The sequence below is a fragment of the Neophocaena asiaeorientalis genome, unplaced genomic scaffold, assembly GCF_003031525.2.
Source record: "Neophocaena asiaeorientalis asiaeorientalis breed wild unplaced genomic scaffold, Neophocaena_asiaeorientalis_V1.1 scaffold71, whole genome shotgun sequence".
In the NCBI taxonomy this organism is placed as follows: domain Eukaryota; kingdom Metazoa; phylum Chordata; class Mammalia; order Artiodactyla; family Phocoenidae; genus Neophocaena; species Neophocaena asiaeorientalis.
In genome coordinates, this window is record NW_020175439.1 from 229237 (window position 1) to 301325 (window position 72089).

At 39.2% G+C, this 72089-nt stretch overlaps 2 protein-coding genes across 5 annotated transcripts in view; both read right to left on the minus strand.

Annotated features, from left to right (window-relative positions):
• Window positions 1–43007: 43007 nt before the first annotated feature.
• Window positions 43008–59149, minus strand: RSL24D1 (ribosomal L24 domain containing 1). The gene is made up of 6 exons (XM_024767824.1): window positions 59012–59149; window positions 51298–51411; window positions 49415–49487; window positions 46645–46708; window positions 44811–44896; window positions 43008–43876 (listed from the first exon to the last, which is right to left on the minus strand). Exons 1-6 carry the CDS (start codon window positions 59090–59092, stop codon window positions 43803–43805), a joined length of 492 nt encoding a protein of 163 aa, XP_024623592.1. The 5' UTR covers window positions 59093–59149; the 3' UTR covers window positions 43008–43802.
• Window positions 59150–65443: 6294 nt separating this feature from the next.
• Window positions 65444–72089, minus strand: part of RAB27A (RAB27A, member RAS oncogene family) — a 73411-nt gene continuing 66765 nt past the window's right edge. For all 4 annotated transcript variants that reach the window (XM_024767773.1, XM_024767774.1, XM_024767775.1 and 1 more), the window contains exon 6: window positions 65444–67781. In XM_024767773.1, coding sequence (XP_024623541.1) covers window positions 67583–67781 — 199 coding nt within the window. In that variant the 3' untranslated portion in view covers window positions 65444–67582. The remainder of the gene's footprint in view (window positions 67782–72089) is intronic.

The following is a 72089-nucleotide window of genomic DNA, read 5'->3' on the forward strand; positions in this document are numbered from 1 at the left end:
TTACCTTTGAAGTAGCAGACACATTAACTAAGCTTTTATACTTTCTTTGGTTTTTAATATTCACCAGGCTGGCCATTTGAAACGTCTTTTGTATTCCACAAGGTGGTGCTATAGCTCTTTTTTTTTTTTTTTTTTTTTTTTTTTTTTTGTACGGCCATGGCTCACAGGCCCAGCCGCTCCACGGTATGTGGGATCTTCCCGGACCGGGGCACGAACCCGTGTCCCCTGCATCGGCAGACGGACTGTCAACCACTGCACCACCAGGGAAGCCCTATAGCTCATTTTTGGCTTCTCCTCTGCCAACCATCCATGACCTGTTTCCTAAGCATTCTCCCTCCCTACTGGAGCTTGCTCTCACAGAGGCATTCAGGAGCACACACCAGGATCCAGCAGCAGAGTTAGGGGAGGTATGCGCTTGGCACTTGGGGCTTTGGGAGTGCCCTGCCCAAGCCTTTAAGACCAGTTCTTAGTCTTGTGGCTTTTGTGCATACAAGCCCTGTTGGCTTTCAAAACTAGATGTTCGGGGGCCCAATCTCTCAGCTGCAGGTCTTAAAAGTTGGGGTGGCAGTTTCAAACCCTTCACTCCTCAGAGAATCTCAGAGTTGTGAGTTCCCTCCTTATTGTGAGTCACTGTGACAGGGGTGGGATTCATGGCAAGATTGTGTCAGTCTCTCCTACCCATTTTGATGTGAGTTTTTTTCTTACTCACCTGATGTGTAGGAGTTGTTCAGTTACTTTTTGGATTTCTTTCATAGGTAGGGAACTATTCTCTATATAGCTGTAGATGTGTGTCCATGGCAACAGGTGAGTTCAGGATCCTCCTACACTGCTATTTTGATCCAGTCCTTTTTACTGTTTGTTTTCTTTTTTCCTTTTGCTCCTTTGATTGGATATTTTCAACTGATCTATCTTCAAGCTCAATTATTCTTTCCTGCTTTGTCAAGTCTAATGTTGAAGCTTTCTATTGATATTTCAGTTCAGTCATTATATTCAGCTCCAAAATTTCCATTTGTTTTTTAATGTTTTCTCTTTGTTGAACTTCTCATTTTGTTCTTGTACTGTTTTCCTGATACCCTTAAATTACTTGTGTTCTCCTGTAGCTCTCTGAGCATCTTTAGAACAATTATTTTGGATTCTTTATTAGGAAATTCCTGGATCTCCCTTTGGGGGCTGGGGGTCAGCTCTGGAGGTTTACTGTAATCTTTTGGTGGAGTCCTATTTCCCTGGTTCTTTGTGATCCCTGTAGCCTTGTATACGTGTGTGCACATTTGAAGAAGCAGTCACCTGTTCCAGACTTTATGGACTAACTTTGGTAAGGGAAGACTTTTACCTACAGGTAGGGACATGCTGGAGCATGTAGTGATCCCAGGTCCAGTGTGCAGGGTACCACGTGTTAGGGGAGGGGTATAGCAGCACTGGGTCCAGGGGACTGTGATAAATCTTCTACTCAGCCTCCTGGGTTCCAGAGCACCAACAGCCACATAGTTTGGTGAGCATTGTGGGTGTCCACAGTGGCTACAGTAGCTATCAGGGTCCTTAGCAGTGCCTTCAAGTCCAGGAGCTAAGGACCAGGACAGGCAGCAGAGGTAGCTGGAGCTGGTGGTGTGCATACCCTCCGCTGCAGGGGCCAGCTGCAAGTGCCTGTGTAGTGTCAGGGGCTGGTCACAGACATACACATGTAGTGGTGGAGGCCAGAGCAGACAGAAAAGGCTGCAGCCAACTATGGGCATGCTGGCAGGTGCAGGTGCCCTGGCTATTGTTATGCATGCCTTGGCTGCGACATCTCACTGCTGGTGCAGAGCAGTGGTGGCCGGCGATGGGGGTCAGGCCAAGGCTAGGCAGGTGCCCAGCTGGAAGGGCTAGCTGCAGGTGAGTGCAGTGCAAGCGAGTGACAGAAGAAAAGGGCTTCTCCGGGTCCACAAGTGTATTGTGAGTTTTTTGGGAGGTGTGGGAGGGAGGACTATCTCGCATGGCTGGACAGTGTCCCCTTGGGCACATGCACTGCATTGAAGCCCAGTGATGAGTGTAAGGCCAGCACACTACTGAAGGGGCTCTTCCTGAGTATACACGCAGCAGGGGGGATCAGCTGCAGGAATCTAGGCTGATGTCTTGCACTTGTATAGCTGCACCGGCCCGGGCTGGCTGCCAATACAGATCCTGGGCCCCAGAGGGGGCTGGGGGGAGGGGTTGGGAATAGACAAGGACTCAGGCAGCTGGCATCAGTGAATGTGTGAATACCTGTAGGGCAAAAGCTGGTGAAATCTGCAGGGGGTCCCAGGCAGCTCTGCTGGCCCTTGGTTTCTTTAGTGGGGAGAGCTGCCAGGTCTGTCTGCAGATCAGGTCACTGGGAGACACGATCACTCCTGCTGTGTGGTTGCTCCTGGTAGCCCCTGCTTCTCTTCTTTGTTCCTAGCCATCTCTGTATGCCTCAGCTTTGCCAGTTGGAGTGGGGTGAAACTGGTGGAGGACATTCACGCAGTGCCCTGAAAGGCTGGGGAAACTGGTAGCTCACCCCTGCAACTCTTCCAAGGGATGGGAGCCCTCCCTACCTGGGAAGTTCACTTTTGGTGCTGAGCAGTTCCAGCTTGGGGATGGGATGAGGCACACAAATGATGAAGCTGTCTTCTTTCCCTTTCTGAGCTGTTATTCTCAGGGGTTTTGTTCAACTGCGTTGCTAAAGTTTAAGTGGATTTCAGAGCTCTCTGAGCTCTTTTTGTTCATGGATGGCTGTCTAACTGTTAATCTTTGTTGGGGAGCAAAGGCTAGGGTCCCCTATGCCACCATTTTTATGACATCACTCCTAAATTGTACTTTTGAATACTGCCCATCAGCTTCATGGTTTCAATTCGGTCATTTCCATCTTTTTGCTCAGTGCCTGGACTGATGGACTACATCTCTAAGGACTAGATCAAGGAGCTTCCTTGTTCCAAGTAGAATCTTTCTGATCTTTGAATAAAAAGTCCAGAATGACTTTGGTTGAAGTCGGTAATTAGCCCTGAAATCACCAACTTCATCTGTCTTACTCTCAAAACCAAGGTGACAGGAGTGTTCTCTGGGCAGTTCGCCAGCCCTTCCAGTATCATTGCTCTGTCTTCAGTAAGCATGCAATTTGGGGTTTGAGATGAGAGCCTGGATGACTCCATAATAACTTTCTGAGGCTGGAATTTCTGATAGCATTTTGGGAAAGTTACCCCTTTTTCCCACTTTTGGAAAAAGCTCCAGTCTACCAGGTTCTTGGGCAGATAAAAGCTGTCAAAAATGACTTCTGCAGCAGCATGTAGGCAAAGGTATACCCCTTTCTCTTGATCACTACTTCCCAAAAGAACAGCCTGTCTTTTTAAATAACTATTTTCCATGGCAACTTCCTCCACACTGAGAGTCACAGTAGTCCAAAGCTGGCCCGAGAAAACTCATAACCTTTGTTCCCAAGTTACGTCTTCAAGCAGCCCAGACCATCCCAAGCCATGCCGGCCTTTTCGTCCCGTCCATAGCGCAGAAGGGTCTTTGCTGAGGTTAATGAAAACGGCTCGTTCAGGTCTTGCGTGGTCAGTGTGGGAATATAGATCAAAATATTTTACAAAGCAGTAGAATAAGCCATGAAAAATTCTGATACTTGCTCACAAGGCCAATGCAGGAGTCTCAGAACTCTGAAAAGTTTCCCTGCCGTAATATTGGCCCACATTTCAGGAGGCTGCAGGGAAAGTACTAAGAAGTAATTTTCTTGGTCAAAGAATAATTTGTCCTTTGGCAGAGCTGGAAGTCTGAGCAGCATTTCACAATAGAGCACCTTGGGGATGATTTGAAACAGAATAGGCTACAGTCACTCTCTCATTGATCATGCAAGTATTTACTGAACATTTACTACGCCAGGCTCTCTGGGGACTCGGTGGGGTTTCCAAAGATGCATCAGCCCTGCATCCTTCACCATAGAAATTTGGCCAAACTGGTTGAAAAGGAAAACAAAAGCATCAGCAGCATCACCATAATAGTTCCTATTTATCAAGCACTAGGAACTGTGCTAGGTAGTCTCGTTTCATCTTCGCCACAGCTCTGCCAGGGAGGTGCAGATGATAGAAATGCGATTCGGAGGTTCTGGTAGACTGGACCGCGTATGCACAGCTAGCGTGTGGCAGAGTCAAGATGAAAAGCAATGCCACTCTGACCCCAAAGCCTCTAACTTGATGTACAACACAGGATACACTCAGAGAAAGTACACTGGAAGTGATCTCAGGTGGTCTCGGCCTGCAGCAGCTTGAAGCAGGATTTCGGTTTCCGGCCACATACTGAGGTCGGGCCACGGCAGTGAGAGCGCTGAATCCTAGCCACTAGACCAGTGGTCAGTTACAAGGCCCTGGCCCTTTGGCTTTGCAGAAATGAATTCCCACAAAGACGGAAGTAGTGAAACAAGTTAAGTGTTTATTAGCAGGAAAAAGAGTATGTGTGGATAGACAGGTGGACTCAGAGTCACGCTCTCATGGTACGTTAAATCACTTACATGGGGCATTATTTCCGCGTTTCCTTTGGCCAATCATTTGGCTTTGCCTGGTTCTGAGTCCATATTTGGTATATCTTGGGGTCCTCCCACTTGTGCGTGCATCTCTTAGCCAAGACAGATTCCAGCAAAGAGGCCTATGGGTAGGTTGACATCACCTACTATGGGGTGGCGCCCCCTACCTTTTGAGCTTCAAGGAGCCTTTTCTGTGCATGCATAGTCAAGAAAGTCTCCTTGACTTCAGGAATGAGAAATACGGGGTCTCTATCTGGGCAGGGCTCAGACTCTCCTATTATCCTGCTATTATGGAGTATGTGTCCACAGGGGATGAACTCGAGCTGCTCAGCCTGGGGCCCGTCTATCTCCTGCCTCAGAAGTCCTAAAGAGAAATTACATCTTAGCCTCTTTCATTTGGGGATATCAGAGATCATGTTCACCTAAACTCGGTAGTGTTCCTGTTTGCATATTTAACATAAAACTTTCCTTGGCCTGTGAATAAGCCCAGCAGCTTCTGTTTCTCATGCCCACTTAAAGTTTAGGAAAAATTACTCATTGGATTATGGATCGTAACATCTGTGGATGGGACCTTTTCTATCCTGACCTGTTTGTCCTGGGGTAGTAAGTCCCACACTCACCTAGGCTGCTATGTGTCCTGTCTGCCCGCTTCCCTGCGTTCCCTTCCTCTTTCCTAGGGGACACCTTTGCCATATGGTTCCCATAGGATTTATCCATATCACCCCCTTTCCCCAAGAACCTGATCTAATCCAGGTGGCCAGAATATTCCATTCCCTGGACTGAGTGATTGGTTCAGATATGGACATGGAATCCAACCAGATCAGTCAGTCTCCCCTGGGACTTTTCTGCTACTACCAAAGAGTCTTTTGCCCCTGGGTGTTAAGTTGGAAAAGTATGAGTTCAGGACTCCATTTGCCATCTTGCCCAATACAAAGAACTGAGAAGGCAGAGTGAGGGCTCGCCAACAATATCGTTGTGACCTAGACCTCACATACCTAGGCTAGCAACATAGACGATCTTTTTAGTAAGTACCCTCTCTCCATAAGCTAGTATGAGTTGGGTTTCGTCCACTAGAAACCACAACTTCTGAATAGTACGTTAAGGCAGTTGGCTGCAGAGTTCTGTGATTACATGTACCTCAGCACTAAAAAACTGTGCTGACTCTCAAAATACACATATATGCATGTGTCTCTGAATGGTCACATCCCACTTTAGAGACCACCTATGAACGGAGTTAGGAGGGTGAGACAGGAGGTTGGGCACTACTGAGAAAATCAGAGCTCAGATCTTAGAAAATGGGGCAGTTTCTGTTGGTGATGCACTCTAGGGTGACACTTTGCTGGTAGGTGATGGAGATCATTGGCAGAGATGAAGGACATTGGACCTCAGGAGATTGGGGAAACAGGACAGAATGACAAGTACCTCAATAATGTCCTCTACTTTTCAGCATCATCACTGAAGCCCTCTGCATCCTCCCCATGGAATTCATAATTTTCCTCATAACTCAACTTTGACTCCCATCACATTGTATCATCGGTAGGTGACAAACCTTCTATCTCTTTGACTTAACTGTAAACATTTTAACCACATTTTGCGAAGTTCTGCATCCCTAATGCTTACTTAAAACAAGACTTGGAAACTTCTGTGACGAACAAATGCATTCATTACCCCAACTTAGGGCCAGGAAAGGAAATAAATTTAAGGCTCTAGCTTGGCAGGAGATAAGATAGTAAGAACTCCAATGTATCACTTCTCAGCTGAGAGAACTTCATGTTAAGCTTTGTATGGGTCACGTTAAACCTGTGCATGGTAAGAACTGTAGCCTATATCTACTACTTCAAAAGGGAACAGACCACTTCTGATGCTTTCCCAATGACTCAAAATATAATAGCAAACATTCAGTATATGTGACAAGCTCTTAATAGGCATCAACTGAAAAAATAAATACTATCATCCTCAATTTACGTATGTGAAAACTGAGTCTTACAGAGGTCAGGTAACTTGCCTGAGTTCAGAGTGAGGGTTCAAACAGCATCGTGTGACTTCAAAGCCGTGCTATATCAGAGCTTTCATTTTTTTTAAGCAGGACTCTCTCCTGTAGATGGTCCTGGCTTCAATCCCTCCCAATCAGGATCCAGGATCTAATCCTTGGATCTATACTGACTGTAGCCCTATTTAACCCCTTCACTGACATTCTGCCTTTCTGAGCCTCTCAGCTTACTAGCACAGCACGTTTGCCTGGTGTTACCCTATTTGGAATCCTGATTCTCGCAACTCTCTGCTGCCCCCACCTGGCGCCCAGAAGTACAGACTCCATCATTTCAGTCTGATCCCTTGTGAGCACTCTCCGATCGCCATATCTGTAACTAAATTTTCTAGAGGCCATATTAACAAAGAGAATAGATGAAATTAATTTTAATAAAATATTTAGCTTAACCTAATATATCTCAAATATTATCATTACAATACCAAAAATGTGTTAATGAGATTTTACATTCTGTTTTTCATCAAAATCTGGTACATATTATACACTTTTATATACATTATAAAATACATCATACAAATTCAGATTATACACATCTGAATTTGCACTAGCCACATTTCAACTGCTCAGGTAACCACATGTGGCTAGTGACTTCAGTATTCTACGTCTTAGCCTTAGACATTAAATCTACTCTTCATGTCTGATTAAATTAGTAAAGTGGTTCCCATCTGGAGATAAAATGGTATTACCAAGTTTTAATACTTAACTAATGGGTTCTACCAAATCTAAGTGAACTATAATAGAAGGATATCACTCGAGAGTCAATTTGATATGGTGGGGAGAGCACAGGCTTTATAGTCAGACGTTCTCAAAATCTCAGCGAAACGGTAGATAAAAGGATCTTCACTAATTGATTGTTTACAATAGTGAAAAATTAAGCATTTGTTTAAATTTCCCTCACTAGGGCAATGCATAACAAATTGTGGTATATTCCCATATATTCCCATGATGGAATATAACACATCATTTAAATGGACAAACTAGATGTACATGTGTGCATGACACAGATATAACTAAAAAAGATTAATGATAAAATGTATTATAGGATACCTTCAGTATGAGGTCATTTTTTTAAAGTTTATATACATGTAAAATTCTGTAATACATTATTTGTGGATATACAGTAATGACATGCAGTTATGAAGACGTGCCTGGAAAGATATACATCCACTTTCGAAGAGTGGTTCTCTGGCGATGGAAGGAGGGAAATTGGGTGCCAGTGTGCAAAGTAAGACTTCAGCAGTATTTGGAATGATTTATTGAGGAGGAGGAAAAAATATTTAAGACAAAGACTTAGGCAGTTAACAAATGACTACAGCTCAGGAAGTCCCTTGCCCGAAGAACACTTTGTTCAGCCTCAGTAGTTTTGAGGAAATAAAACCAGCAAGAGCAATTCTTAATCTAGAGACTTTCTAGACAAGCTTCCATCTCAAATCCGTTTCCTAAGGTAGCGCATCTTCCCACAAGGCAAACCCGTACTTCCACAACACTGGCTTAGAAAAGGTTAGAGAAGATGAGAGGAACAGCTATAAATACTGAACTTACACCTAGGCAAGTCTGGAAAGAAATGCCTTTCTGAACTATCTAATGATTTCACTTAATGGAACATGACAAGATGTGCCTTGACAGTTTGTTCAATCTGCAGGATTTCTACTCAGAGCTGTAGACAGCAGAAGAAAACTTAAAGTAATTAATGCAAAGTTAATTATCATGCAGGCATTGGGAATTTAATATAGTGCTTATAGAGGATTTATTCCTGGACATATTTTTTATCAACATCTCCTAATCCATCTGTGCTTCTACAATGTTTCTAACGCTAAAATCCTATGACTGTTTCCATTTGCTCTACTATAATTATGCAAAACTGTGTGTTCTGTTCTGCCTGATCCTAGTTCAGTTTAAACACTGATTAAATGGGAAATAAATTAATGTGATGCAAGTGTGGATGGAATCGTCATAAACTGGTGCTTACCTACAGAAACCATTTGCTAATGAGATAATTGTACTCTTTATTTCAGGGAAAACATTTGATGAGATCAAATGGAGTGCACACATCGTGGACCCCAATAAACGGGTATGTTACAAGAATGACAGTAAATTAATTTGAAGAAGCTCTCCTAGCACAGGATATGCAGGCTCTAGTTAGAAAAATGAGGAGTCCAATGAAAGAGAAAACGTGTGATCTGCCTTGCCCACTCAACGATATTTGTCCTACCAAGGTAATGTGACTTTTTTTTCTACTTTGTTTTATTCACTTCTGTATCTCCAGTGCTCAGAACAGTGCTTGGTATGTAGTAGGTGATCATTATATATTTGTTGAATGGATGGATGAATGTTTTAGGACCAGTAAACTCTCTAGCTGGGCACCAGCACTTCATGGTAGTTATGTAATTTCTCTCAATACTCCTCCTCAAAATCAAACAGATTACTCAGAAAGACCTCTTAGGGCTTCCCTGGTGGCGCAGTGGTTGAGAGTCTGCCTGCCGATGCAGGGGACACGGGTTCGTGCCCTGGTCCGGGAAGATCCCACATGCTGTGGAGCGGCTGGGCCCGTGAGCCATGGCCGCTGAGCCTGCGCGTCCGGAGCCTGTGCTCCGCAATGGGAGAGACCACAACAGTGAGAGGCCCGTGTACCGCAAAGAAAAAAAAAAAGACCTCTTAAGCTAAACTTGTTACCATAGTAGAGATGAGATTCATCTAGGGGAACAGCAACTGTAACACATTTTTGCAAAGGGTCTGGCACTGAAACATTCTGTGGACACTGTTCATCTTCCATTCAACAAATATTTAACAGGTATCTATTAGGTGCTTTGGTGTATATAAGAAAGGAAATAAAGAGACCCTGCCTTTCAAGAAGATTGTTTTTAGTAAGATTATTACTATCTATAATACTACATGAGATAAATACCCCCAAAAAAATCATAACACATAGTTAGGGTAAAGTGGATGGAGAAAATATTTCCAGTAGCCCTGGTCATGAAAAGCTTTATGTAGGAGCAGACATTTGAGATGGGTCTTGAAGCAAAGTTGGGATTTGACAAGTGGATACAGATACTGGGATACAGAGAAGCTCAAGGTAATGTGACTTTTAATCAAAGAACGGAGACAGTTAATTCTCTGATGAATAAAACATGCACATTTAAAGTAATAAAAATCCCAGGTTGTCACCTGGGAATTTCTGCAGAGACCACAGTAGACTTCTAGAAACCAGCATAATGCCACTGGCCCTGGATTCCCTGCAGATAAAATTTGGGGGCTCATTAAAGGTATTTTATGGCTAAACTTTTTAAGCCCATGGTGGCTTAAAAAGTGGTAGCTACAATGTTTCAACCAAAAAAGACTTAACTAGACCCCAGCTTTTCGGGAGATAAGCCTGGATTGGACCTGCCAAAGTAGAGTTCTCAGCAGCTGAAGCATTCACTGTGCATTTTGGTGATGAGGGATGAAACAGTCCTCTGACTTCCTCAGAATAGAACTCATGGATGTCTAAGAACATGATATTCTAAGCATGATCAGATGACCTCCTTGGTGGATATAGCTCATTACTAAGCAGGCAAGTCCCTCAACCCATGTTATAGGAGTAAACCGTGTCCATCAGAGAAATGGAGGCATCACAGATACCAGCAATTAGGTGTGTACAGGCCAGAAGAGCAGTAGAAAAAGACAGAAATGCCTGAACTTTTTAATAAAAAAAACATTCCTGGGCTGAGATAATGAGTCCAGGATTTAGCACCACATTTATAATAGTTTCTTTTTGTTTCTAATTACAAAGTCAATACTTGCTCATTTAAAACAAAATGCAGATAAACACACAAAGAAAAACAACGTGAAAAAACATCCATGACCCTATTTATCCAAAATGTATGTTTCCTTTCAATGTTGTATGTAATTATTTAAGGGGAGGGTTTCTCAACTTCACTACTGACATGTTGGACCAAATAATTCTTTGTTGTGGGGGACTGTCTTACCCCTGACCTCTAGTCACGAGATGCATCACCTCAGTGTAGCAGCCAAAAATGTCTCTAAACATTGACACATGTCCCCTGAAAGGCAAAATAGTATCCAGCTGAAAACCACTGTTTAAGTGGAGTAACATCATACAATTTCAAAAGCCCCCCAATTTTTTATTGAAGTATAGTTGATTTACAATCTTTTATTGGTTTCAGGTGTACAACACAGTGATTCAATACTTTTATAGATTATACTCCATTTAAAGTTATTACAAAATAATGGCTGTATCTCCCTGTGCTATACAATAGATCCTTGTTGCTTATTTAATTTATACATAGTAGTTTGTAGTTCTTATACCCTTACCCCTATCTTGCACCTCCCCCTTTCCCTCTCCCCACTAGTGTGTTCTTTGTAACTGGAGTCTGTTTCTGAAACCCTCAACTTTCACTTAACAATATATTACAAGCATCTTTCTGTGTAATAAGAAACATTTCTGTGGCATCTGTTTTAATAGCTTCAGAATACTCTACATGATGCGCTATAATTTAGTAAACTGTCCTTAATTTATTTAACCAGTCCTTGTTTTCAGTGTTGTGCTAAAATATGAAGATCTTTGTACATGCATATGGTGGCACAAAATTATTTCTTAGATTATATTAAGATTTCTGGGTCAAGATGGGTTTTTTTTTTGGTTTGGTTTTTTTGTTTGTTTGTTTTTTAATGTCCTCTTATTTTAAAGCTTTTGACATACCCTTGCATTATTTTCTGTTTGAGATTGGTGTCAGCCTTTACCTGGGACATTCTCTCCCACACTGCACCGTGAGTTCAGGGATTTATTTCTCTATTTTCTATATGCTACAATATCCACACATTGTCTAGAGCTGTGCCTGGCACATAGTTGCAGCTCAGTATCCATTAAATAGATGAATGGATACGTGAAAGATGGCAGTTAAAATTTCAAACTCCTTGCAAACTGCTAATTTTGAAGCTTATCCAAAAAGAGTACGTTTAAGGTTGATTGTGAAGTAATAAATAGGTTATAAATGTACTTTGACTTCAGAGAAGAAGGAAGTGTATTAAGAGGCAGATTAAAAGTCCAAGACCTGAACACTTCAGTTTCAAGTTTGCAGTTGGAATGAAGAGATTTTGGTGGAGGTAGGGAAATGATGAATTATTTAGTGAGTCTCCCTAGCTCTGTTGTTTCTTTCGAAAATAATACCTATTCACTGCCTCATGACTTCACAACTTGCTTACTGAGAAGAAAAGAATAAAGACAAAGTGGTGTCTTTGAATATTATTGTAAATCAAGACTAATAAATTTGGAAGATGCCACTTTGACTAAACGTTTATGTTTTGTGATGGAAACATTCCAAAATGAGTTTGAATAGTTCATCTGCGCTAACACTTTGTACCTGTTTATATCTAATTAGTGGACCCCGAACCCCAAAGTGATTGAGAAAATACAAATTTGATTATAACAAGGGTATGACAAAAATGCTTCAAGTAATATTCCATCCTTTGGCTCCGTCCACCTACAGATGGTATAATACATCTCTCTTAAACAAAATGCCCAACTTGTTCCACTCATACATTGTCTTAATGTCTCTTTAAAGGTAGGTAAGTTTTGTTTTGTGTGATAAGCTACTTCGTGGAAGAAACACAAGTGGAAGATAAAAATATGATGAGAGCCTCATGTAGGATTCAAGGAGTCCTAGCCAGACCATTCATAATTGTAAGAATTAAAGGGCTTCCCTGGTGGTGCAGTGGTTAAGAATCCACCTGCCAATGCAGGGGACACGGGTTTGAGCCTTGGTCCGGGAAGATCCCACATGCCGCGGAGCAACTAAGCTCATGCGCCACAACTACTGAGCCATCCTAGCCAGACCATTCATAATTGTAAGAATTAAAGGGCTTTCCTGGTGGACACGGGTTTGAGCCTTGGTCCGGGAAGATCCCACATGCCGCGGAGCAACTAAGCTCATGCGCCACAACTACTGAGCCTGCTCTCTAGAGCCTGCGAGCCACAGCTATCCAGTTAACTACCATAGTGGAGTCATGAGGTACTTGGAAAATTACATAACTGCTGTTGAAGTTATACACACATCATGCTAAAAATGTTTCCATTATTTTGGAAAGCCACTTGATAACATGATGAAACAAATTAGAGTGTTTGGTAAAATTCCTCTTGAAAAGGCACTATTTGAAAACAACTTTGCATTAATTGCCTAAATTAAGAAATTCTAGATGTTATTGATGTTAGTCCTCAACCTTGGGAACACATTAGGATCATCTGATAGCGTTTTTCAGCTTTCCTTGGTTAAAATTGACAAATAAAATTGTAATATATTTGAAGTATACAACCTGATGATTTAATCTACATAAACATACATTATGAAGGGATTCCTCACATCAAGTTATTTAACCCATCCATTGCCTCACATATTTACCATTTGTGTGTGTGGCTGAGACACTTAAGTTTTACCCTTAGCAAATTTCAATTACACAATACAGTGTTAAGACACTATAGTCACCATGTTTTACATTAGATCCTCTTATAGCGGAAAGTTTGTCCCCTTCTACCAACCTCTCCCTATTTCCTCCATTCCCCTGCCCCCAGCAATCACTTTCATACTGTTTCTATGAGTTTCACCTCTTTTTTCAATTCTACATATAAGTGATACCATGCAGTATTTGTCTATTTGGCTTATTTCATTCAGCATAATGCCCCCAAGGTCCATGCACGTTATCACTAAAGGAAAGATTTCCTTCTTTTTATGGCTGAATAATATTCCTCTTTGTGTGTGTGTGTATATTGACATTTTCTTTACACATTTATGGTCAGCAGACTCAGATTGCTTCTATGTCTTGGCTATTGTAAATAATGTGCAATGAACATGGAAGTATACAGATACCTCTTTGCCATAATGGTTTTGTTCCCTTTTGATATATACCAAGAAGTGGGATTGCTGGGTCATGTAGTAGTTCTATTTTTAATTTTTAAATTACAACCAACAGTATACAAATGTTGGATTTTCTCCACAACCAAACCAGAATTTATGTATTATCTTTTATTTGTTTTTTATTGAAGTATAATTTATTTATACTTTATAATATAACTAATGTTATATTAATTCAGGTGTACAACATAGTGATTAGATATTTTTATAGATTATATTCCATTTAAAGTTGTCATAAAATATTGGTTATATTCCCTGTGCTGTATATTACTTCCTTATATCTTATTTTATATGTAGTATTTTGTACCTCTCAATCCCCTTCCCCTGTCTTGCTGCTCTCCCCACCCCTCTGCCCTCTGATAAACACTTATTTGTTCTATGTATCTGTCTATGTTTTGTGACCTTCATTTTTTTGTTTTTTAGATTCCACATATAAGTAAAAACATACAGTATTTATTTTTCTCTGTCTGACTTACTTCACTAGTGATAATAACATCCAGATCCATCCATATTGTTGCAAGTGGAAAATCTTCATTCTTTTTTATGACATATTCCAATGGAGTATTATATATTATATATGTATATTGTATATATGTTATATGTATAATATATTGTATATATGTTATATATATATTGTATATATGTTATATATATATAATATCACATCTTCTTTACCCAGTCATCTGTTGATGGACACTTAGGTTGTTTCTGTATCTTGGCTATTATAAACAGTGCTGCATTTATGACATATTCCAATGGAGTATTAAATATTATATATGTATATTGTATATATGTTATATGTATAATATATTGTATATATGTTATATATATATTATATATATATAATATCACATCTTCTTTACCCAGTCATCTCTTGATGGACACTTAGGTTGTTTCTGTATCTTGGCTATTATAAACAGTGCTGCTATGAACATGGGGGGGGTGCATATATCCTTTTAAATTAGTGTGTTTTTATTCTTCAGATACATACCCAGAGTGGAATGGTTAGATCATATGGTAGTTCTATTCTTAATATTTTGAGGAACCTCCATACTGTTTTTCATAGTGGCTATACCAATTTATATTCCCACCAACAGTGAATGAATGTTCCCTTTTCTCCACATCCTTGCCAAAATTTGTTATTTGTGGTCTTGTTGATATTAGCCTTTTCTGACAGGTATGAGGTGATATCTCATTGTGGTTTTGATTTGCATTTCCCTAATTAGTGATGTTGAGCATCTTTTCATGTGCCTCTTGGCCATCTGTACATCTTCTTTGGAAAGGTATCTATTCAGGTCTTCACCCATTTTTTAAATCAGGTTGTTTTTTGATAGTGAATTTTATGAGATTCTAAATATATTTTGGATGTAAACCCCTTATCAGTTATATCATTTGAAAATATCTTCTCTCGTTCAGTAGGTTGTTTTTTCATTTTGTTCATGGTTTTCTTTGCTGAGAAAAAGCTTTTAAGTTTAACTAGATCTGATTTGTTTATTTTTGCTTTTGTTTCCCTTCCTGAAGAGACAGATCAAAAATATTCTAAGAATTATGTCAGAGTGTACTATCTATGTTTCCTTCCAGGATTTTTATGATTTCTGGTCTTATATTTAGGTCTTTACAATTTTGGGTTTATTTTTGTACATGGTGTGGGAAAGTTTTCTAATTTTATTCATTTATGTGTGGCTGTCCAATTTTCCCAGCACCATTTATTGAAGAGAGACTGTATTTTCCCCATTGTATATTTTTTCCTTTTTGTTGTAGTTTAATTTACCATATATGTGTGGGTTTAGTTCTGATCTCTCTGTTCCATTGATCTATGTGTCTGTTTCTGAGCCAGTACCATAATGTTTTGATTACTGTAGCTTTGTAGTGTAGTTTGAAATCAGGGCACATGATAACTCCAGCTTTGTTCTTTTTTCTTAAGATTGTTTTGGCTATTTAGGGTATTTAGTAGATAAATAGGAATTTTAGGCTTATTTGTTCTAGTTCTGTGAAAAATGTCATGAGTATTTTGATAGGGATTGTGTTAAATCTGTAGATTGCCTTGGGTCATTTGGCCACTTGAACAATATTAATTCTTCCAATCCCTGAACACATGATATTTTTTCATTACTTTGTATCATCTTCAATTTCCTCCATCAATGTTTTATAGTTTTCAAAGCAAAGGTCTTAATCTCTGTGGTTAAGTTTATTCCAAGTCATTTTATTATTTTTGATGCAATTTTAAACAGGATTGTTTTCTTGCTTTCTCTTTCTCATAGTTAATTATTAGTGTAGAGAAAAGAACAGATTACTGTGTATTAATCTTATGTCCTACAACTCCACTGAATTCATTTATTCTAATATTTTTTTAGTGGAGACTTTAGGGTTTTATGCATATAGTGTCATGTCATCTGCAAATTGTGACAGTTTTGCTTTTTCCCTTCCAATCTGAATGCCTTCAGTTTCTTTTTCTCATCTGATTGCTGTGGCCAATACTATGTGAATAGAAAAGGCAAGAGTGGACATCCTTGTTTCTGATGTTAAAGGAAAATTTTTCAGTTTTTCACCATTGAGTACAATGTTAGCTGTGCGTTTGTCATAGATGGCCTTTATTATGTTGAGATATGTTCCCTCTACACTCCCTTTAAGAGTTTTTATCATGAATGGGTGGTAAATTATGTCAAGTGCTTTCTGCATCTATTGAGATGATCATGTGATTTTGATCCTTTGTTTTGTTAATGCGGTGTATCATACTGATTTATTTGTGGATATTGAATCATCCTTGCAACCCTCAAATAAATCCCAATTAATCATGGTGTATGATCCTTTTTATGTATTGTTGAATTTAGTTTGCTAATATTTTGTTAAGGATTTTTGCATCTATGTATTCATCAGATACTGGCTTGTAATTTTCTTTGTACTGTCTTGGTCTGGTTTGGGTGTCAGGCTAATGGTGGCCTCATAGAATTAATTTGAGAGTGTTCCCCTCTCTTCAATTTTTTGGAATATTTTGAAAAGGTTAAATAGTACCTCTTCTTTATATGTTTGATAGAATTCACCTGTGAAGCCACCCAGTCCTGAATGCTTTTGGGGAATTTTTTTATTACAAATTCAATTTCATTACTGGTAGTTGGCCTGTTAATGTTATCCACTTCTTCCTGATTCAGTTTTGAAACAATTTTTTGGAATATTTTGAAAAGGTTAAGTAGTACCTCTTCTTTATATGTTTGATAGAATTCACCTGTGAAGCCACCCAGTCCTGAATGCTTTTGGGGAATTTTTTTATTACAAATTCAATTTCATTACTGGTAGTTGGCCTGTTAATGTTATCCACTTCTTCCTGATTCAGTTTTGAAAGATTGTATGTTTCTGGGAATTTATCCGTTTCTTCTAGTTTGTCCAATTTTTTGGCATATAACAGTTCATAGTGCTTTCTTCGAAATTTTTTGAATCTCTGTGGTATGAGTTGTAATTTCTCCTCTTTTATATTTTGTTTATTTGGATCTTCTTTTGTTATGAACCCGGCTAAAGGTTTATCAATTTTGTTTACCTTTCTTAAAAAAATAGCTCTTGGTGTTTTTGATCTTTTCTATTGTTTTTATTCTTGTTCTCGTTGTTTTTCTGGTCTCTATTTGATTTAATTCCTCTCTGACCTTGAATATGTCCCTCCTGGTGACTTTGGACTTTGTTCTTGTTTCTCTAATTCCTTAGGTGGTAGGTTAGGTTGATTGTTTGAGATTTTTCTTGTTTCTTGTGGCAGGCCTGCATCACTATAAACTTCCTTCTTAGAACTGCTTCTGTTGCATCCCATAGAGTTTGGAAAGTTGTGTTTTTATTTTCATGTGTTTCAAGGTATTTTCTGATTTCCTCCTTAATTTCTTCAATGATTTATTGTTTTTTTAGTAGCATGATGTTCAGTCTGCAAGTGTTTGTGTTTTTCCTATTTTTCTTCCTGCAATTGATTACTAGTTTCATACCACTGTGGTCAGAAAACTTGCTTGCTATAATTTCTATCCTTTTAAATTTTGAGACTTGCTTTGTGGCCTAGTATGTGATCTGTCCTGGAGAACTTTCCATGTGCACTTGAAAAGAATGTGTATTCTGCTGTTTTTGGATGGACTGTCCAGTAGGTATCTACTAAGTCCATCTGGTCAAATGTATCATTTAAGGCCAGTGTTTCCTTTTTGATTTTCTCTCTGGATGATCTGTCTGTTGATGTAACTGGGGTGTTAAAACTCCCTGCTGGTTTTTTTTATTATTATATTTTTTGGCTGTGTTGGGTCTTCGTTTCTGTGCGAGGGCTTTCTCCAGTTGTGGTAAACGGGGGCCACTCTTCTTCGCGGTGCACAGGCCTCTCACTGTCGTGGCCTGTCTTGTTGCGGAGCACAGGCTCCAGATGAGCAGGCTCAGTAGCTGTGGCTCACGGGCCTAGTTGCTCCGTGGCATGTTGGATCTTCCCAGACCAGGGCTTGAACCCGTGTCCCCTGCATCGGCAGACAGATTCTCAACCACTGTGCCACCAGGGAAGCCCCCTGCTATTTTTGTATTGTCAGTTTCTCCCTTTATGTCTGTTAATATTTGCTTTATGTATTTAGGTGTGCTTATATTATGTGCATATGTATAGGAACGTTATAGCCACTTCATGTATTGATCTTTTATCATTACATAATTTACCTCTTTGTCTTATGTTACAGACTTTGTTTTAAAGTCTACTTTGACTGACATGAATATTGATACCCCAGCTTCCTTGTCATTTCAGTATGCCCAGAATACCTTTTTCCATCACCTCACTTTAAGTTTGTGTGTCTTTACCTCTGAAGTGAGTCTATTGTAGGCAGCATAAGGATGGATCTTGTTTTTTCTTTTTTTCTCAATTACCCAAGCTATATCTTTTTTTAAGTGAAGTATAGTTTATTTACAATATTGTGTTAGTTTCAGGTGTACAGCAAAGTAATTCAGTTCCATATATACATATATATACACACACACACATCCTTTTTCAGATTCTTTTTCATTATTGGTTATTACAAAATATTGAATAGAGTTCCCGGTGCTATACAGTACTTCCTTGTTATCTATTTTATACATAGTAGTGTATATCTGTTAATCCCATACTCCTAATTTATCCCTCCCCCCTTTTCCCCTTTCCCCTTTGGTAACCATAAGTGTGTTTTCCATGTCTGTGAGTCTGTTTCTGTTTTGTAAATAAGTTCATTTGTACTATTTATTTTAGATTCCACATATAAGTGATACCATATGATACTTGTCTTTCTCTGTCTGACTCACTGAATATGATAATCTCTATGTCCATCCATGTTGCTACAAATGGCATTATTTCATTCATTTTTGTGGCTGAGTAATACTCCATTGTATATATGTACCACATCTTCTCTATCCACTCATTTGTCAATGGACGTTTAAGTTGCTTCCGTGTCCTGGCTATTGTGAATAGTGCTGCTATGAACAGTGGGGTGCATGTATCCTCTTGAGTTAGAGTTTTCATCTTTTCCAAATATATGCCCAGAAATGGGATTGCTGGATCATATGGTAAAACTATTTTTAGTTTTCTGAAGTACCTCCATTTTTCTTCATAGTGGCTGCATTAATTTACATTCCCAACAACAGTATAGGAGGGGTCCCTTTTCTCCACACCCTCTCCAGCATTTGTTATTTGTAGACTTTCTGATGATGGCCACTCTGACTGGTGTGAGGTGATACCTCATTATATTTTTGATTTGCATTTCTCTAATAGTTAGTGATGCTGAGCATCTCTTCATGTTCCTGTTGGCCATGCTTCTTTAGAGAAATGTCTATTAAGGTCATCCAACCATTTTTTGATTCGGTGGTTTGTTTTTTTGATATTGAGTTGTAGGAGCTGTTTATATATTTTGGAAATTAAGCCTTTGTCAGTTGCATTGTTTGCAAATATTTTGTCCCATTCCATAGGTTGTCTTTTTGGTTTGTTGATGGTTTCCCTTGCTGTGAAAAATATTTTAAGTCCCATTTGTTTATTTTTGCTTTTATTTCTATTGCTTTGGGAGACTGACCTAAGAAAATATTGCTACAATTTATGTCAGAGAATGTTTCACCTGTGTTCCCTTCTAGGCGTTTTATGGTGTCATGTCTTTAAGTCTTTAAGCCATTTTGAGTTTATTTTTGTGTATGGTGTAAGGGAGTGTTCTAACTTAATTGATTTACATGCAGCTATCCAGCTTTCCCAACACCATTTGATAAAGATACTGTCTTTTCTCGAGAACAAAAGTATGGACACCAAGGAGGGAAAGCAGGAGGGTGGGTGGTGGTGGGATGAATTGGGAGATTGGAATTGACATATATACACTAATATATATAAAATAGATAACTAATAAGAACCTGCTGAATCAACCCATGTCCCCTGCATTGGCAGGCAGACTCTCAACCACTGCACCACCAGGGAAGCCCTAAAAATTTTTTTAATTTAAAAAATACTGTCTTTTCTTCATTGCATATTCTTGCCTCCTTTGTTGAAGATTAATTGACGGTAAGTGTGTGGGTTTATTTCTGGGCTCTCTATTGTGTTCCATTGATCTATATGTCTGTTTTTGTGCTAATACTACACTGGTTTGATTACTATAGCTTTTTAGTATTGTCTGGAGTCTGACAAGGTTATGCCTTCTGCTTTGTTGTTTTTCCTCAGGATTGCTTGGGCAATTCTGGGTCATTTGTGGTTCCATATAAATTTTAGAATTATTTGTTCTAGTTCTGTGAAAAATGTCATAGGTAATTTGATAGGGATTGCATTAAATTTGCATAACACTTTGGGTAGTATGGTCATTTTAACAATATTAATGCTTCCGATCCAAGAGAATGGGATATCTTTCCATTTCTTTGAATCATCTTTAATTTCCTTTATCAGTGTTTTATAGTTCTCAGCATAAAAGTCTTTGACCTCCTTGGTTAGGTTTATTCCTAGGTATTTTTTTTGATGCGATTTTAAACAGGATTGATTTTTTTTTGCAGTACATGGGCCTCTCACTGTTGTGGCCTCTCCCATTGTGGAGCACAGGCTCCAGACGCGCAGGCTCAGCGGCCATGGCTCACAGGCCCAGCCGCTCCGCGGCATGTGGGATCTTCCCGGACCGGGGCACAAACCTGTGTCCCCTGCATCAGCAGGCAGACTCTTAACCACTGCACCACCAGGGAAGCCCAACAGGATTGATATTTACTTTCTGTTTCTGATACCTTAGTGTAAAGAAATGCAACCGACTTCTGTATGTTAATCTTGTATCCTGCTACCTTGCTGGGTTCATTTATCAGTTCTAGTAGTTTTTTTGTGGATTCTTTGGGGTTTTCTATATATAGTATCCTATTATCTGCATATAATGACAATTTTACCTCTTCTCTTCCAGTTTGGGTACATTTTACTTCTTTTTCTTGTTGCTGTATCTAGGACTTCCAATACTATGTTGAATAGAAGTGGTGAGAGCGGGCATCCTTGTCTGGTTCCACAATTGAGCTGGAAGGCTTTCAGCTCTCCACCATTGAGTATTATGTTGGCTGTGGGTTTGTCCTAAATGGCTTTTATCATGTTGCGATATGGTCTCTGTATACCCACTTCGGTGAAGATTTTTTATCATGAATGGTGGTGAATTTTATCAAATGCTTTTTCTGCATCTATTGAGATGATCATGTGGCTTTTGTCTTTACCTTTGTTGATGTGGTGTATCACACTGATTGATTTGTGTATGTTCAACCATCCTTCTGACCCTGAAATAAATCCAACTTGATCGTGGTGTATGATCCTTTTTATGTGTTATTGAATTTGTTTGCTAATATTTTCTTAAGGATTTTTGCATCTATATTCATCATAGATTTTGGCCTGTAATTTTCTTTTTTGATTCTGCCTTTGGTTTTGTTATCAGGGTGATTGTGGCTTCATAGAGTGAGTTTGGGAGTGTTTCCTCCTCTTCAATCTTTTGGAAGAGTTTGAGAAGGATAAGTGTAAGTTCTCTCTATGTTTGGTAGAATTCCCCAGTGAAGCCATCTGGTCCTGAACTTTGTTTGCAGGGACATTTTTTTTTATTACAGAGTCTAGACCACCTCTAGTGAACAGTCTGTTCAAATTTTATGTTTCTTCTTGATTCAGTTTTGGCAGGCTGTATGTTTCTAGAAACTTGTCCATATCTAGGTTATCCATTTCGTTGGCATATAAGTGTTCATAGTATTTTCTTATGATTTTTTGTATTTCTGCATTATCAGTTATTTCTCCCCTTTCATTCCTTATTTCGTTTATTTGGGTCCTCTCTTTTCTTTTTGGTGAGCCCGGCCAGAGGTTTCTAGATTTTGTAAATCGTTTCAAAAACAACTTTGGGGGCTTCCCTGGTGGCGCAGTGGTTGAGAGTCTGCCTGTCGATGCAAGGGACACGGGTTGTGCCCCAGTCAGAGAGGATGCCACATGCCGCAGAGCGGCCGGGCCCATGAGTCATGGCTGCTGAGCCTGCGCATCCGGAGCCTGTGCTCTGCAACGGGAGAGGCCACAACAGTGAGAGGCCTGCGTACCGCAAAAGAAAAAAAAAAAACTTTGGTTTTATTAATTTTTTCTATTGTTTTTTATCTCAATTTTATTTATGTCCTGTCTGATCTTTATTTCCTTCCTTCTGCTGACTTTAGGTTTTGTTTCTTCTTGTTTTTCTAATTCTTTAAGTTGGTAGGCTAGGTTATTTATTTGGGCTTTTTCTTTTTTGAGGAAGACCTGTATTGCTATGAACTTTGCTCTTAGGACTGCTTTTGCTGCATACCATAGATTTTGTATGGTTGTGTTTTCATTGTCCTTTGTCTCAAGGTAGTTTTTTAATTTCCTCTTTGATTTCATCATTGACCCATTAGCTTTTTGGGGAGTATGTTGTTTAGTCTCCATGTAATCATTTTTTTCCTCATTTCTCTTTCTGTGGTTGATTTCTAGTTTCATGCTGTTTGGGTCAGAAAAGATACTTGAAATAATTTCTATCTTCTCAAATTTGTTGAGATTTATTTTCTGTCCTAGTATGCAGTCTATCCTAGAGAATGTTCCTTGAAATGAATGCACTTGAGAGGAATGTGTATTCTGTTTGGGCTTTTTTTTGGAGGGGGGCCATGTAATGTCCTGTAGATAACAGTTCTATTTTGTCATTTGGAATCTCTGTTGCCTTACTGATTTTTCTGTCTAGATCTGTCAGTTGATGTCAGTGGGAGTTAAAGTCTCCTACTATTATTGTATTCTCATCAATTTCTCCAGTTATGTCTGTTAGTATTTAGATGCTCCAGTATTGTTTGCATATATGTTAATGAGTATAATATCCTCTTCTTGTATTGATCCCTTTGTCATTATATAGTGTCCTTCTTTGTTTTTCTTTATGGCCTTTGCTTTAAAGTCTATTGTGTCTGATATGACTATTGCTACCCACACTTTCTGGTCATTTCCATTTGTGTGAAATATTTTTTTCCATGCCCTCACTTTCAATCTGTGTGCATACTTTGCCCTAAAGTAGGTCTCTTGTTGGCAGCCTATTGTAGGTTCTTGTTTTCTTATCCAGTGTGCCACTCTATGTCTTTTGATTGGAGCAGTTACTTCATTGACATTTAAAGTAATTATTGATAGGTATGTATTTATTGCAATTTTAAACCTTGTTTTCCAGTTGATTTTGTATTTCGTTTTTGTTCCTTTCTTCTTCTTTTTGTTTTCCCTTTTGTTGTTTGATGATTTTCTCTTGTATTATGCTTTTTAGGTTTTCTGAATCTATTGTATGTTTTTGATTTGTAATCACCCTGATTTTCAAGTATGTTAACCCATAACTATATCTGCTTGCTGTTGACTTGTAGCCATGTAAGGTCAAACACAGTCTTAAAAAATCTACACTGTCTTACTCCCCCAACATTTTGTGATTTTGATGTCCTATTTTACATTCTCATGTTTATCCTTTGCTGTTCATTGTAGTTATAATCGCTTTCACAGAGTTTTTTTATTTAATCAATATATGGGCTTATTTATCTACTTTATATATATATAAAATCACAATAGGAAAGGCCATATTTATATATGGCCTTTCCTAGTGTGATTTTCCCTTTACTGTAGATTCTTCTTTTTTATTTAGAGAAGACTGTTCAGTATTTCTTTTAGTTTTTGCTTGTCTGAGAAATTCTTTATCTCTCCCTCTATTCTAAATGATAATATTGCTGGGTTGAGTATCCTAGGTTGCAGGTTTTTCTGTTTCAGGACTTTGGTTTTTGTATTTTTTTGTATTTGAAGTATAGTTGATTTACAATGTTGTGTTAATTTCTGCTGTACAGCAAAGTGACTCAGTTATACATATATATATACATTCCTTTTTAATATTCTTTTCTATTATGGTTTATTCCAGGACATTGAATACAGTTGCCTGTGCTATAAAATAAGACTTTGTTGCCCATGCATTCTATATGTAATCGTTTGTATCTACTAATCCTAAACTCCCAATGTATCCCTCCTCTACTCCCCCTTCCCCTTGGGAACTACAAGTCTGTTCTCTATGTCTGTGAGCCTGTTTCTGTTTTGTAGGTAGGTTCATTTGTGCCATATTTTAGATTCCACATATAAGTGATATCCTATGACATTTATCTTTTTCTTTCTGACTTACTTCACTTAGTATGATAATCTCTAGTTGCATCCATGTTGCTGCAAATGGCATTATTTTGGTGTTTTTTGTGGCTGAGTAGTATTCTACTGTATATTTATACCACATCATCTACATCCATTCATCTTTTGATGGGCATTTAGGTTGTTACCATGTCTCGGCTATTGTGAATAGTGCTGCTATGAACATAGGGGTGCATATATCTTTTCAGATTAGAGTTTTGTCTAGATATATGCCCAGGAGCGGGATTGCTGGATCATTTGGTAAATCTATTTTCAGTTTTCTGAGGAACCTCCATACAGTTTTCCATAGTGGCTGCAACAATTTACACTCCCACCAACAGTGTAGGAGGGTTCCCTTTTCTCTACACCCTCTCCAGGATTTGTTATTTGTAGACTTCGTTTTTTAAGTGAAAGCAGGTATACTGAGAGAGAGATACATTCCATAGGTAGAATATGGTTGTCTCAGAAGGTGAAAGTGGCCCCGGGCTAAGGGGGTGGTTAGTTTTTATGTGCTGGCTAATTTCATGCACTAAAGAGGAGGAGGATTATTCTAACTATTTTGGAGAAGAGTCAGGGACTTCCAGGAGTCGGGCCACCACCCACCTTTTGGCCGTTTTTAGTCAGCCTGGGAACTGTCATGGTATCTGTAGTTGTCATTTAGTATGTTAAAGTTTATAATGAGCATATAATGAGGCTCAAGGTCTACCAGAAGTTGAATCTTCTGCCATCTTGGGCATAGTTGGTTCTAACCGGTTTATGTCGTATCTTCAACGGCTGTGTCATTCTTTTCTGTTTCTTTTTTTTTTATTGAAGTATAGTTGATTTACAACGCTGTGCCAACCTCTGCTGTACTGCAAAGTGACTCATTTATACACATATAATCATTCTTTTTTTAATATTCTTTCCCATTATGGTTCATCACAGGATACTGAATATAAGTTCTCTATGCTATACAGTGGGACCCTGTTGCTTGTCCATCCTATATTTAATAGTTTACATCTGCTAATCCCAAACTCCCAATCCATCCCTCCCCCTTGGTAACCACTATGCTGTTCTCTGTCTGTGAGTCTGTTTCTGTTTTGTAGATAGGTTCATTTGTGCCATACTTTAGATTCCACATATGAGTGATATCATATGGTATTTGTGTTTCTCTTTCTGACTTCACTTAATGTGATAATCTGTAGTTGCATCCATATTGCTGCAAATGGCATTATTTTGGGTTTTTTGTGGCTGAGTAGTATTCCATTGTGTGTGTGTTTGTGTATACACCACATCTTCTTTATCCATTCGTCTGTTGATGGACATTTAGGTTGTTTCCATATTTTGGCTATTGTGAATAGTGCTGCTATGAACATAGAGGTGCATGTATCTTTTTGATTTATACCTTTGTCCAGGTATATGCCCAGGAATGGGATTGTTGGGTCATATGGTAACTCTATTTTTAGTTTTCTGAGGTACTTTCACACTAATTCCCATAGTGGCTGCACCTGCTTGCTTTCCCACCAACAGTGTAGGAGGGTTCCCTTTTCTCCACACCCTCTCCAGCATTTCTTGTTGTTTTTTTTAATATATTGGAATATAGTTGATTAACAATGTTGTGTTAGTTTCAGGTGTATAGCAAAGTGATTCAGTTATATATATACATGTATCTCTGCTTTTTCAAATTCTTTTCCCATTTGGGTTGTTACATTACATTGAGCAGAGTTCCCTGTGCTATATAGTAGGTCCTTTTTGGTTATCCATTTTAAATATGAGTGTGTACATGTCAATCCCAAACTCCCTAACTATCGCTTCCCCCCACCCTTCCCCCCAGTAACTGTTTTGTAAATAAGTTCGTTTGTATCATTTTTTTTATTCCACATATAAGTGATATCATATTTCACTTTCTCTGTCTGACTTACTTCACTCAGTATGACAATCTCGAGGACGATCCATGTTTCCAGCATTTATTGTTTGTGAACTTTTTGATGATATCCATTCTGACCTGTGTGAGGTGATACCTCATTGTAGTTTTTGAATTTCTCTAATAAGCCATGCTGATCAGCTTTTCATGTGCTTTTTAGCCATCTGTATGTCTTATTTGGAGGAATGTCTATTTAGATCTTCTGCCCATTTTTTATTTTTAATTTTTTTATACATATAGGGCTGCATGAGCTGTTTGTATGTTTTGGAGATTAATCCATTGTTGGCGGCTTAGTTTGCAAATATTTTCCCCCATTCTGTGGATTGTCTTTTCACTTTGTTTATGGTTTCCTTTGCTGTGCAAAAGCCTTTAGGTTTAATTAGTTCCCATTTGTTTATTTTTGTTTTGATTTTCATTACTCTAGGTGGTGGATCAAAGAAGATCTTGCTTCGATTTATGTCAGAGTGTTCTGCCTATGTTTTCCTCTAAGTTTTATAACATCCTGTCTTACATTTAAGTCTTAAATCCATTTTGAGTTTTTTTGTATATGGTGTTAGGGAATGTTCTAATTTCATTCTTTTACATGTAGCTGTCCAGTTTTCACAGCACCACTTATTAAAAAGACTGTCATTTCTCCATTGTATATTCTTGCCTCCTTTGTCATAGATTAATTGACCAAAGGTGTGTGGGTTCATCTCTGGGCTTTCTATCCTGTTCCATTGATCTATATTTCTTTTTTGTGCCAGTACTACACTGTTTTGGTTACTGTAGCTTTGTAGCATAGACTGAAATCAGGATGTTTGATTCCTCCAGCTCAGTCTGCCATTGGTAATTTGATAGGGATTGCATTGAATCTGTAGATTGCCTTGGGTAGTAGTCATTTTGACAATATTCATTCTTCCAATCCGATATCACGGTATATCTTTCCATTTGTTTGTGTTGTCTTTGATTTCTTTCATCAATGTCTTATAGTTTCCTTTTGCCTTGTTAGGTAGGTTAGGTAAAATACTCCCAGATATTTTATTCTTTTTGATGCAACGGTAAATGGGATTGTTTCCTTAATTTCTCTTTCTGAACTTCCACTGTGATTGTATAGGAATGCAAGAGATTTCTGTGTATTAATTTTGTATCCTGAAACCTTACTGAATTCATTGATGAGCTCTAGTAGTTTTTTAATAGCATTTTAAGGATTTTCTATGGATAGTATCATGTCATCTGCAAACAGTGACAATTTTACTTCTTTTCCAATTTGGATTCTTTTTATTTCATTTTCTTGTTTGATTGCCATGGCTAAGACTTCCAAAATTATGTTGAATAAAAGTGGCGAGAATGGACAGCCTGTCTCGTTCCTGATCTTAGAGGAAATGCTTTCAGTTTTTCACCATTAAGAATGATGTTTGCTGTGGTGTTTGTCATATATGGCCTTTATTATCTTGAGGTAGGTTCTGTCTATGCCCACTTCCTAGAGAGCTTTTATCATAAATATGTGTTGAATTTTGTCAAAAGCTTTTTCTGTATCTATTGAGATGATCATGTGGCTTTTATTCTTCAATCTGTTGTGTACAACACTGCTTGATTTGCGGATATTGAAGAATCTTTGCATCCCTGGGATAAATCCCACTTGATCTTGGTTTATGATCCTTTTAATGTGTTGTTGGATTAGGTTTGCTAGTACTTTGTTGATGATTTTTGCATCTATGTTCATCAGTGATATTAGCCTGTAATTTTCTTATTTATTTATTTATTTTTGGCTGTGTCGGGTGTTCTTTGTTGCACGCGGGCTTTCTCTAGTTGCAGCAAGCAGGGGCTACTCTTCGTCACGGTGAGTGGGCTTCTCATTGCAGTGGCTTCTCTTGTTACAGAGCACAGGCTCTAGGTGCATGGGCTTCAGTAGTTGTGGTGAACGGGCTTAGTTGCTCTGCGGCACGTGGGATCTTCCTGGACCAGGGCTCGAAACCATGTCCCCTGCATTGGCAGGCAAATTCTTAACCACTGCACCACCAGGGAAGTCCTAGCCTGTAATTTTCGTTTTCTGTGGTATTTTTGTCTCCTTTTGGTATCAGGTATCAGGATGATGGTGGCCTCAGTAGAATGAGTTTGGGAGTGTTCCTCCCTCTGCAATTTTTTGGAATAGTTTGAGAAGGATAGGTGTTAACTCTTCTCTAAATGTTTGATAGAATTCACCTGTGAAGCCATCTGGTCCTGGACTTTTGTTTGTTGGGAGTTTTAAAATCACAGTTTCAATTTCAGTACTTGTGATTGGTCTGTTCATGTTTTCTATTTCCTCCTAGTTCAGTTTTGGAAGATTGTACCTTTCTAAAAATTTGCCCATTTCTTCTAGGTATTCCATTTTGTTGGCATATAGTTGCTTGTAGTAGTCTCTCATGATCCTGTGTATTTCTGTTGTGTTGTAACTTCTCCTTTTTTGTTCCTAATTTTATTGATCTGCGCCCTCTGCCTTTTTTTCTTGGTAAGTCTGGCTAAAGGTTTATCAATTTTGTTTATGTTATCAAAGAACCAGCTTTTAGTTTCATTGATCTTTTCTATTATTTTCTTCATTTCTATTTCATGTATTTCTGCTCTCATCTTTGTTTTCTTTCTTTCTACTAACTTTGGGTTTTGTTCGTTCTTCTTTCTCTAATTGCTTTAGGTGTAAGGTTAGGTTGTTTTGAGATTTTTCTTGTTTCCTGATGCAAGATTGTATTGATATAAACTTCCCTCTTAGAACTGCTTTTGTTGCATCCCATACGTTTTGGATTGTCATGTTTTCATTGTCATTTGTCTCCAGGTATTTTTTTATTTCTTCTTTGATTTCCTTGGTGATCCATTGCTTGTTTAGTAGCATATTTTTTAGTATCCACGTGTTTGTGTTTTTTAGGTTTTTTTTTCTTGTAGTTGATTTCTAATCTCATAACACTGTGGTTGGAAAAGACCCTTGATACGATTTTAGTTTTCTTAAATTTACTGAGGTTTGCTTTGTGGCCCACCATATGATCAATCCTGGAGAATGTTCCATGTGCACTTGAGAAGAATGTGTATTCTGCTTTTGGATGGAATGTTCCGTAAATATCAATTAAGTCCATCTGATCTAATGTGTCATTTAAGGACTGTGTTTCCTTATTGAATTTCTTCCTGGATGATCTGTCCATTGATGTAAGTGGAGTATAAAATTCCCCCACTATTATTGTGTTACTGTTGATATCCCCTTTTAGGGCTGTTAGCATTTGCCTTATATATTGAGGTGCTCCTATGTTGGGTGTATATATGTTTATAATTATTATGTCTTCTTGGATTTACCCTTTGATCATTATGTAGTGTCCTTCCTTGTCTCTTGTAACAGTCTTTATTTCTAACTCTATTTTGTCTGAGTGTTGCTCTTCCAGTTTTCTTTGGATTTCTATTTGCATGGAATACCTTTTTCCATCCCCTCACTTTCCGTCTGTACGTGTCCTTAGATCTGAAGTGGGTCTTTTGTAGACAGCATATATATGTGTCTTATTTTTGTATTCATTCAGCCAGTTTGTCTTTTGGTTGGAGTATTTAATCCATTTACATTTAAGGTAATTATCAACATGTAAGTTCTATTTCTATTTTGTTAATTGTTTGGGGTTTGTTTTTGTGGGTATTTTTTCTTCCTTTCAGCTTCTCTTGTGATTTGATGACCATCTTTGGATTGCTTTTTCTTGTGTGTGTGAATCTATTAAATATTTTTGGTTTGCAGTTCCCATGAGGTTTTGATATAGCAGTCTATATATAAACAAGATTGTTTTAAATTGCTGGTCTCTTAATTTCAAATGCATTTTCAATATCCTGCATTTGTACTCTCTTCTTCTCATGATTCCTGGTTTTGATATCATATTGGTGTGTGGATAATTTCCTAACTTTACTGTATGTTTGCCTTTACCAGTGACCTTTCCCATTTGTAATTTTCTTTTTTCTACTTGTGGCTTTTTCTGTTCTGCCTAGAAAAGTTCCTTTAGCATTTGTTGTAAAGTTGGTTTTGTGGTGCTGAATTCTATTACCTTCTACTTGTCTGTAAATCTTTTGATTCCTCTGTCAAATCTGACCGAGACCCTTGCTGGGTAGAGTATTCTTGGTTGTAGGTTCTTCCCTTTCATCACTTTAAACATATCATGTGAGTGCATCGTGCATGCTCCAGGAGAGAGGTGGTGTCAGAGCCTGCAGATTTTTGCTGAGTTTCCCTGAGAAGTTTCTGGAAAGTCAGAGCTCAAGGGAAGCTGGGGGATAGAGAGTGCAGGGAAGCAAGCATTTGAGAGAAGGAAAAGCAAAAAATCCAAAGCACACTGCCACTGCCCTGCCTCCATCCATCAAGCCATGACCAAAGCAAAGCCCAAGCCCACCAAGACCCTCATGCCTGAGGAAGAAGCATGGGGATGACAGCAGCTGCTCCTTCTGCCTGTGCCCACCCCCTGATACCCCTCACCACAGGGAGAAGGGAGAGAGCAGGAGGGAACGATGAAAATCCTAAAACACTCACTGGATGTTTGCATGGTGGAGTGAAAGCTGACATCCACGCTCTAAAGTGCCTGCATGCAGTGAGCCACTGGTGGCTCTTCACTGCTCTCTTGGGTGTGGACTCAGTGTTGGAATTCAACATGGCTGCTGAAGGCCTGCTATGGGACTTTGGTGCCTTTTCCTTAATTTCTCCTCATCAGGGGACTCTTTGATTCCCCTTTCCTATCTTTACTTTGGTGGCCTGGAGTTAAGCTGCGAGTGTGGAGACCCTAGGAAAGGGGTGCTCCCTCCCCCCGTCCAACCAAAAGGGTGTCCTTGGCAGACAAGTGTCACCTAGCAGGTGTGCCATGCTCAGTTCTTTCCAGTTTGTATGCCCTTAAGTAAGAGCCTCCTGAAGAGGGGGCTGTTTGGAAGGGAAAAGGCAGCCCAGGCACAAAGTTGCCAAGTCTTTGGACTTGAGAGGGCAGAGGATGGTGCTGCTGGGTGGGGTGGTATGGGAAGGCCGGGGTGTCTCCACGAGGCCACGGAGGTGTGCCTGTGCCCAAGGAGGGCTGGGGGCCCTGACCACCATCAAGAGGAAGCTCAGGCTTGCATTGCTGCACTAGGGATGGGATCCATGGCACCTTTAATTTCTCTGCAGCACCTTTAATTTCCCCTCCAGTGCCCACTTGGGGCCTGGCCCAGCTGTCATCTTGTGACACAGCTGCCATTTTGTGGCGTGGCCACGGTTTCGCCCAGCCATGGGGGCCATGTTGTGGGGGAAGGGCACACTGCCAAAGAAGGGTGGGTCTGGCAACTGGGCATGGGCTGCCCCCAGGAGCAAAGGTGGGCAAGTCCCCTTTGTTATTCTTCTGGGCTCAGGGCTGGGCTTGGGCTCTGCCACAACCCTCTCCAGACACAGGCCAGGTGCATGTGGTCTGTGAACCTCTAAAAAGCACAGAAAGGCATGCATGGAGTCCCAAATCCTTCCTGCCCTCTAAGCTCTTGAAAAGTGGGATTTTTTCATGCCCACCCTTGCAGTGTGATAGGGATTGACTTTATGAGGCTGTGCTCAGAGCTCGAGCATGGGAAGCTGTAATTTCACTCTGAGAGTGAAGGCACTTTCTGCAGCCCTGTGCTGCTGAGAGTCATAAGCCCACTGGAAGGCCATACCTTGAACCACAGTGGCATTCTGCAAATAAAAGTTACACTGTGGACCTGGGAGAACCAGCAATGGTGCTAAACACCAGTGTAACTGAGAGGTCAGTCTCCTTAAAAAAGAAAGAAAAGAAAAGGTAGTGTCTTTGGAGTGCCATCAGCCATAGAAAAAGGGAGATGTTGCTTTTCATTGGCTGGCTTTGAAGCACACACTGTGCAACTATTTTCAGATCATGTTTATTTTATTTATATGTGAGCTATAAACTGGAACAATAGATTTGAATATCTTATTTCTGTCTGTTGAGAACATCTTCCATTTAACTTCTTTTTAAAATCCCTTATGAGTATGTAAATAACAAATTGACTCAATAAAATCTGTTATGTGCCAAAAATAAATATCAATATGTATCTACCTATATCATGCCACTCCCCTCTGGCCTTCAGAGTCTCTGCTGAAAAATCAGCTGATAACCTTATGGGGATTCCCTTGTATGTTATTTGTTGCTTTTCCCTTGTTGCTTTTAATATTTTCTCTTTGTCTTTAGTTTTTGTGAGTTTGATTTATATGTGTCTCGGCATGTTCCTCCTTGGGTTTATGCTGTATGGGACTCTCTACACTTCCTGGACTTGAGCGAGTGTTTCCTTTCCCATGTTAGGGATGTTTTTGGCTATAATCTTCAAATATTTTCTCGGGCCCTTTCTCCCTCTCTTCTCCTTCTGGGACCCCTAGAATGCATTGATGGATTCAGTGTTGTCCCAGAGGTCTCTGAGACTATCCTCATTTCTTTCCATTCTTTTTCTTCTGTTCTGCAGCAGTGATTTCCACCACTCTCTTCCAGCTCACTTATTTGTTCTTCTGCCTCATTTATTCTGCTATTGATTCCTTCTAGTGTATTTTTCATTTCAGTTATTGTATTGTTCCTCTCTGTTTGTTATTCTAGCTCTTTGGTAAACATTTCTTATCTTCTCAGTCTGTGTCTCCATTCTTTTTCTGAGATCTTAGATATCTTTACTATCATTAGTCTGAATTCTTTTTCAAGTAGATTTTCTGTCACCACTTCACTTAATTGTTCTTCTGGGTTTTTACCTTGTTCCTTCATCTGGAACATGTTTCTCTGCCATCTCATTTTATCTAACTTTCTGTGTTTGTGATCTCCTTTCCACAGGCTGCAGGATCGTAGTTCCTCTTGCTTCTGCTGTCTGCCCCCCCGGTGGGTGAGGTTGGTCCAGGGGCTTGTGTAAACTTCCTGGTGGGAGGGACCCGTGTGCTTGCCCACTGGTGGGTGGATCTGGGTCTTGTCCCTCTGATGGACAGGGCTGTGTCAAGTGATGTGTTTAGAGGTGGCTATTAGCGAAGTACATCTTGAGGCAGCCTGTATGATGATGGGGGGGGGCTGTGTGCCCCCGCTTCCTTGCTGTTTGGGCTCAGGCGTCCCAGCAGTGGAGTCTGCAGACTACTGACTTGGGCCAGGTCTCAGTGGCAAAATGGTGACCTCCAGGAGAGCTCATGATGATTGATATTCCCTGGGGCCAAGCCACCAGTGTCCTTCCCCCCACAGTGAGCCACAGCCAACCCCTGTCTCCCCAGGAGACCCTCCAAGACACACAGTTATGTCTGGCAGAGGCTCCTATGTAGCCACTGCTTTGTGCTGTGTCCCAGTGCACATGAAATCTTGTGTGTGCCCTCTGAGAGTGGAGTCTCTTGTTTCCCCCAGTCCTGTGGCGCTCCTGCATTCAAGCCCCACTGGACTACAAAGCCAAATGCTCTCAGGGTTCCTCCTCCCAGTGCCAGATCCTCAGGCTGGGGAGCCTTCCATGGGGCTCAGAACACTCACTGCTGTGGGAGAACATCTGCAATATAATTATTTTCCAGTTTGTGGGTTGCCCACTCAGCAGTATAGGATTTGATTATATTGCAAAAGCGCCCCCTACTGTCTCGTCGTGACTTCTTCTTTGTCTTTGGATGTAAAATATCTTTTTTGGTAGGTTCCAGTCTTTTTTGTTGATGGCTGTTCAGCAGCGAGCTGTGATTTTGGTGTTTTCATAAGGAGAGGTGAGCTGAAGTCCTTCTACTCTCCCATCTTGTCCAGAATCAAGGGGCTGCTTTTAGTGTGGATGCTTGCTGCCTCTTTCCTCAGTGTGTGCTGGCCACTATCCCCTTGATAGGTGGTGTGCAGGTGCGGCGGCCTGTGCGCTCTCCCAGTACGGCAGGGGCAGCGATTGGCACCCACTCGCAGGTCTCCCAGCCATGGCAGCGGCCCACGCACTCCCAGGACAGCAGGAGCAGTGCTTGGCGCCTGCTTCTGTGTCTCTTACTGGCGGCGACAGGCTGTGCACTCCTGGGATAGCAGAGGGAGCAATTAGTGCCCGCTGCGGCCCATGTGCGCTCCTACAGGTCTTTTGCTTCCTTAGGTAGGTTTATACCTAGGTATTTCATTCTTTTTGATGTGATGGGAAATGGGATTGTTTCCTTAATATCTCTTTCTGATCTTTCGTTGTCAGTGTTTATTTATATGATTTCAATCTTAAATTTATTGAGGCTTGCTTTGTGGCCTAACATAATCTATCCTGGGGAATATTTCACGGGCACTTGAAAAGAATGTGTATTCTGCTGCTGTTTGATGGAATACTCTATAAATGTCTATTAGATATATCTGACTAATGTGTGGTTTAAAGTGCAGTATTTCTTTATGGATTTTCTGCCTGGATGATGTATCCTTTAATGAAAGTGGGATATTGAACTCCCCTACTATGACTGTGCTGCTTATATATTACTCCTTTCATGTATGTTAACACTGAATTTATATATTTAGGTGCTCCTTTGTTAGCTGCATAAATATTTACTGATGTTTTGTTCTACTGATAAATTGAACCCTCTATCATTATTTGATGACCTTCTTTGTTTCCTGTTAGTCTTTGACTTAAAGTCAGTTTTGTCTAATGTAAATTTAGCTACCTTGCCTTTTGATTTCCATTTGTTTGGAATATCTTTGCTAATCCTTTCACTTTCAGTCTATGTGTATCCTTAAAGCTGAAGTGAGGTTTTGTTTGTTTTTTGTTGTTTTTTTTTTTGTGTGTGTGTGTGTCTGTGTGTGTGTGTTTTGTTTGTTTGTTTGGGCTGTGCTGCACAGCTTGTGAGGTGTTAGTTCCCCAACCAGGGAGTGAATCCATGCCCTCAGCAGTGAGAGCATGGCATCCTAACCACTGGACCACCAGGGAATTCCCTGAAGTGAGTTTCTTGTAGGCAGCATATAGGTGGGTCTTGGATTTTTTCATCTTTTGTTTTGGTTTTGGTTTTGTTCGTTTTATCCATTCAGCTACTTTGTCTTTTATGAGGATATAGCCCATTTACATGTAACGATTGTTAGAAATGGAGTTGATATTGCTATTTTGTTATTTTTCTGGTTGTTTTGTAACTGCTTTGTTCTTTTGATCCTCTCTTGGTTTCTCCCTTTGCGATTTAATGATTTTCTGTAGTGGTATTCTTAAAGTCATTTCTCTTTATCTTCTGTGCATCTACGATAGGTTTTTGCTTTGTGGTTACCATGATGCTTACATAAAATATAAGTCTATTTTAAGCTGATAACATAACTTTGAAGGTCTACATTTTTACACTCCCCCACCCACATTTTTGTCACAATTTGTCTTTTTATGTTGTGTAACCATTAACAAATTATTGAGGTTATTATTAATACTTTGGTCTTTTAATCCTTATAGAATTATAAGTGACTTACCCATCAATGTTATAACTTTACAGTATTCTGAGTTGAACTATATAGTTACTTTTACCAGTGAGTTTTATGCCTTCTTATGTTTCTCGTTACTAATTAGGATCACTTAATTCCAGCTTGAAGAACACTTCAATATGTCTTGTAAGGCCAGTCCAGTGGTGATAAACTCCTTTAGCTTTTGTTTGTCTGGAAAACTCTCCAAATCTGAAGGATATTTTTGCCAGAATATTCTCCATTGGCAACATTTTCTTCCTTTCCTTCTTTCTTTCCTTTTTTTCCTTCTTTCTTTCCTTCTTTCTTTCTTCCTTCTTTCCTTCCTCCCTTCCTTTTCTTTCTTCCTTTGTTTCTTTCTTCTACTTTGAAAATATTCTGCCGCCCACTTCTGTCCTGCAAAGTCCCTGCTAAAAAATCCACTGATGGTCTTATGGGGGTACATATACAACTTGTTGCACGAAACAAGTTGCTTTTCTCTTGCTGCTTTTAAGATTCTTTCCTTTTCTTTGTCCTTTGGCAGTTTAATTATAATATGCCTTAAATGGGTCTCTCTGAATCCTCTTTATCTGGAACACTCTGGCATTCATAGATGTGTAAGTCTGTTCCCTTCCCCAGATCAGGGAAGTTATCAGCCAATATTTTTAAAAATAAGCTTTCTCTCTCTCTCTCTCTCCTCCTTCTAGGACCTCTTTAATGCATATAATTGTGCTATGATGGTTGGTATCCCATAAGACCCTTATGATATCTTCACCTTCTTCATACTTTTTGGGTTTTGCTTCCCTGGATGAATTCCATTGCCCTGTCTTTAAGTTCACTGATCCTTTCTTCCAGTTGCTCTAATCTGCTCTTGAATCCCTCTATTGAATTTCTTAGTTCAATTTATATTTTTCAGCTCTGATTTGTTTTGTGCTTTTCTGCATTTTCTCTCCCATTTTTGAAATTATCATTGTGTTGTGCATTGCTGTCTGACCTCAGTTAGCATCTTTGTGACTGTCATTTTGAATTCCATCAGGTACTTTACTTTTCTCCATTTCATTAAGATCTTTTTCTAGAGATTATCTTCTTTTGTTCAGAACATACTCATCTATTTCTTCATTTTTCTTGATTCTTTATGTTGATTTCTGATAAAACAGCCACCTTTCCCAGTCTTGACAAAATGGTCTTGTGTAGGAGATAAACCTCATCTGTCAGCCTGGCCCCAGCTCCTGGTTCTCTCAAACCTCTGTGATCTTCCAAGCTGCCTTCTTTGTTCTGAATGGCTCCCAGTACTTGAGGGTGTACCAAGATCTGTCAATGTCCTAAAGTGGAGGACCTCAGCCGGAACCTAGATACAGACTGATTAGAAGGCAGACCCTTAGGCGGCAGCTGGGAAAGTTTTTAGTTAAGCCCCTTCTAGGAAGAAACTGGGAGATAAGAATTTTTGCCTGCTCCCTCTGCTCTAGGCCCGCATATATAGATGCAGGGGTCAAGGGGTGCTTCTGTGCCCATTAAGAACTGCTTCTTTGTTTGTTACTATTCTGTAGGACTCGTGAATGCAAGCCCTGTTAGCTATCAGAGCCAGGCAATCTAAGGGCCCATCCCACAGGCAGCAGCGCAAAAGCTGGGCACAGATATGCATATAAGCTCGTTCCATGGTGACAGTGGCAACTTTGAGGGGCTGTAGGGAGAGGCTATAGCAGAGGAGGTGTCCGACAGGTTCCTGTCTCCAGGAAGCACAGCTAGTGCCTAGATGTGTCCTAAAGTAGAAGCCTGACCCTAAGGCAGCAGCTTTCAACATATGCACATACACTCCTTTCAGAGAAAGATTGGGAAACTGGTGATTTTTGCCTCCTCCTGCCACACAGAGCCCAGGGGATATAGCCACAGCAAGTGCTCACACACCCACTAACAACTGCTCCTTTGTTTGCTGTAGTCTTGTGGGTGCAAGCCTGATTGGCTTTCAGAGCTAGGTGTTTTGGAGGACCCACTCCTCAGGTGAGCATCTTTAAAGTTGGGACACCAGATGGGAGGTTCAAACCCTTTAATCCTCAGGGAGAAGCTGGAAGTTGGGAGTTTCTACCTGACTGTATGGTGTTGTGCTGGGCGTGGGGTTTACGGTGAGTGTGTCGCAGCCTTCCCTATCCATTTCAATGTGGGTTTTGTTCATTCACCAGTGTATACAAGTCATTCAGCTAGTTTCTAAATTTCTTTCAGAGTTGATGACTCTGCGTGTCCATGGGAGAAGAGTTCAGGTACCTCTTTTGTCACCATCTTTCTTGACCCTAACACCTGGTAACTTTTTAAAAATACCAATGCCTGGGCCTCAATCCCAGATTCTCATTTAATCGTTCTGGGGCAGGGACCTGGGACTGATAATTGTAAATTGCCCCAGATGATTCTCTTGTGCCATCAGGCTGGAGGCCCCCACTCTGAGTGCTACTGTAGCTAATCCTCAACTGTTTTGATCAAATCTTCCTGGATCCCTAATCTCCAGTGGGGACTTAGCATCAAGAAAAAGGAATACAGTTGCTTAGTAGGGCCCACATTATTTCTGAGGTTCCACTTAAGTAACAGTGGGAATAAAATATTATCATGTGTGCTTACGCGTTGCAGGAACATGATTTTAGATTCTTTTCCACATCAGTTATTAGAAAGACGAATCCAATAGTACACTGGGCATCTTCAAATCGCACCTCTCACCTTCGATGAAACCTGAAGCTTGTCAGCATCAGGACTTTCAGCCCCTGGGACAAAGACGTAACTGTATTGTCAGTAATCCTGACAGTCTTAGAGAATTTAAGAATTGGCCCAAGAGCAACAGCTATTAGAATTAAAGTCCTATAAAATGAACTCTAACTAGAGGAATGCACTTTGCAATGATTCAGATTTCTCAAGTATAACATGAATTAACTTGCTAAGTGAGGCAAACAGTGCCTCACACATAGCAGACACAAAATAAAAATTTAAAATTAATACTGAAGTTGCTCAATTGAAGGTGTTGAATTTCAAAATCTTCTTGGGATAACAAGATTAGCATGCATTGTAGTGCTAAATGAACACTTGCTCCAATAATTATACTGTAATTACTTGTACTGCTGTACTAATTTTTGAAGTAAATTTCAAAAAAACTTAATTTCCCTGAACTTGCTGTCTGAATTATACTCAACCTGGGATAGGTGATCACCTGTCAGTCCTGGAAGAACTGGTAAGAAAAAGTGTTCATTCTAGAGTCACAGGTTAATAAACTACTCCATGAAATCTATCCTTTTCTCCTGGATACTTTTTTACTGCTAGATTTTTTTCCTTGAATGAATAAACACATGTATATTGAGCACCAACATGCTCGATGCTGTTTAGGATTTCAGCTGTCAGAGCTTGAATTTAAGCTCTGCTACTTGTTAGTGACGAGCATATGGATGAAGCTGTTTTCATATTCTAATGTTCCTCGTCCGCAAAATGTAGGACTAACTTAAAGGGTTGTGAATATTATGAGATAATATATGCAGTGTACCTGGCTGTAATATTTCCTGTATCACTGAGTTCTCACAACTCTGGGATAAGGTGGTACTGCCTCTTGGCAAACGTGTGATCAAAGGAACTGAGAGATTAGGACCTAGATATTTTCCCCTACAGAACTTTTATTTCCGTTGTGTATTATCTTCTAGAAATGGGGAAACTGTCTCTACAAAGTCAAAAAGCTACTAGCTCTGGTGTTTCAGCAGCATGAAGAATCAGAGTACTGAAGAGAAACTCAGTGGACAACAATGTAGTTTAACACAGTATAAGCATGTAGTATCATTTGCTTTGGAATGGGGAATCCTTTTAATCAGCTGGACTGCCTTTACTTGCTCACTGCCTACATCATTCTGTATCAGAAGAGTTAATATGTAACAATATCATCAAATGTACACTGGAAAACAGTGTGAGGTAACTCACTAGAATGGCATACTGTTCATTGGTGTTCCTCTTAAGAGTCCAAGGCTTGGTGCCGAACCAAACATATATACACTTTATTGGAATATATTAAACAAATGAAGTATTTAAAATCTGGCATTCTCAAAACAAAGAGTTCCTCAAAATGCTAACGGACCAGTCTCCTGTATTTTTTTGGTTGGTTAACATCCCTTTAGAGAAGCAGTACTCTTTTAACAGATTCTTCCCAATTGTCCTTCTTTCTATTTTAGACTCTGTGGCTCCTGAAGTAAAGTTCTACTTCCACCAGCAAAGCACGTTCCAGACAAAACATTAGGAAACCTGCCAAAACCATGGCTCATGCTCAGTTCTTCCTGGGATTTCTTGACTTGTGAATGCTCCGCCAGACCCAGAAGTGGAGGTTGGTGTACCACGACTAGACGGTTAGACCTAAGCAGCAAAATCAGTTTTTTGCAACCCAAGGTAAGCACTGTTCTTCACCAAGTCTTCCCAACAGTGCAGATACAATTAATCTTAAAGTCACAGACAGGCTGCTTCCTTTCCTGATGTAGTATCTCTCTACTGCTAATTGATTCTTTATATCTTCCAAGTTACTGGCTATCTTAAACATAAGCAGGAGTAAACCTAGCAAATGGCTACATTTAGTCGCATCTATTGAGAACCTTCCATGCACCAGGTACATGTGTCTGGGATAAGAAACAGTCCCTGCAATCTTAATACATTATGATAGAAATGGGTTGCCTGGACTTGCTGGAGAGGATGGGGATGTCTGTCAATCAAAATTTTTGGTTACAAACACTGGCAAAAGGAATTTATTGTCAGGATCAAAGGAAAGACACAGAATCGATGGGAGCCTAGAGAATCAGTTCAGGTAACTGTAGTGACGGTTTCTATTATGTTGGTAGAAACATCACCTCCAACCCCTGCATGATAGCTTGAATTAAGATACAAAACCTAGGGGGAGGGGGCTTCCCTGGTGGCACAGTGGTTGAGAATCTGCCTGCTAGTGCAGAGGACATGGGTTCGAGCCCTGGTGTGGAAAGATCCCACATGCCGCGGAGCAACTAGGCCCGTGAGCCACAACTACTGAGCCTGCGCGTCTGGAGCCTGTGCTCCGCAACAAGACAAGCTGCGATAGTGAGAGGCCCGTGCACCGCGATGAAGAGTGCCCCCGCTTGCCACAACTAGAGAAAGCCTTCACACAGAAACGAAGACCCAACACAGCCAAAAATAAATAATTAAGGAGGCAGATTAAAAAAAAAAAAACCCTAGGGAGAGTGTTCAAGCAGGAGAGCTTAAGTTAGAGACTCACCCCATGGCACCAGAAACTAAAGATTGTTACATCCAGAATGTCAGAAAAGATAAGAAAAAGGTCACTTCTCCTTTAAAAAGCAATTCAACAGGCAAAAACGATTCCAGTCAACACGAGGCTGATGGATCCACTCATTGTAAACACATGCAGGGTAAACCATGTGGGTTAACTTTTCCATTCTGCTATGTATCAGTAAAGAATAGACACCTTAGAAAATTCTTCCTATAGCCTTTGAAACGGATTTTTAATATATTTTTCCCCTTAGTTTTTCAACACTCTCAATTCAGCAGGCTGCTAAGTTAATTTTTACAAGGTGTAGTGTTCATTCAATATTGGAATTTATATTGAGTGATTCAAGTCTGATGTCTTTTTCCAGATCTCCATTTAAAATGTAAGCTAAAGGACAGAGGGAAAAAATAACTTCCCTTATGTCATGTAAATTAGCCATTAAAACTACGGGCGATGAGTCATTTTTTAAACTAATGCTGATGAACCAGAAATGTATTCCCCCTCCCCATCTTGACAGCAGAGAATGTTTGTGGAATGAGATGCTTTTAATAACTGAACTTGCCAGCTGACAGAAAGGCTACAATTAACATTGTAAACCACACACACCACTTTGCAGACTAAGTAGACTGCACTCAACTTAGCACAGCTAGCCCCAACCCTAAGACCCTCCATCTTTCTTCCAAGTCAAAGTCCTTTGCTGTTACTGAGTTTGTTAATAGCTAACGTTTTTTTTTTTTTTTTTTTGCGGTATGCGGGCCTCTCACTGTCGTGGCCTCTCCCGTTGCGGAGCACAGGCTCCGGACGCGCAGGCTCAGCGGCCATGGCTCACGGGCCCAGCCGCTCCGCGGCATGTGGGATCTTCCCGGACCGGGGCACGAACCCGCGTCCCCTGCATCGGCAGGCGGACTCTCGACCACTGCGCCACCAGGGAAGCCCCGATAGCTAACATTTTAACAGTACCTTACTATAGTGGTGGAGTTGAAATGACTATTTTACGTGTATTAACTAATTAGATCCTCATAAAACTCCTGAGGTTAGTCATATTAGTCTCCATTTTTTTTCCCAGATGAAGAAACCAAAGTATAGTCAAGGGAGTGTTACAGCTAACACCTGGACTTGTGAAGATGGGATCTGAGAGGCTCTAGATCAATCCCTTCCATATAAACGCAGGGCAATGCTGGAAACAGACTGGTAAGAACACAACTCCCTGCCTCTTCCATCTTCTGTTCCGTGTGATTAAGGGGCAAGATTTTATACCTGAGATTTGGCCATTTATAAAATTAGAAAAATGCTGTCTTCTTCATGAGATAATAGGCTAGTTCTTCTCAAACTTTCTTCTACAGGGTAAACATCTTCCTAGGGTTTCCATTTTTAAGAGGCTAGTTCTTCTCAAACTTTCTTCTACAGGGTAAACATCTTCCTAGGGTTTCCATTTTTAAGAAATGAGATTTTTTTTTTCATGTGAGAATTTTTTTTTCTGCAATCTTACAAGGTTTTTTAAGAGGTACATGTTAAAAAAAATTCTATGACTTCCAGCCCTATGCTGTTCTTAAACAATGAGAATATATTCTGTGTAGTGAGTGTTTGGACAATTTATGCTTTTGTGTTTATGTTAACTGCCCAGCAGGAGGTCTCAACCAGACAAGCTAAAACAATAGTAGCCTAAAACCATTGAACCTCACCACTCTCAGGCAAACTTTAAAGGGACAACTCATCCTCAGTGGTCCAACCAAGCTTAAAAAGCTGTGGGTGGATAAAATCATGGCATTTGCACCCAAATACTTATCTGGCGTCTCACAATAATATGAAATCCTGACAGCTAAGAGAACTGCCTGAATGTTAAACCTGAGACACAGTGTCACCTCTTTGTTTCAGCTCAATTTCCCCAATTAATGATCTCAAAGCAATAGCTAAACTGCTCCCTAACTAGCACAGTAGGAAATTTGTTTCTTAAAACTCAGTAAAACTTACTAAGAAACTAAGTTTTACTTAATTTTAAACAAGTTTATATTAAAACAAACATGAATGTAGAATGCAATGAAAACTTCAAGTAATTTTACAAATGTCTTTACATACATATTTCCCCTAAATGTTGCATCAATAATGCTGTTTACAAATGAGCTTTATTTTATCAATAAGAACAAAGCTGGATTCAGGTCTTCTAACATGTGGTCCAGTGATCGGTCCACTTTTTTACTATCTAATACTAAAATAAAAATTTAGCCATAACTATATAATTATATAACCTTAAAACTTGGAATTTATTCTAAATTTTGTCCTAAAAAAAAAAAACCTGAGTTACCTAATACTCTAAACATACTTACTCATAAGTAATGTAAAAATAAGAAAACATGAAGTACAAAGTATACATTTCTCTCTAAATGTATCTCCTACTTCTTAGTATGTGTGAGCAAACGTCATACCTTTTGTTTAGTACTTTTAAATAATAAATATGTAGGCACTTACTTCAGAAACAATTTTATGTGCAAATAATCTATAATGTGTTACCCATACGTCCAATTTTCCACAAACAATTAAGGAGTTTTTAAAAAGAAAACCACACAAAACATTTTAATAGGTACTGGACGCCTAGAAAAATCTTATTCTACTAGGAATCTGAACTTAGAAGTGAGTATTCTCCAAAGTAGAAATTATATAGTGCCATTTCAGGAACAGACTATTCAACTCACCCCCAACATCCACAAATCCCTATCAATCACAATAGTTAAAACCAGATCAAAACGGTCCAACATAATTAGGCTTCAATATATTAGACCATTATGTTCTTCTAAGAAGCTAATAAACCAAAACCAAAATCAAAAGAAATTACTAGAGGCTAATTATCATACAGATTGTTAGTTCCTTGCTGTATCCCTTCTAGAAAAGGAATATTTTACTGCAATGAAAGTTTTATTTTATATATAACTCGTCATGAATTTGTCATTAATTGTTACATAAATGCTGCCTAGTGCCATTAACCAAATGGCATGACCATTTTATGTCCACAATTCACTTCTGTATTTACAAACAATTTTCATGACTTATAAAAGTGTATCTCTCAGTGAAGGCTTAACGTTGAGATGCAATCAAGCATCCACATCTGCTGTTCTGTAGAGACCAATGTAGGAAGGAAGTACTTTAATCCCCTTTCATATGAGTGACCTTATATGAAAAAAACCCCAATAATTTAGAAGTTCTATGTCGCCAAAGGAGATTTCCAGATGCACTTATAGAAATGGTTACAGACAGTAAGAGTTCTAAGAAACATCTTCCATGTCCACATCCTGTTGTAATTTCTGCACCATTCTGTCTTCCAGCTGCTTTTCTTTGCCTTAAAAAAAAGAAAGAAATTAAACTCTTGACAAAGAGCTGGGATGTGAACCCTGGCCACCTTGAACCAGGGTCTCTGCTCTTAACACTGTACTACCTACCTCAAAGAGGGTTACCTAAAAACTTAGGTAACAATGGTTCATTCCTATTGTTCTTTGGGTGTCTGTCAGTCCATATCATCTATATGTGAAACAATGCTCCAGGATTTTGTCTTTTTTTTTTAAATTTGGTACAAAAACAACCTAGCTAGGACTTTTGCATAAATCTACCCAATATGTGGCTATACGATTTGACTTTACTAAGGTTTAGGCATAGCTATATCTCACCAAAATTTCTCTCCTTTTAACAGATTGTACTTGGCACCAGCTGAGTAAAGAGTGGTTTCCTAGCATCTCACAGAAGAAATGATGCACACAAGCAACTGCTCAAGTGAGTGCCTAACTGTAAGTTACGTGAGCACAAGGAGGGTTTTTAATACAGAACTGTAGTTCTCAGACTCACCTGGAGAGCTAGTAAAGAACAGAGGTCCAAACTCAAGGGGCTTAGACCTCTATGTTTACATACTAAGTCCCCCAAGTAACTCCCACACCAAATGAAGTCTGAGAGCTACTATAAAACATTATCCTTTAATCAAAACAGGTATGAGGCAAAATCATCTATTAAATTATTACTCAAATCGTTTTGATTAACTTGGATTTTGTGGAAGCTAGGATTTTACGAAGGGAGAAAAGAAACACCCTATGCAATAAATTGACTGGAACTGGGAAACACGCTGACTAAATTATTTTTATGAACAGTCATATCATAAATGAGGGAGAACACGAAAAGATTCAACCTTAAAAAGTTGGTTGGTACCCAATTACATGGACCACAACAATCCAGATTTTTCATTTCTCTACTTAAGGCAGAGAACTCCTGCACAATGCAGTACTTACCTGCAAGAGGGGCCCGGATAAGATGGATGTTTTGCTTCACTTCTTTAATGTCCTGAACTTTCTGTAGTTCTTTATTTTTCTTCAACCTAGGATAAAGGCCAAAATTTCAGTTACTAAAATCTCTTTAAAAGAAAGACATTAATTCCTAATTTGTAAAAATTGTATTAAGTTAGCCACACAAATGAGCAATGGGAACACAATTCATTTCTTGTTCCTAATTAGCTTAAACATGATTCCTGCACTCCCAATTTGTTCATTCACTGTATTCTTAGCACCTAGTCAGGAATAAAACAGGGGTTGAAAAGATATTTGCTCAGTGAATGAAGGGAGGGATGTGATTGAAACAAAGAATTAACAAGTCTCAGAGATTACACAGAGTAAGAATCTCTAATTATTAAAGTGTCTGTGTTCTCTATTTGAGGAGAAAGATTTGTAGTCTCTGTGTTACCTAATTTTTTAAATCATTCAGTAATTACAAGAGCACAAAACACAAGACATTCAACAAGAAAAGCTAACAGACTAGTTCTCAAGCATTTGGGTCCTATTTTGTAATGCTTTAAAAAATAAAAAAAAAAATTTTTTTTTTAAGCCAGAAAGCTGTTGACGCATGCTTTTCTATGACTAGATCAAAAGCGATGCCCCTTCTAAAGAAATGGCCAATTCCAAGCTGGGGCAGGGAAAATCTTATTAGCCATAAAGCAAAAAGCAAGAAAGGACTCAAAGAATGGTGAGGTACTGTCAAAATGACACACAGCCTGCCTGAAGGAATTCTCACTGGCCAACTTGGGGCACTTAGAACATCAAAATAATGACAAAGGATTATAACTCATGGAATACAATGAATTAATGAATACACACAGATATGTGAATAAATGAATAAAAGAATAAATTTTGGAACTGGGGAAAAAGGAAAATGCTGTTTCTTAGATAAGAAGGTCAACTAATAAACGGAGAAGAAATGATGAAATCAGAAAAACCACCATTTGGCAACAATCACAGTAATCACAGATTCAGGCAGAACGCTAATGGATGCGAAAACCAGTAGGTATCAGTTTGAGGAGTAACAGGCTCTTTGCCGAGTCTCAATGTGTCTCCCTCAAGAGATGTACTGATTAAAAAGGGGGGAAAAACAGTAACTTTCCAGTGGAGAAAACTGGCAGACACTACTTTAACCAAGCAATGAAAGTTAACATCACCAGTAAGGGACAACAGGTGCCTCTGCTGGGGTGCTTAAGGGGGACACACTTCTATGATGTTCTGGCCAAAGGGACCTGAATCTAATCACGAAGAAAACATCAAACAAAAACCGGGGAACATTCTATGAAATGACTGACCTGTACTCTTCAAACAGGCCAATGTCATCTAAGACAAAGGTGAGAAACTGTTTGGATTAAAGGAGCTTGAGGAGATATGACCACTAAATGTAATGTATGATCCAGGATTTTCTGCTATGAAGGACATTATTGGAACAACAGGTAAATCTAGTAAGGTCTGTAGTATTTTAGCAGTGTTAATTTTCTGATTTAACTATACTGTGGTTATTAAGAGCATGTTCTTATGCTGTACACCTGAAACTAATGTTGTGTGTCAATTATATCTCAATTTTAAAATCCCAGAGAAAAAGAACATACTATTTTTAGGATATATATATAGATGAGAGAGAGAGAGAAGCATACTTAGGAGGAAAAGGTATCATGTCTTCAACTTACTGCGCACAGAGTTAAAGTAAATTTGGCAAAATGCTAACAGAATATACAAGACTTCTTTATACTATCTTGCCAGTTTTTGAAAGTTTGAAGTTACATGAAAATAAAGGTATTTTAAATATTCATACCTGTTCATTATAAATGTAGCCTGGCGTTTCTGTTTGATCTCTTCAACTCTCTTCATTGCATCAACTACAAAAAAAATTCATATATGTTAAAATTCATAAATGTTAACAAATTTATGTACATTCATTCAAGCAGGATGATTATAACCAACAGGAGCTTTAACAATCACTACTTTACTGTGGCTAAGAAGTGGATTAAACTCAACAAAAAACTCACCTCAAAAACAATTCCTACTAAAATAGCTGACAAAGGTATGCACCCTTGGCTGATATCACTGTTGACTCTTTCCCACGTATCATTTCTCTTTTATTTTGCAAAAGCCTTTACTACTAAATTTTTCTTGTACTTGAAACCAGTCCAACGCTTTTCAAATTTATTCTACAGAGAACTTGGATTAATGGCAGTTAATCCCATTCTTAGCTTGTCATCTCCATAAATAGACTCTACCTTGTCATAAAAGCCACTTTTTCTTCAAGTGCCTAGGATATGATCTGCACATGATGAATACTGGTAGAATGAACCAGTCAATCTGCCACGTTCTTAACCACTAAAATCCAACTGTTTCAGAAAATGTGTAGAGGAGCCTTGGCTATAAGGGAGTTGAGTCCAACTACTCTAGAATCTATATCAGCACTGTCCAATGTAAGATAAATCACATAGGTAATTTAGAATTTTCTAGTAGCCACTTTTTTAAAAAAAAGTAAAAAGGAACAGTTTGAAATTAAATTTAAGATAGATTTTGTTTAACCCAACATAGCCAAAATACTGTCATTTCAACATGTAATTAATATAAAAAATTATTACTGAGGTCTCTTATGCTTGTTTTCATACTAAGTATTCAAAATCCAGCATGTATTTTATATTTACAGAACATCTCAATTCAGGCTAGTCACATTTTAATTGCTCAGTAGCCCCTGGGGCTAGTGGCTACCACACTAAATAGCACAATTCCCAATCCAGATTCTTAAAGTGTACTCTGTGGATCTGAGTGGGGCAAATGAATGAGACTCTGTGATAATACCTAAACCAATTACTGTCTAACAGAAACAATAAAATACTCAGTAAAATGCACTGAGAGATCAGGGACTGTGTATGCCCTGTTCATCTTTGTATGCTAGAGTCAGTGGTTATTGGTAAAGGAGACAACATCTTAGAGAACACACAGTATTTCTCAGGAACAACATAAACAGCATGATACCAGCACAGAGGATCTTAGTAACTGAAGATCCACAGATGACTAAAATATGTACCTTAGTTTCCATATCAAGCTGAATACCCGTCAAGTAAAAGTAGTTATAGGTAAAAATGGTCTGGAGCTGCTATCTTCAAGTAGTAACAAAAAAGAAAACAAAGGCCAAAGTGAAATAAAACTCAATGGGGTCCAGAAACGCATTAGGGTCTTCCAATAATGTCCCTGCCAAGAGTACCTTTAGGAATCAATTTAATAATCCTATGAAAATCAGCTATGTATGGTGTAGATGTTAACCAGACTTACCTTGGTGATCATTTCACAATATACACAAATATCAAATCATTGTGCTGTGTACCTGAAACTAATATGTCAATTATAATCTCAATTTTAAAAATCCTATTAATCTCTTCAGAAATCCTTGCATTTGAATCAGTGTTATTTCCTTACTAAATAAACCCAATAAAACCAACTGCTAATCAGAAATTAACTCCTCCTCTAATTACAGAACAGAAGGGAAAGACCTTATTTTTTAAAAAGATAAAAAAACCAAACAAGCACACCAAGGGGCAGAATACTTAGGCAATTCCCCATTGGGACTCTGATTTTTCCACACAGTTCAGGAAGATAAACAAGGCTTTCGAGGGTGTCAAATGCTACTACAAAGGCCCATAACTTTCCAACTCTTCCTCTGAAGTCTTGTGACTAACTGGTGAAAAGGTGTTGAAAAGTATGCCCTGCCAATAATCCATTAGAGACCAATAAAGTTGGTAGAATTCTAAGTCTTAGAGACTTCTAGTTAACAAACTACATCACCTCCACACCCAAGACTAGAAATGGCTGAAGGCCGCATAAGCAGGCATGGGGGAAGGAGAAAAGGCAGGGCCAAGGGCCTCAAACAAACACACATAGAGACATAGTGGAATCTACAAGCTAGCTTAAGGAACTACGTTTTACTACATTAAAGCCTCTGCTTACTTAAATAAGTAAACAAAACAGATAGGTAGGTAGGTAGATAAGAATTAAACATTACTGCTTTTAGTTTCAGGAGCCTATAGCTTCATTTTTACCCAAGTCAAGCACTTAGAAGTTCTCTTAGAAAATTTGTAATTATCACCTTACATGCTGTACTTTTTAACTTTACAGAATCACTAAGTTTTATTAGGTATACAGAAAACAATACTTATATCCCTAAACCAAATTATCTAAACTTGTAAAGTGTGTTAGGTTTTTTGTATATTTTAACTATGCCACACTCACCCCCCAAAAGTATTCTACATCTCTATTTTTTTCCCCAGATATTTGAATGTTTTTATATTTCTGTGTAGGCACTTCAAGTAATATCAAATTTAATAATTATGTCATTTTTATAATGGATACATCAGCCAATTCTGAAAAGGATTTGGGATAGCTTATTAAAAAAACCCACAAATACAACAGAGCTATTAAAATAAGGATAAAAGTATAAAAGCTAACTGATGAAAAGAAGAAATTTAATATTTAAACAACCAACTGATATTAAAGTTACGGTAATATCCCAAACCAGTGTCTCCTGAAAATCCCCGGTAGTCCTTGTGACTTACTGGTTTTATTCCACAGCTCTCGCTGGTATCTGACAGGTTCATTTCTACGTTTTTCAAATTCAAATGAATTATCCTGTAAGAAGAAGAGAAATACGGTTTTAAGAGAGGTAGAAAGGAAGCATTTCTTAAAACTTTTTCTCCTTTTCACAAAAGTTCTAAGTGTTTCAAGCTATGGGCACATATTAAGATTTCCCCCCGGGGTGATCCCAGAGGATACAAGTTTTCAAAAAAGTTCTAAGTGTTTCAAGCTATGGGCACATATTAAGATTTCCCCCCGGGGTGATCCCAGAGGATACAAGTTTTCAACCTTTTTCCCCTTTAAATACCACGATGTACAAGACAGCCCTATTGAAAACGTCTGTCTATGTATGAGTGATTCTCAAAGGGAGGGGAGGGGAGAGGATCACCACCATCCCTCATAGGGGCCTATAACAATCATGGGGATTATAAACGAACTAAAAAAGCTTCCCTAATTTCCTATTCCCCTAATTTCCTATTCCTAGATGAGACTCACAGCCAGAAAACTTTCTTTCTTTTAGTTCGAACCATATGAAATTTCCTTTTCCCATAGATCAAAAAGTCGAACACTGAGGACCGCATATGGTTCAACAAAAATACCTAGCATGTTTATATATTTCAAGACCTATAAACCTTTGTTACAGCACAGAGTTGAAACCACATCTTCAAATAACGTGGTACTACTCTGCATGATGTAAGCTTCAGCCTGAAATTCTTTAGTCCCCTCCAAATGTAGTTGATATTTTGACAATTAACAATCCTGTTTATCTCAAAACATGCAAAATAATTTTGGAAAAACTACAGATATTTCTTAGTTTTCAAATCTATCAGACTCTGGCATATGGAACAGCATTAACTCTGCACTTGGCTATTTCATTTATATACACATGCCTCTGTTCAGATCACAGTAACCTCAGCCATGATAAGGTAAGTGGTCACCAGCAAATGACTATGACCCGGCATCCTATCTTCACTCATACAGTTGCCACCTGTATTTGAGACGCAACATATCTATTCGTCCACAGTGAAAATTACTTTTGTGACAATTATGATTTGGCCTTATGTGTTGTCAAAAAATATTCTTTATGTTCACTGAAGAACCTCAGGTCTCGAGAAAGACAGCAAAGGGCTTCATAGCAACTACTTAGATACTGTCTTTAAGGAGTGGCGAGGTGGGAAAGAGTCATGGGTTTGGGGGAAGAGGAAGTCCGGCGGAAGGGGACAGTTGAAAGCTCTCCCTCCCTCAAAGGTAGCCTGTGCAGCAGCTTCCCCTCCTCCCTTTTTAAGGATCGAGTGCAGGTCAGCTTCACCAGGTCCTTACACCAACTCAATTAACAGCAATATGATGGTGGGGGCTTGCCCCATGGAACTCCCTCACCCCTGATTCCTCACTATTCCTCCTTACACTGCCATTATGAACTAAGCTCTCTGCTCTCAGACACAGAGTCCTGCTAAAGAAATCAAGAAACTGATAAATGAGTCTACTACAAACCTCATCTGAACCCTCACTGCTAGTCAAAAACCCTTTAATCTCTTAACCTCCTTTCAAAACCCTTAAGTAGCAATTTCCAACTTCAATCCATTTAAATAATTCTCCCCTTGTTGCAAGAGCTAAAAATACTTTTTCAAGAATAAGAAAAATCACTTTTACAAACTAGATTAGGAATTTTTTTCCTTTTCAGAATTCTACAGATTTATGGTTCTGAGGATCATGTGAGAATGAGATTACCAAACCCAAATGCAAATAAGTCACTCATTAACCATTCTATAGGAAGCCTTGTTAGAGTTAATGAAATCACATCTCCCACCCAAAAGTTAAAATTTTGAAAACTGTAAAAACTATACTGATAGCTAACCGTACTCACCACTGTGAGCTCTTTACCAGCTGCTTTCCGGAATGCTTTGGTCCACCTGACCTTGCGAGGATTGCGCTTCTTTTTAAAGTTTTTATGACACTTGGATTTACAGAATCTGAACACCTACAAGAAAAGTGTTAAAATAGTGAAAAGTCAATATTAAAAAATTTTATACCACAGGATGTTATCCTACCAAACAAAATATACTATAAAGTCTGAGAAGTAACAATGGTTCTCACTCACAACTGCTTCTACTTACTCAAAACACCATTTAGAAATGTGCGAGACGTATCACATAAAATGGAAATTGAACTATTTTTTGACTAAAACAGCATCACAACTAAAGATTGGGGGCCCCAAAAATACGGTTAAAAACGACCATTGGGGCTTCCCCTGGTGGCGCAGTGGTTGAGAGTCCGCCTGCCGATGCAGGGGACACGGGTTCGTGCCCCGGTCTGGGAAGATCCCACATGCCGCGGAGCTGCTGGGCCCGTGAGCCATGGCCGCTGAGCCTGCGTGTCCGGAGCCTGTGCTCCGCAGCGGGAGAGGCCACAACAGTGAGAGGACCGCAAAACAAAAACAAACAAAAAATGAAAAGGCAACCTACTGAATGGGATAAAATATTTGCAAATCATATATCTGATAAAGGGTTAATATCCAAAATATGTAAAGAACTCATACTATTCAATAGCAAACAAACAATACAATTAAAAAATGGGCAGAAGACCTGAATAGACACTTTTCCTAAAAAAGACAGATGGCCAACAGGTACATAACAAGATGCTCAACATCACTAATCAGAGAAATGAAAATCAAAACCACAGTTAGAATGGCCATTTTCAAAAAGACAAGAGGTAACAAGTGTTGGAGAGGATGTGGAGAAAAGGGAACACTTGTAATTGTTGGTGGGACTGTAAAGTGCTGCAGTCACTATGGAAAACATTATGGAAATGCTTCAGAAAAAGAACAGGACTACTATATGATCCAGCTATTCCACTTCGGGGTATTTACCCAAAGAACACAAATACTAATTTGAAAAGATATATGCATGTCTATGTTCATTGCAGCATTACTTACAATAGCCAAGATATGGAAACAACCTAAGTGTGCATCTAGAAATAAATAGACAAAGAAAAATGTGTATATATACAATAAAATACTATTCACGCCACTGTAAATGACATATATATATAATGGAACATTATTCAACTATAAAAAAGAAGGAAATCTTGGGAATTCCCTGGTGGTCCAGTGGTTAGGACTGGGTGCTTCCAAGGCAGGGGGCCCGGGTTCGATCCCTGGTTGGGGAACTAAGATCCCACAAGCCACGTGGCACAGCCAAAGAAAAAAGGAAGGAAATCTTGCTGTTTACAACAACATGGATGGATCTTGAGGGCATTATGCTAGGTAAAATAAGCAGACAGAGGAAGACAAATACCGTATGTATGATATCACTTACATGTGGGATCTAAAAAGACAAAAACACAAAGCTCACAGATACAGAGAATAAATTGGTGGTTGTTAGAGACTGAGGGAAGGGGGAGAGGTGGGCAAAATGGGTGAAGGGAGTCAGAAGATACAAACTTCCAGTTATAAAAAAAATAAGTCATGGGGATGTAATATACAGCATGATGACTACAGTTAATAGACTGTATTGCATATTTGAAAGTTGCTAAGAGAGTAGATTTTAACAGTTCTCATCACAGTAAAATAAATTCTGTAACAAGGTAATGGTGACAAATGTTAACTAGACTTACTGTGGTGACCATTTCACAATGTATATAAATATCAAATCATTATGTTGTACACATGGAACTAAGTACGTCAATTATAACTTAATAAAAATAAGATGGTAAATTTTATGTTATGTAAATCTCACCTCAATAAAAACGAATTTAGAGTTTGTTGCCAGTGCCCTACAAGAAATGCTAAAGGGACTCCTTCAGGCCGAAATGAAAGGACAATGGGCAGTAACTTGAATCCACAAGAAGAAATAAAGAACACCAGTTTGAATCCACAAGAAGAAATAAAGAACACCAGTAAAGGTAACTAAATAGGTGAGTATAAAGGTCAGTATTAATGAATTTCTAGTTAGTAACTCTCTTTTTTCATAAGATTTAATTTAAAAGACAACTGTATAAAACAATAATTATAAATCTACATCACTGGAAATTAAGATTAATTGTAGTCACCAGAGTAACCATTAAGAAAGTTACTAAAACTAAAAATATACAAAGAAACAAGGGAATCGCAACAGTACACTACAGAAAAAGCAGTCATAAAGTAAGACAGTAATAAGAATTAGGGAACAAAAAAGACGTGACATAGAAAACAAGTATCAAAAATGGCAGAAGTCCTTCCTTACTGGTAATTACTTTAAACGTAAATAAATCAACTTCTCCAATGAAAAGGCAGAAATTGGCAGGATGAATTTTAAAAATGATCCATCCTGGGACTTCCCTGGTGGCGCAGTGGTTAAGAATCCGCCTGCCAATGCAGGGGACACAGGTTCCAGCTCTGGTCCGGGAAGATCCCACATGCCACGGAGCAACTAAGCCTGTGCACCACAATTACTGAGCCTGCGCTCTAGAGCCCACAACCCACAGCTACTGAAGCCCATGAGCCTAGAGTCCGTGCTCCGCAACAAGAAAAGCCACCGCAATGAGAAGCCCACGTACTGCAACAAAGAATAGCCCCTGCTCCCTGCAACCAGAGAAAGACCGCATGCACCAACAAAGACCCAACGCAGCCAAAAATAAAATATTTTTTTAAAAAAAGATCCATCTATATGCTGTCTACAGGACAGCATAACAGTAGTTATACTGTTTGTTTATATAGTATATTAGTAGTTATACTAATATCAGGCAAAATAAATCTTAAGAAAAATTGTTACAAAAGACAAAAAAGGACATCATAAAATGATAAAAGGGTCAATCCAACATGAAGATATAATTTAAAACATATATGCACCTGCATGTAAATCAATGAAGTTACAACACACCCTCACACCGTAATGCTGGAGAGGGTGTGGAGAAAGCAAACCTTCCTACACTGTTGGTGCGAAAGTACATTGGTGCAGCCACTATGGAGAACAGTATGGAGGTTCCTCAAAAAACTAAAAGCAGAGTGGCCATATGATCCAGCAATGCTACTCCTGGGCAAATATCCGAACAAAACTATAATTCAAAAACACAGATGCACTCCTATGTTCATAGCAGCACTGTTCACAATAGCCAAGACATGGAAACAACCTAAATGTCCACAGATAGATGAATGGATAAAGAAGATGTGAGAGACATTATATATGTATACACACACACATATATACACAATGGAATATAAGAATGAAATAATGCCATTTGCAGCTACATGGATGGACCTAGAGATAATCCTACTAAGTGAAGTACGTCAGAAAGAAAAGGACAAATACCATAGGATATCACTTATGTGTGGAATCTAAAATATGACACAAATGAACTTATCTATGAAACAGAAAAAGACTCACAGGCATAGAGAACAGACCTGTGGTTGCGAAGGGGGAGTGGGGGTGGGAGAGGGTTGGATTGAGAGTTTGGGACTAGCAGATGCAAACTATTACATACACTGAGTTGGCCACAAAGTTCATTCGGTTTTAAGTAAAAATAAAACACACATTTTTCATTTTCACCAAGAACTTTATTAAATGTATTCATTAACCAAACGAACTTTTTGGCCAACCCAACAGCATGAATAAACAACAAGGTCCTATTGCATAGCACAGGGAACTATATTCAATATCCTGTAATAAATCATAATGGAAAAGAATATAAAAAAAATGTAATATACATGTATAATATATAACTGAATCACTGTGCTGTACACCAGAAACTACCACAACATTGTAAATCAACAACACTTCAATAAAAACTTACAAACGATCTTGAATGAAGGGAACAGTTTTAAGGAAAGTCATTTATTTAAATCCCTTTGCAATTCAGAATTCTCAAAATTCACTTTCTAAATACCTCAATGGGGGGAAGGGGTTAAAAGTTTCAAACAACCATTCTGAAACTTCCTTTGGTTCTTTCCACCACTAAACAAAATAATTTCAAAAAAGCAACTAAAACTGACTATAGATTTGTTTTCTAAAGAATTTATTCAGAGATCTACTAGGAAGATTCTTCACTACTCTAATTCTTCACTTTCATCCCAAAAGATGTGATCCTTTAATAGTGTTTACAATTTAATGATCATTCAACATGCTCCTGAAATGGCTTATTGGGACTCATTTTATAAGTCTAAAATGTATCATTTTGTTACTTTGTCTTAGAACACATTGAAATTTGTGTGTATTACTAGAGGAAATCTGAAGAGAAAAAGTAATTGAGTTTGTAGATCTTGGCAAAGAAAATTAAGTTGAATTATCATACCTAGAAAATGTGACCCATTAAAAAAAAAGGTCAAAATAAGGTATCACCATTTCAAGCTAACATACACACTCACACACACACACACGCATATATCACAAACCAAAATACTTTTCATTTTATATACACTTTGTTCTATGGAGACCTTCAAATAGGTCACTAAACACACTAGGACATAGTTTTCTTAAAAATGGTCAATACCAGATCAATCTGATCTAAGCCCTGACCTCATGGAGAGCCCTCTCCTGGGAGACTTGAGTAAAAGCATGTCTACATTCTAGAATTAATTTCAAACCAACCAGAAAATAGGAGAATATGGTAGTCTTCTGGAATAACTCGCTGTAAAATCATTACTGGTAAAATTTCTTTGAGTATTTTCAGCCAAAGTACTATTACCTTTTTTAAGTAAAAGCCTTCAATGTTTAATACCTACTATATAACTCCTAAACAAATCCCCATTTCTGAGACATACCTAATGAGAGGCCTGAACTTGTCCCAGGTCTCCTCGGTTCCAAAGAGAGCCAATGGGAAGTTACAGGCAAGTCTACTTGAACTCCATACCTAAAAGACGTCACCTGAAAAGCACAATGAATTATCTGAAGAGACTGGAGTCATTGAGATGGGATGGGGATTCAATCCCCAAATAAGGAGCAGCTACTATGTGCTGGATGTTGTACTAGATACAAGAATAATTAAAACATGACGCCCTACGTTGAGAAGCTTAGTCTAGCAATGTGGTAAAATCTCATTTTGCAAACAAGAGAGATAAAGAACGGACTAGGATATAAACAACGGGATATAACTATACACAATAATCAAGTATAAAGTAATATGCACGTACACATTAAGGAAGTCATTAAATCTATGGTGGGGTAGGTGGTAAACGATTATGTGTGAGACAAAGCTTCATAGACTCAAATCTCCCTTTTACCCTAGTCCTCTGGCATCATCCTCAGTCTTCAACATGCACACAAATGATCCATCTGAGCCTCAAAGTTCTTCAGCACCTTCAAGTTCTTATGCCACATCTTCAAGTTCTTATGCCACTAATTCAACAAACATTTATTAAGCACACCTTAAGAGTACGTATATTTTTCCTGTGTGCAAACTATGAAAATACGGAGCAGTAATACACTAATTCTACTCTTAAGAAACTACCTGAGAAGCATAAGAGGGGAGGTTTCTATGAAAGATGGTCCCAAAAGCTAAGAGCATAAATGCAGAAAGACTAGTTAGGAGGCTACAAAAGCGACAAGTGCCTAATCTGGACCCAGGGCAGGTGGGCAGAAAGAAAGCTAAGACACCACTCTCCTTTGCAAAGGCAGAATGGATAGAACCTATAGCTAGATATAAACGGTGAAAGATTCAAAGATGACTCTCAGTTTCTAGCAGAACTGTCTAGGTGGATGACAGTATCAATTCAGAGCAAAAAGATTTGAGGTAATAAGGAACACTCTCAGTAGGCTCACTGTTAGGTACAAACAGGATTTCCCTGTCAAGCGGAAAATTCAGACCTGGAACTAAGGAGATAAAGATTTCGGAATCATCAACAAAGAAAAAAATGAGGTACCTGTTCTTCATTAGTGCTTCAGGGCCTCTACTTATTTCCCCAATCAACTCTGTTCTGGATACACTGGTCTTCCCTACAGCAAGCTAGCTCCCAGCTAATTCAACACTATCCTTGCTAGCAATATAGACTTCCTCATCAACTTGAACTTCCACTGTGTCTGCCAGATCAACATACAACTCTAGATAGCTCCCATCATCCTTTCTAATTCCCATACCCAGCTGACAAACACTGATGGACAAAAATCATAGTCATGATGACCAAATCATCCACAAAGCCATAATGCCCACTGTGAATTACACCCCAACCTGAATCATTTCATTCATTGCTATAAATTCTTTGTCATGTTCCTGAGAGCAGGAATTAAAAATCTTTTGGGCTTCCCTGGTGACGCAGTGGTTGAAAATCCGCCTGCCGATGCAGGGGACACGGGCTCGTGCCCCGGTCCGGGAAGATCCCACATGCCACGGAGCGGCTAGGCCCGTGAGCCATGGCCGCTAAGCCTGCGCGTCCGGAGCCTGTTCTCCGCAACGGGAAAGGCCACAACAGTGAGAGGCCTGCGTACCGCATAAAAAAAACAAACAAAAAAAAGTCTTTTACATGCTCTTTCAAGTTTCCAAACATCGCTTTGGTCCCACACTTTTGGCAAAACCCCTTACTCCTAATTTAGTGAGGTCAATATCTTTCATGTAGAATACAGACATAAGGTAATGAAACAGGAACTGTAGTTCTTTAGCATGTCAAAATCACCTCACTGAATATAGATTCCTAGCTCCTCTTCCTCTCTCCCCAGAGATTCCAATTCAATAGATCTGGTGGAAACCAGGAATCAGTATTTTCTACGAGTGTCCAGTGATTCCGAAGCAAATACAAGAGAGGTCTAATTCTGAGAAACAATGTGTTAAACAGAGGAATGAGATCCATTCCGGTATGAAAGGCAAATTCATGTATCACTCATGAAGTCTTTCACAAAGAGGCCTTATACAGACGGTCCCCAACTTATGATCTTTCGATTTCATGATGATGAAAAAGTTATACACATTCAGTGGAAACCGTACTTCATTATAGCCCTACCCCAAGCCTCTATTACCATCTACAATCCGTCACTTCCCTAAACAGAGAAGTAGCTGCTCCCCTCTGTGCCTTTGCTCAAACTGTTCGTTTTCCTTCCACCTAGATTGCCTTCTCCTCACGTTCTTAAGCAAAACGCAAGATCCAGGATAAACGTCACTTCCTTTCTGTGCCTTTCTACAGACGACCCTCTCCAAAACACCTCCAACAGCTTCATAATACATAACTCTACTATTAAGCCATATGCAACATTTCTATCAACCGCTACAGACTATGGCCGACCCCAAGTCTTATTCATCTGTACAGACGCGGACCTCAGCAATGCTGCTTAACCCGGCAGGCGTTCAACAAAGTTTACCGAACTGAAGAACGTGGCCCATGTACAAAAGTGGGCAAACAGACTCCCAGCTTCCCCGACGGCGCTGGCTGGAATCGCTCCTCAACCTCATCGCAGCCAGCCTCGCCCAACGGCGGCCTAGTGACCAGCTCCGGTCGCGACGCCGGCAGGAGAACCTTCCCCAAGAGGGAGGTCGAGGTCGGAGCCGCTAGCAAAACCAGCCCCACGAGCCGAAATCCTAGACCAAACCCCACGCAGGGGCAGAGGAACCCCGCGCCGAGCGGGCGCGGCTTCAGCCCGGCGGGAACGCAGCGGAGCGCGCGCTACTCCCGGCCGTCTCACCTTGCAATCGTTGCGAACGAACATCATGCCGTGGCCTGGGTAAATAGGACCCGAACAGAAATAACACTTCTCAATCCGCATGTTGAACGCTCGTGCGGACGCCCCGGCCAAACGCCGCGCTTAAGAGGAAGTGACGTAGACCCGCCACGGGAAGTGATTCTCTTTCCGGTTCTCCACCCGGAAAAGGCGGTGTTCCATCGCTCTTGCGGGTCCCTGGAAAGCTAGCCGGACGTGACAGCGCCACCCCGCGGGCGCGCCAGCGCAGGCCCAGAGTGCGGCCGCCCGCTGGTGAAGTGCGCGTTTCTACGCAGGCCTCTGAACTGGCTGTCCGAGCCTCTAGTTTTCCTCCCCACCGTGTCGTATAACGTCAGCATTTACTCACGTCTTGTATATCTTGTTTCTGGTTTGTGCTTTTCCCAAGACGGCTCTCCACACGTGGCTCGTCTCCAGGAACTCATTTCTCTGCGGCCCGAGCCCCGCCCATGATTCCAGTCCGACTTGCCTGATGTCCGCGGCGGGAACCTGCTGCCACGCGCTGCAACCGAAGCAGCTGAGCCTCAGGTTCGGAGGACTTAACCGGCAGTGTTTTAAAGACTTGTAGTGGTGGTCTCCACCTTTACTCCCCCACCTCCGCGCTTTTTAATTAATATACATATGTGGTTAAAACATTTTTTTTTTCTTCACAGTAAAGTTCTCTCCCCAGACCTCCAGTCCTCCTCTCCAGTAGCAGTCACTTCCTTTTATTACCTACCAGAGGTTTTCTGTGCATAGACATTTGTGTGTACGTGTCTCCACTCCCTCTTCTTGATAACACTGATGAGCATCCTGTTCACCCTTTTCTGCATCTTGCTGTTATCTGCCTCCCCTCAATGGGATGTGAGCTCCATGAAGGCAAGGATTTTTGTCGTTTTGTTTACAGCTATACTCCCAGTACCTAGAACAGTTCCTGGCACGTAATTAAGCATCCAATACACATTTTATTATCAGTGAATACTTCACATTCTCTTCCATAGTTACATAAGCGCAGTTGTAGGAGGGTATCATCTTAATTGGTCGCCTGTGTTTGGACATTTGTTTCGTATCTTGTCTCCTATCTTTGGGAGATAATAAGCATCCTTACTAATTTTTTTTTTTTTCAAAAGAGTTTATTGGTATAGAGTTGCTGGGCCTATAACACTTAAAATTTGGTAGATAATACTAAATGCCTTCCAAAAGGTTTTACCAATTAACACTCAACAAGAACAAATAAGGTGCCTACTTCACGACGTCTTTGTCAAAGGTGATCTTTGCCAATCTGAGATTAAAAATGTTTTTATTATTATTTTAACTGGCATTTGATTATGAATGGAGTTAGGAATCTTTACAAATGTTTGACATCTATTTTTTTCTGTGAATTGCCTGTTTATGTCCTTCACAGTTTTCTACTGTGTTGTTGATTTTTAACAGCATTTTACATGTTAAGAAATTTAGAGCTTTGCTCTAACTTTCAGAAATTGTTTCCCGATTTATCAATATTTTAAATTTTGCTTATAGCATTTCTCTGTGCAGAAATGTCTTATTTGTATGTATCCAAATTAATCTTTTCTTCTGTGGTTTTGGATTTGGTGTTTTGCTTGAAACTGCATTTCCCTCTTCAAAATTGTTTTTCAAAGATTTTTCTCTATTACTTTTATAGTATCATTTTTCACATTTGAATTTTCAACTAATCTGGAATTTGCTTAAGTATAAATAATAACATAGGATTCCAGTGCATTTTTTCCCCCCAGTACCACAGGTTGAATAAGGGCATTGCTTCCTCCACTAATTCAAAATATCACTTCTCCATGGGTCTATCTACTTTGTTCAACTGATTTATCTATTTATGTGACAGTCCCAAAATGTTTAAATTATTGTAATTTTTTAAATAACTGGGTTTACCAGCAGTCCTCCTCTTCCTTCCTTGGCCTTCTTATTCCTTGTTTCTCTAGCTATTCCTTAAGTTTTTTCTTTAACTTTAGAATCAGTTTGTCTAGTTATAATCTGTGAATACATGTGTTTTCCTTTTATCTGATACTTGCATTTATTTTTCTTTGCTAATCACTTGACATGCAATTCCAGAACAATGTTAATAACAAAGGCACACATCAGAAATTTCAGTAATAAACATTTTCCCAACACTTCATTGGCAACCAAGAAACTGAAAATTATTTTACTTTTGTTTGATCTCCTCCCTCTCTCATCCCCCTCAATAATTATAGAAGAGCCTCATCAGTCTTGCCAAGCTCTTTACACAGTTCCTTCCCAACTCTCTCAGTTTTATCCCTTTATTTCAACAAGAAATTTCCTGCCTTTCTCACCAACATGATAACCCAGCTTCACTTCTTACCTTCAGTGTCAGGGGCCCTATCCCTTATCTGTGTTCTTAATCCCACACCTTAAGGCTTCATTTGAGACTCTGTTCCCTTCAGCCTATGAGCATACTCAGTGCTTCGCTCTAGGTTGAATAGGTGAGTAGCCAGTCTTAGAAAATGTTTTTCTTTCCAGTTATTATAATGGAATACAGAGGAAGGGGTTAACAACAACAAACATGTATTTCTCGTCCAACAGACTGAACTGAAATCTTGGAAATACTATTTGTTTAGCTTGCTTGAGACTTAATGATTCCTGAATCTGAAGGTGTATGTCTGTCACCATTACTGAAAAATTCTCAGCTATTTTCCTTTCATATATTTCCTCTTCCTCTATGTCCTCCCATTTCTCCTTCTAGAATTCCTATTAGACATAAGTTGGAGCCTTAATCTTTCCTCTATCTCTCTTAACCTCCCTCATACCTTATCCCTGTCTGCTGAATTCTGTATAATTTCCTCCAGTCTATCTTCTAGTTCACCAATTTTCTCTTCACCTGTCAAACTTGCCATTTAACTTCTGACCATTCCATTTTGAACATCAATAGCTACATTTTTCCATATATGGAAGTCTTTTTCTAAAATTCAAACCAGTCTTGTATCTTTAATAAAGTCTTCTTTTCCCAGATGTTTCCATTCCTTTTATGTTTGTAAGCATTTTAAACATCTTTACTTTATGGTCTCCATCTGATAACTATATTATCTGAAGTTCTTAAGTGCCATATTGCTGGATTTTGGTTCACTGGCCCTTGCTCATGTTTGGGGCTGAAGGGGGTGAGGAAGGAATGGGTTTTCATTTTAAATAGTGAGCTCACTCTTAGCAGGGTGTTTTCTGTAAAAATCCTGTAAGTTCTGGGTGAAAATGTTTTCTCTGAAGAGATTTTACTTTGTTTCTCCCAAGAAATCCAGAGGTATTACCAACCACAAATCACTTTATGTTAGTTTATGTTCATTTTTTGGCTTAGACATTCCCAGAAAGGGGGGCTAATGTAAACTTGAACCTCAAGCCTGTGTAAAAGCATACTTATGGTTATAAATGCTCAGGGAAGATTAAGACATAGACCAGGCCCTGGCTTTGTGTGTGTTTGGAGGTAGGGGCCCTCCACCCCAGTATCCTACCTCCAACAGATCCAAAGCTTTCTCCCATGATGGCATGTAGCCATTAAAACCAAGCACCTAGATTACGGATGCTGGAAAAAAACCAAACCAAAAGCAAACCACACTCAGTATCAGTTTGTTGTAAGTTCCCTCTGTTGCTGCCATTGTTGTTGCTGATGTTGCTGCTGTTGTCTGTTTTGTGGAAAAAGAGGGATGGTCTCAGGGTATTTCCCTTACTTTCTTAAGAGATCAAGAGGTCATTAAAAAAATGTTCATTATATTTTATCCAGCATTATCAAAGTGTTTTATATTGGGAGAGTTTTCCAGTTCTATACTCACCCATATTGCCAAAAATAGAAGACCTGGAAATACCATATAGAGTTTTCCAGCTTATAAAAAGCCAAGCAAAACATTCTTTAGTGTGCAAAAATAAACAAATGGGACCTAATCAAACTTACAGGCTTTTGCACAGCAAAGGGAACCATAAACAAAATGAAAAGACAATCTACAGAATGGGAGAAAATATTTGTAAATGATGTGACCAACAAGGGATTAATTTCTAAAATATACAGACAGCTCCTACAACTCAGTATCAAAAAACCCAAACAACCCAATTCAAGAATGGGCAGAAGATCAGAAGAGACATTTATCTAAAGAAGACATATAGATGGCCAACAGTCACATAAAAAGATGCTCAACATCACTAATTATTAGAGAAGTGAAAATCAGAACTACAGTGAGTTATCACCTCACACCAGTCAGAATGGCCATCATCAAAAAGTCTACAAATAACAAATGCTGGAGAGGGTGTGGAGAAAAAAAACCCTCCTACACTGTTGGTGGCAATGTAAATTAGTGCAGCCACTATGGAGAACAGTATGGAGGCTCCTTTAAAAACTAAAAATAGAGCTACCATATGACCCAGCAATCCCACTCCTGGGCATATATCCAGAAAAGGCAAAAACTCTAATTCAAAAAGATACTTGCACTCCACTGTTCATTGCAGCACTACTTACAGTAGCCAAGACATGGAAGCAACCTAAGTCTCCACTGACAGATAAATGGATAAAGAAGATGTGGTAATATATATATGATAGAATATTACTCAGCCATAAAAAAGAAAGAAAGAATGCCATTTGCAGCAACATGGATGGACCTAAAGCTTATCATACTAAGGGAAGTAAGCCAGGCAGACAAATACTATATGACTTAAATATGGAATCTAAACAATAACACAAGTGAACTGATTTGTAAAACAGAAACAGACTCACAGACATAGAAAACAAACTTACGGTTACCAAAGGGGAAAGGAGGGAGGAGGAATAAATTAGGAGTATGTGATTAACAGATACACACTACTATATATAAAATAAACAACGAGGACCTACTATATAGCACGGGGAACTATATTCAGTATCTTGTAATAACCTCTAATGGGAGAGAATCTGAAAAAGAATATACATATGTATATTATACATATATAATGTATGCATAATGTTAGCAAAGAATTACTTTGCTAACACATATTGTAAATCAACAACAGTTCAATAAAAAAAAAAAAAAACTCCTTATTGGGAATTCCCTGGCGGTACAGTGGTTAGGACTCTGTGTTTCCACTGTGGGGGGCACGCGTTCCGATCCCTGGTCAGGGAACTGAGATCCTGCATGCAACGTGGAGCGGCCAAAAAGTCCTCATTGAACATTTCTTCAATAGATTATTAGCTATCTTGACATCAACTTCAAAACACCAGAACATACTTCTCAGATTTCCTAATTTCTCATAATAAACCAATATGGATTTATTATATGAGAGCATTTCTAAACATTTTTGAAGTGGTTACTTTCAAATTCTATTCCTGTCTTTGAACATTAATAGTGACTCCTGTTTAGAAAACTCTTTCACTTGACCCCTGCTGCATCTTAAGTCCTTTATTCAGTCCACCAATAACCATCTGAGTACCTACTGTATACCAGGCCTTTTCCAGGTAGTGGCAACACAATTTTGAAGAAAACTTCCCAAGTCCCTGTCCTTATGGAGCTTATATCTTAGTGGATGGAGACAAACATACAAATATATTGAGTGGTGATAAGTGACATGTACAGAAACAGAGCAGGATAACAAGGCAGCAGGTGACAATCTGGTTGGGGCCATGAGGGGGAGTGACTGATATTTTATTTTTTTGCCGTACGCGGGCCTCTCGCTGTTGCGGCCTCTCCCGTTGTGGAGCATAGACTCCGGACGCGCAGGCTCAGCGGCCATGGCTCACGGGCCCAGCCGCTCCGCGGCACGTGGGATCTTCCCGGACCGGGGCACGAACCCGTGTCCCCTGCATCGGCAGGCGGACTCCCAACCACTGCGCCACCAGGGAAGCCCGACTGCTATTTTATATAAGGTGATCAGTAAAGTCCTTTTGGACAACGTGACATTTGAACTGTCTTAACGGATGGGAGAGGGAGCCGTGCAGATATATGGAAGACTAGCGTTCCAGGTAGAGGGAACAGCAAATATTCCTAAGGCAGGAACATACTTGGCCGCTCCAGGGAGGCCCGTATGCCTGTGGAGGAGTAAGTGGGGTGAACAGTGGTGGTAGGAAATAAGGTAAGAGTGTCCATTTCCCCACATATTTATTCCCTCCTCATCCAGTCAAGTACTACACCACTCCCAATGCCTCTTGCACCCATCTCTCAGTCCCAGTCTTACTTCACGCCCTTACCATCCTTGCTTTGTTCACCTGAGGACAGCTAGTACAACATTTCCTGCACTGTAGATGCTCCATAAATGTTCGAGGATAACATATTTGAATTATCTTCTCCAGAATATGTTGTCTTGGCTGGTCCCTCATCACGCACCTAATGGAATTTGTGTCTCTGAATGTGGTTTCCTTTAGCATGATGACTTCTGGTTGAAACTTTATTGTGATGGGAAATGAAGTTATGTTCACATCCAAACTTGACAGATTAAACCACTTTTTTATTATAAGCTTAATTGGCACACAGTTCACTGAAGATACACTTCACTTTTACAGAAGCCTGTCAATAGGAAAATACATTGACGCACACAAAAATTTATATTGGTACTTCAATATAAATTTAAACAAATGCTTTCCAAAGAGGATACAGGTTATTTACGTCAATAATTAAAGATGGCTCTTGCATGTGCCAATGTCATGTATATGTTTAATTGCGTATTATGTTTAAGGCCGATGGAATCTGTAGCTGACTTCTCAGTTGGTTCCTAAATAGGAACATACTGATATTGTCTTCTCGTTAACTATACAAATGAATCATATAAAATGTTCCCTGATATGTAGCTATAAAATTATTATTTACTCCACACTTAAGTCTTACGGCAACTTTAGAAGGCACTGCCTGTGAGGATGACCCTGCCCTTGAAATGTCTGTATCTTATTCTCACCAGGATACACAATTCAAATGCATAGGACTCAATGACTCCTTAGTATTTAAAAAGGTCCTCATTTCAAGGATAGAAATATATAAGATCTTAGTAAACACAGCTGAGTTTCTTAAGGGGATGGTGGGAGGGCAGTGGCCAAAAAACCCCAGGACAGATGCTCAACAAAAAGTCGTTTGAAAATCATCATAAAAGTAAATACTTTCCATCATAGCTGTATTTTTCTAATTACTGTTATGCCAAACATTTGCCACCACAAAATACATTCATTTTTATTCTTTATTTAAATTATAATGAGTGGTGGGTGTTTCTTCCTAAATAGCCATTAAGCTCTTTGGAAATTTTAATCTACTTTACTTAAACTAATTTAATAAACAAGAATTTTCCCCTTTGATTTTTATAAGCAACTGCCATGAAGCATATTTTGAAACCACCTTTAATTTGGTAAAAAGACACTTTGGCAATGTGGGAGAGTACATGACCTTGGAAAGACCCAGCAAGTACAGTAAATGCCCATGATCTCAAGGAAAACTACAGGCTACAGAACACTCCATTTTTCTTATACTGAGCTAGAGTACAAATGTAACTGCTTAAACACAAACATCCATCTTCCACCAAATAGTAAACAGATATTTTATGTAATTATAAGATAATTCCTTCAATTCCACCAATGTAAAAGCAAAACAAGTTGCAAAGATCAACAATATAGAGACCGAGGGTGAAAACAAGGTGAGTCGTTCACAAGCTAATTGAAACTGCAGCCTGAAGATGCCAGACCAACATTATAAATATGAAGGAAAAGAAGCTAAATGTTTACTTATCACAAATAACTTTGGCATAAGCACCAGCTATGTTCAGATGGGGCCAGCACACAGGCCAAGTATAAATGCACAGATCACAGTGAACGAAAGCCATAAAAATCTAGCTCCCTGGCCCTTCAATCAACCCTTCAGAGCAACGGGAATCTAGCAGGGAGCCAGAAGTCCCCCTTCAGCTGCTTATACAACATTAAGCCACCCCAGGCCTCACCCCCAAGCCCTTTCCCACCAGCAACAGTCACAGTGAGCATATAATTTCTCGATCCAGTTTATCCAAGGTCTGTAGGTATGGGCAATAATTTGCCCTATGTCATTTTAAAGAGAATGCTTACATAAATTAATACTCAAAGACATTGAACCATCATTTGTGTATATTCTTATTTAACATTCAAATGGTTTAGATGGCATTTTAGAAGGTCCCCTATGGTGCAAGTAAGGGTCTTTAAATTTGGATTAAACACTGATATTACGTCTAAGATCTTGAATGTGAGACTCCAGGCCTCTCTATGGTAAGGCAGGTGACAGTATCTTCAGTCATTCTGCATAATAAATGCACTGTTCTGTGGCTACAAAATCCTGACTACTTGAATGATCTACTGCCATGGGCTAAGGTTTTATAAGGCACTTTTGGCTATGTGAAATATTTCTCCTAACTCTCAGGCTGAATCTTAAAGAAATATTTACAAAGCTGCAGCAAAGTAATTTTAAAACTGGATGCTCTACTGATAGGTCTAACTGGGATGGTGAGAAGCAGTTTGTACACAATGCCCATTAATTTCTCCCTGTGCCGTGCGTGTATCACCGTAGAGAAGGTCACAGACGTGGGCCACCTGAATTACTGTGTAGCTCGCTGGACTCTTCAACAGCCACATGACCCCTTTTCCTTTTCTTCATTCAACTGATCTGCAGAGGTGTGACCGTTGGATCGCACCACGCCTTCCGGAATCCAAGACTTGTCCACACACCGTTCCATTCGCTTCATTATCAGGTCCAGGAGCACCTCAATCGCTTGGTTTATGTTTGTCCCATTGGCAGCGCTAGTTTCAAAGTAGGGGATTCTGGAAGACAGTGACAATTCGGGTAACAACATGTGGAGGGAAAGGACAGTGACCTTTTTGCTCTTGATAATTCAACTTAAAAAATCGGAAGAATACAAATATACAAGACAACAAAAGCATTTTGCCACACAGGCCATATTAAAAAGTGAAAAATAAAATAATTGACACTGCATTCCTAACAGACGTAAAACTTCTGGAAGTGTTTACTCCCATTTAACAGATGATTAAATTGCAGCTCAGAAAGATAAAGCAACGTGCCCAATTTCATTAGGCTAGAAAGTAGCGGAGCCAGGATTTGAATCCACAGCTGTTTGATTCTAGTGTAACCAACTTAAACCATTGGCTCCACTGGTTCCAAATATGCATACTTGCATGAGGATTTCCAAAACAGAAAACTCTGTTTCACTTGATACATACGGGGGGCGGGGGGGAAGCTGATATAAGAGAGACTTCAGAGGTCCCTGGCTGTATTTGTCAAAGGCTTTGCCACTTGTCAGCTCCAGGCTGTATTCCTGGACCACACACTTGAAGACGTTCTGAATTCCACAGCACTTCAGAGTTCCTCAGGTATTATCAATCTTAAGCATGTTTGTTTTGTTATCCCAGGACCCGAGGTTAGGTGTAATTTTTTAGTAACTCACAAAGCATCATTTCAAAACTGTAAGGCTACTTTTCACATATTCTTAAGACGTCAGTCTTGTCATGGTGGTCACCTTTCATACTCAGAGTCAGTCTTTGCAAGGGGATTAATCAATCACCTGCCAAGTTCTTCCTCTCATGAAAATAGTGATAAATTTGTATTTTCTTCCAACTGTTGATTTCATTCCCACCATTTAGTAAGGAATCTGACCAAAAATGCTCTTAGATGTGAAATCTACAAAAGAAAGTTGTTTTAGCACCTCTGGGAGCCCTGCAATTGAATTCAGTAAAATACTCCTTACATTTATAGAGACATTAACATCCAACTCTATTATAATACTTTTCCTGAAGAATGTCTTTGTTTTCCTGTCTTCTCATAGCATGTTAACACTACATCAATGACTCTGATTACAACTTTAGTTATTCTTTCATCATTTCCTGGCTAGGAGCAGCTTCCACAGGAGAGCTTTTACAGATTTGTTTTAACCTTCTTACTACTTTTACAGATCTTTTCACAACTGTTCTGCTTCCTGTGTCACCAAGAAGCACATTAGGGGCACATGTGTAGGGATGGAAGGCTGTTTGTCCATTATGATTTCCTCAAGATGTTGCCTTATTATCTACTCGCTTCCTATGGGAGGTAACAGGCCTTGCAACTGGACTCTACAATCCTCTCCCGTCTGAGTATAGCTCTTAAAAACCGGTTGAGGAACCATCACTTCATTTGAGGATTTATCTACCTATCTGTGAGTTCTGAAGGACATGCTTGCTCCACTGATTCTACCATGACCATGTTCATAGCCCTTCATATGCTGACTCTAAAATATCTTAATCAGAGAAGGGTCCACTGGGCAAATTACATCATCTCAGTAGTTTTTAAACCTCTTGCCTGGATATCTCTTTGGTTACTCTCAGTCTTTTTTCCCTACATCTTCATCTGGTGCCTTAGCCACAAAATGAAGGTAATACATCTTTCCCATCCCCCTGGTCACATGCAGTATTTCTTTACCAAGTTTGAAGAAGACATTCTTTGTAGGGACTGAATAAATACTTATTTATCAAGTACCTATGTTATTGAGCTAAGTCCTGGGGACATTTTGTAATGCTGCCATTTTTACATGAGCTGAATTTTAGATTAAGAATTCTCAAATTTTAAATACTTAGATTTTCTCCATCGTGCTCTTTCTCAATTGTACCCATGAAGAATCATTTAATATCTGCAGAACATTTCTTATACTTAAGGAGAAGGCTTGATCATTCTATCACCATTCAGAAAGCTATTGTTTAATGGAAAAGCAACTGAAAAACTCATCTCTCCCTCAGAGAATAATGGGCTGAAATTGGAAATACAAAAATAAAAAAGTAGCTGAGCAGTAAACTTTCTTGTAAATACTAGTCATAATAGTGTACATCTTACTTTTAAAATTTCCTCAAAGTCAATTAAAAATATCTTTCCAGCTATAGAGTCCTCAGCCTCAATGAATCCCTCAACAGGATCTCCATTAAGCTATTTCTACTTTCCACAGTTTCTTCCATCTCAGCTCCTGGTAATTACCTCACAACAATTTTTAAGGCATAAATGAGAAAGCACAGTTGAAAATACTTTTTAAAAAATAATAAAACCTATGCATTGAAGTTACAGACAGTTTGGAGAATAGTTAAGAGCCATAACCTCTGGAGCCAGCCTGCCGGGATTCAAATCCTAGTACGACTCCTTACCGACTGTGTAGCCCTGGCAAGCTATTAACATCTGTGCCTCAGTTGCCTTATCCATAAAACTAGATAATATCAGTATCTTCCTATTAAGGATTAAATGAGTTAACATTTCAAGCACTTAGAAATGCGCAATTTCTGACAAATGTGTCATTGATAAACATTTCTTATTTCCAACGCAGTAATGGGTTAGGTTACAAAAGTTTGTTTTTAATTTTGTTGTTTAAAACTTAGGACACATAGAAACAATGTCACTGAATCATGGAAAATCATAGCTCCAAGAGACCTCAGCAAGATTATAAACATTAAATTTCCAGACTAGCTCATAAGCATTGATTTAATCCACAATGTAGCTGATATACAATCCTGCCCTAAATTCTGGTAAACTGAACCATGCTTCCCTACGTCAGAGATGGCTCACTCAGATCTGTCCTAGCCAAAATGTTTCATGCTTCAAAGCATTTGTCTCGAGGTGCAGTCCCTGTCAAACCATAAGAGGTTCCTTACTGCCCCCAAGTGATCATCACTAAATGCTGAGAGAAAATGGATCTTGCTTTACTGATCAATACTGAAGTATAAATGACTGGTGCCTCTAGCAGAACTATGAGCTATTCTCTATTTACTAACTTCAGCAAATATTTAATTGGTACAATTTCAGGGTATATGAGTGAAGGTGTACATTTTTAAGTCACTCATATGAAAAGAGGTACAGTATTAATGAGATGTAGTTTAGAGTTATAATTCAAATTCTAGTAACAAACTAAAAATATATTTACTGGCCATTTGTGAATCTTCAGGTGATGTGACCAGGAGTCAGGTTAACAGACTTAAAATCTTTGGACTAATCATTCAGAGTCTTCTGAGCAATTGGGGCGACATGGTTTTCGTTTCTATAGGAATAAATGAATGCTAGAGATCACTCCTCTCTACTCTCAGTTCTTTGAGCTGCCAGACGAAAAGCAAACTAGATGAGATGCACATCGAAGACCCTGAATTAAGACTTCTGTTCCAGCATAAAATGATGCCCCAGACACAGAAATGTGCCTTGTGCTCACATTTGAAAATTGGACTTGCTCAGCTTGTCCTAAGGGCATAGGAAGTCTAGCGGATGGAGTCAGTCATATTTTTACGTCCATATCTTCCTGATGCTCACTTTTAGAAGGCATTCGGGCTACTTTATCTGAACAGTTCTCCGCGTCTGTAAAGAGGTGTAACAGTGCTTCGTGGGGTCTTGATAAGGAGGCAATAAGATAATACACGTAAAGGGTTTAACACAAGCCTAGCATCCGCAAGTGCTCAATCAGTGTTCATCTAATGGGGTTCTCTTCTTCTCTAAAAATAATATTCTGCTTTTCCTAAAACTTTCTAGGCAAAAATTTAGTAATCTTAGCTTAAATTCAAGAGGATCAATTGTCCCCCTTTTAAGCATGGAGACAGGTGTGTTGTTCCTTCTCGCCACATGGTGGTGCTAGAGCAGCATGACTAGGGAGCAGTCCCGCCAAACATTTGAAAAAATCATGTGCAGCTAATTGATATCTGTAAACGAGCACTTACTGACATTTTGGAACACATGCAGAACACAAATTTTGATGTGCTTTTAATAAATCGATAAATCACAAATTTTTAAATTAAAAAATAATGAGCAAAACGAAAATTAGGATGGGCATTATCATTTGCAGCTTTTCACCGAGACACCTATATCCAGCTCACGTCATAGGTTAGGACCCACATTTTTAGATGTTTTCTTTTCCATGACTTATTTCTACAACACGAGAAGATCTTAGATCCCAGGAATGAAAGCAAGTGTATCTGGTGATTCTGTCCAATGGTTCTAGATATGTGGCTCACGTGTGGATCCAGAAATTAGGAAGATATTTTTCACTAAAGTAAGAAGTGAGTCTCACTACTCTTCATGGCCTGTTGGCTGGTAAATGAACAAGCATTTACAGGAAAGAG

What these genes read in the sequence shown, in the direction of transcription:
- RSL24D1 (XM_024767824.1), bottom strand. Translation starts at nt 59,092, where the DNA reads ATGCGGATTGAGAAGTGTTATTTCTGTTCGGGTCCTATTTACCCAGGC. An exon ending in GCTACATTTATAATGAACAG is followed by an intron (nt 44,897 to 46,644) that starts GTATGAATATTT and finishes CCTTTATCCTAG; the next exon opens with GTTGAAGAAAAATAAAGAAC. An exon ending in TATCCGGGCCCCTCTTGCAG is followed by an intron (nt 43,877 to 44,810) that starts GTAAGTACTGCA and finishes CTTTTTTTTAAG; the next exon opens with GCAAAGAAAAGCAGCTGGAA.